The sequence below is a fragment of the Solanum dulcamara genome, chromosome 2 (assembly GCF_947179165.1).
Source record: "Solanum dulcamara chromosome 2, daSolDulc1.2, whole genome shotgun sequence".
NCBI classification, from domain to species: Eukaryota; Viridiplantae; Streptophyta; class Magnoliopsida; order Solanales; family Solanaceae; genus Solanum; species Solanum dulcamara.
Window position 1 is genome coordinate 13,479,971 of NC_077238.1, and position 72,089 is coordinate 13,552,059.

The 72,089-nt window shown below is 33.4% G+C and overlaps 2 protein-coding genes across 2 annotated transcripts; one reads left to right on the forward strand and one right to left on the reverse strand.

Annotated features, from left to right (window-relative positions):
* The first annotated feature begins 6,702 nt into the window (after nt 1-6,702).
* Nucleotides 6,703-12,293, forward strand: LOC129880353 (ATP-citrate synthase alpha chain protein 2). The gene is made up of 12 exons (XM_055954344.1): nt 6,703-7,034; nt 9,568-9,744; nt 9,887-10,048; nt 10,135-10,215; nt 10,337-10,388; nt 10,473-10,587; nt 10,716-10,797; nt 11,204-11,299; nt 11,388-11,489; nt 11,627-11,743; nt 11,824-11,940; nt 12,028-12,293. Exons 1-12 carry the CDS (start codon nt 6,936-6,938, stop codon nt 12,097-12,099), a joined length of 1,272 nt encoding a protein of 423 aa, XP_055810319.1. The 5' UTR covers nt 6,703-6,935; the 3' UTR covers nt 12,100-12,293.
* Nucleotides 12,294-21,871: 9,578 nt separating this feature from the next.
* On the reverse strand, nt 21,872-48,193 carry LOC129870209 (uncharacterized). The gene is made up of 4 exons (XM_055944879.1): nt 47,785-48,193; nt 47,615-47,688; nt 47,086-47,376; nt 21,872-22,339 (listed from the first exon to the last, which is right to left on the reverse strand). Exons 1-4 carry the CDS (start codon nt 48,191-48,193, stop codon nt 21,872-21,874), a joined length of 1,242 nt encoding a protein of 413 aa, XP_055800854.1.
* Between the last annotated feature and the right edge of the window lie 23,896 nt (nt 48,194-72,089).

Here is a 72,089-nt window from a genome sequence, read left to right on the forward strand (position 1 = left end):
AGTCTTTACATATCCTACCTCACATCAGATAGTCACTTTTCTCTCTCTTTTTTTTATTTTATAATTTTCCAACACAACTTTTCTTCTCTTAGTCTCAAGCAACTTCTCTTCATCTTCTCCGGTCCTCAACTTCAAAAGATTTTTCTTTTCTTCTTTGCATCTTCTTCAGTCCCAAACTTCTATCGAGATGCGTATGCTCTCGGACCTCAACAGACTTATTATTTAAAATTGAAAAAATTAAAAAACAATCCACCCAAACCGATAATAATCACACTGAAGGTTATTTTCTTTATTTGGTTTGGTTTGATTTGAATTTAGAAATTTAAAAAATTGATTAAATTGGTTTGATTTGAATTTTAACCAATAATCAATCTAAATCGAATCATGAACATCCTTAGCCACAAATACTATATAAAGAGAATAGTTTAATCAAGATTTATTTGAGACTCATGCGCTTGTCCTAAGGCGAGTACTTGCAAAACATCATTACACTACAACAAGCAAAGGATTTAGCGATAGTTGTTTATAACAACAACAATCATAACAACATATCTAGTGAAATCCCACTAAGTGGGGTCTGGAAGGGTAGAGTGTACATAGACCTTACCAATACTTCATGAAGGTAAAGAGCCCATTTCCGAAAGACCCTCGACTCAAGTGCATCAAACCCAAGGAAAAGAAGAAGAAAACTATGAAGAAAGTAGTCGTTAATAAGAATAGCACTGTAAAGTCTGCAAGAAAGAAACAATAGCAATAGTAAAATAGTGTAATAATCAAACCACAATAAATAATAAAATTGCAAGAACTACACTGGTATGACTAGTACTACGACGAAAGTAACAATCCTAAACCTTCGCAAGGCAAGACAACACTACTCCACCTTTGCTAACCTTCTACGTTGATAAACAACTTTCACTCGTTCCTATCTAGAGTCATGTCCTCGATAATATGAAGTTGCGCATGTCCCGTCGAATTACCTTTCCTCAATACTTTTTTGGTGTACCTCTACCCCTCCATATACCTCTTATAACCAATATCTCACACCTCCTCATTGAGATGTCTGAGTACCTCCTCTTCACATGTCCAATTCATCTTAGTCTCACTTCCCTCATCTTGTTTGTCATAGAGACCACTCCTACCTTCTCTCAGATAATCTCATTCTTAATCTTATCGCTCCTAGTATGCCCACATCCATCTCGACATATTCATCTCCACAACATGCATCTTTTGAATATGTGTGTTTTTGACTGGCCAACACTCCATCGCATGCAACAAGAATGGTCTAACCACTATTTTGTAGAACTTACCATTAAGTTTAGGTGGTAGCTTTTTATCATAAAAGACTCCAGAGACAAGCCTCCATCTCATGCATGCCTCCCCAATGCGATGCGTGACATTATACAACAACAACAACTTATTCAGTGGAATCCCACAAGTGGTGTATGAGGAGGGTAGATAGTACACCGACCTTACCATTACCTAATAGTTATGCGTGACATTATATTTGGTAGAAATAATATAATTGTCGATATACTATATTTAGCGGCAATAATAAATATGAGTAGTTACAACCAACACTCTATATTATTGATGCTAAATGCTTTAGCGACTTATAGATGCAATGACACTAACTCAATTGCCGCTAAATATCTTTTTGACACTACTTAAAAGGAAAATCTATTGCTACTAGATGTCTCTTTTGTTGTTGTGTGAGGCTTACATCTCAGTCGCCCAACTGTGAACCTTAAATATGCCTAATATTATTTGTCCTAAAACATATATATTTAATCATTATTTTCCTCACATTTAATTACTTTTCTCGTCTTTTCTAGTATTGTTTCTAGTGATTCAACTTATATTGATATATTTTGATGATGTATAGGTATATGTTGAGGATATTGGAGCATTTTATCATCAATAGTACAGCTCAAGTCTTAGTCAAATCACACTAATCAATAGTATAAGTCACGGGAATATCAAGGGTAAATACAGTCCACAAATGACAAAAGATGTATGATGCAATGTAATGCAATGCAATGTAACGTATAGTGATGCATGCATGTCCTAATGATACACATCCACTGGCTAGCAGACCAGAATTCATGGGGCCGCACAAGGACCATGTATCCGCCGGAATCATTTTCCTTCGGCATAAATATCAATCGCCTAAACCATTTTCCTTCGGCATTGCCAGAACCATTTTTCTTCGGCATAATCCTCAAATCAATTTAATCTCAATATATCAGAACCAATGCAAATAGGCAATGTTCGTGTAAATCACAATAATGGAATGATATCAACAAGAAGTCATAAATCATGTCACAACAATTTATTCATATATCCATAATTAGTCAAAAGGCTTAATCATATTGAACACATCATTATAACTCATCAAATTTGCCATTTATTACCCCCATTTCTTGGTTATCAAGTTCATCACATATCAAATAGTCCCAAATCGCTTCCCATTACTTCCAAACATACAAAACAAGAATACAAGATTTACAAGCTTAAACAAAGGTTTAAAAGTTCAGTTGCCTCGAATTCAACCCCAATTACTCCGAAATTTGAGCCTTGCCCTTACACAGACGCTCTGAATCAATAAAATCTATTCAAATATGAATTCCAAATAAGGATATGAGTCTAACGACACCCAAATCATAATTTTTTAAAATTCAAGCCGAAAAACTCAATTCCGAAAATGAGGGACCAATCTGGAAATTTTTTACATGAAAGCATTCCTTGAAGCATTTGAAATTTTTTAGTGAAAACCATTTTGAATTTGAACTAAAAATTTGTTCATAATCCTAATTTAATCAAAATTTTGAAGTTGGTGAAAACCCCCCAAATTCTTCAATTGAAATCCTCAAATTCAAGTTAAAATCAGTAAATAATTAATGAAAAATTATGAATTCATGGTAAAAGAGATTACCCAGTCAATATCACTCGAAAAACTCTTAAAAATCATCCCACCCGAGCTCCCCAATGTCCAACAATGGTAAAATAAGATCAAATTTCAAAAATGGAGATTAAACACTGTTCCGGTCACTTTTGACCTTCGCGAACGCAAGGTACATATCCCGCGAATGCAAAGAGTAACACTTTAACTCTCCGCGATCGCGGCAGGACACATGCTAACGCGGAGACTAACTCAGCCCACCCTCCGCGAACGCGACACCACCTCTGCGAACGCGGAGGCCAATGAACTGAGGGGTAAGGTGCCACAAACACGAAGAAGACTTCGCCTGCAACAGATATCAACAACATCTTAAGTAAGAAATCACGTATCGGACCCTCGAATCTCGAGCACACAAACTTCATATGCTACCATACTAAATTCGATGTTCCGGACTCAATGGAACCATCAGAATTTGAATTCGAGATCTCCTTGATTCAAAATACGAAAAGTCGCAACTAAACTAACCTTAAGCCTCAAAATATCAAAGCAAATTCAGGACCTCCAAAAATTCAACCAAGACCACTCTAGACCTAAAATCACCCCCCGAAACCAATAGAGTTTTCGAAATTCCATTCCGAACATCGAAAATTCGAATGTTGACCAAAGTCAAACCTTAGCCTATAATTCTTCAAACTTCCAACTTAGGACCTCAAATCTCCGATAAAACAATAATTTCAGAAACGACGACTCACCTGGACCAATTTCCACATTCCAGAGTTGATGAAATTGACGAAATTCTGTTCCAAGACTAGTAGCTCCAGTTGGTCTCAAATACCACTTTTGAACACTTCCTTTAAAACTCAAAAACTCCCAAAACTCAAAACTTTCCATCGAATTTCCAAGACTAACACCAAATACTGATTAGAAATGACTCAGCAACTATCGAAAGGAGTAAAATCATCATTTTACAAAAAATTTCAAAAATAACCGTTAGGATCATTACAGGTTGAAAATGTAAATCATGTCTAATGTAAAAAATATGATAAATAATACTTGGAAAAAAGTGCAATTTCATAAGAGAAAAATTATGTGGAGATATTTGGAAGCTTACGAGCTTCTGTGAGTATGTACATGCTATACATGTCCCTAAATCTTGGAATATGCTCGCGCACAATTTAGCTAACTTTTCTTTTTCTTTGTACATAATGTTTTCCCTAGTTGAATTGTAAATAATGTTATGGCATCATTTAAATCTTTGAGACTGTTTATGCATTATTTAAATGTCATGTTTTGTTTCTTTTTTATATATGCATTCTACAAATTAATTCATATTCCATTTTTTGACGCTGGTCTCTTTCTGTTCCAGAGTGTCCACTTATTAGTCACAATTTAAAAACAAATAGTAGTACTAACAAAATCAGACATGGCTGCCTAGAGATTTAAAATTTCAGATTTTGGACCGTTACACAAAATATCAACACAAAAAGACATAAGTTATCCCACAATTTTAATATATTTTAACATATTATAATATTAATCTGATCTATCTTAATTTTTATATCATTAATTTCATATTTTATTAGTAATATTTATGTATATTACTTTTTTGTGACCTGATTATATAAAATATTATTCACACATTAGTATACAAAGCTAAACTCAAAATGATATAGATTTAGTCAGTGTCAAAATCATAATTTTTATTAAAGGGTGTCAAAATTAAAAAGCATAATCAGTTGTCTAAAAATGAAAAAAAACACACGCTGCAGTAAAAGTTTAAGCCAGGATTGAACACCATACAATTGAGAGCTTTTGCAGCCCCTTGACTGCTTCACTAACTCTTTACCTTGTATCAAGAAAATGTCAACATTAATATATATGAAAAAGGGCTAAAAATATTCTTCAATTATTGAAAAAGGTTTAAAAATACCCTTCATTCATTTTTTGGTTTAAAAATATTCTTCTACTCATCTTTTGGTCTAAAAATACCCTTCCATTCACCTTTTTGGCTCACTATAACCGTTGAAAGTTGTACACTCTTTTTATTTTTTAAAATATTTATCATGTATCATTTTCTTATTGGATAAAATAAAAATTCCACCTCCACTAAATATTTTTCATAATTTATCTAAGCAAAACAATATACCTCATCAAGACCCTATTTTTTTTTAAAAAATCTAATAGTTTTTTTGTTGCTCTCGCTTTTTATTCTTATTTTTTTAAAAGTTTGTTTTGGGATAATGAAGAAGGATATAGTTTTGATTTTGATAAATTATGGGAAAAATATATTAAAAAGTTTTTTATTTTCTATAGTTTTTTTTAAAAAAAATTGTTTTTTATGGTCATCAAATATGTATAATTTTTTTGGTTTGGATAAACTATGAGAAAAAAATTGAATTTTTTTTTAAAAATCTTTTAGTTATATGTATTATTACAAGATAGTTTTACAGTAACTATCTAAAAACTATCTTGTAATAATTAAAAAAATTTATTTATTTATTTTTAACTATCTTGTAATAACTAATTTAGTTTAAAATAATTTTGAACTATCTTGTAATATCTAAAAAATAATTTAGTTATACGTAAAACTAAAGTCTTTTAGTTATTTTATTATACGTATTGTAAAATAAATCAATATTATTAAACGGGAAAGAAAAATTAAGTCAAGAACTAAAAAAAATTAGTCTTTTTTTTAGTTAACCGGATAAAAAAATTCTAATCTTGTTCATCAATGCAACTTTTTTTTTTAAAAAATAAATTAGAAGGAGGGTGCTGGGAAGGGGGGGGGGGGGGGTTTCTTGAAGAGGTATATTATTTTTGGTTTAGATAAATTATGAAACAAATTTAATGGAGGTGGAATTTTTATTTCACCCAATAAGAAAATAACACATGAAAAATATTTTTTAAAAAATAAAAAATAAAGAGAGTGTTGTTAGTTTCAAGGGTTATAGTGAGTCAAAAAGGTGAATGAAAGGGTATTTTTAGACCAAAAGATGAGTAGAATAGTATTTTTAAATCTTTTTCTATAGTTCAAAGGTATTTTTGGCCATTTTTCATAATATATATTGAAATAAAATCAAAATTTGATTTACCTATGTAATATAATTTTCTGACGAAGAAGTGTCGCTTGACACCCCTTAAGCAATGGTAGCTCTGCCCCTAGATTTAGTTATACACACCGATAAATATTTTTTTATACTATCAATGAATTTTAATCTATGCTAGCAGGTTAGTTATCATTTTTAATTACCAAATTATCAATTGATACTTATACAAAATTTACCTATTAGTTATCATTTTTAATTACCAGATTATCAATTGATAATTATACATTTCTTTTTCCCTATAATTACTCAATAAAAAAATAATTATATAAATATTTAAAGTTCTAAAAAATCATTATACTTATTTTATACTCTAGGGTTGGCTAAAGCCAATAATAAGGGTGTGTTTGGTATGTATCCAAACAGTTTTTCAGGGGAAACAAATTTCTTAAAATAAGATAAATAATTTTCTTAATTGAAATAGAAAAAATAAATTACATTCACATTTCAAGTTTATTATATCCTTCCTACCCATCCACTCAATCACCCTAACTCCATAATATTTTGTTAGATAATATAAATATTCTTGAAATAATATGGAAGATTTTCCAACGTACCAAACACACTCAAAGCGTAACTTATTTTACCGGTTGGTTGGTCCACATTGGCGTGCAGGCATTTTTTTTGTGCTTTTATGTGTCCGCTGTCCATTCGACTTACCAACAACTACTTCCCGCTAACAAATCATCCTATTTTCTACAATTCTTTCTTTTTTTTCCATTTTTTTTTATTAAGTTTTTCAATTTGCCTATTATTTAATAGCCATTGTTGAACTATAAATAGAGGTAGTAGAGTTACCCTAGATTGTCAGTGTGTGTGTCTCGTTTTTAACGTTAAAGATCTCAACTTTCTTGGTATCATATTGATCTGTGAAAGAAGATTTGATCTGGGTTTTCAGATCTGTTTCTGGGTTTTTGTTAAAGGAAAAAAAAATGGCCCGCAAGAAGATCAGAGAGTACGATTCAAAGAGATTGTTGAAAGAGCATTTTAAGAGACTAGGAGGTTATGATTTGGCCATCAAATCTGCACAGGTAATCTTTTTTTTTTTGTTAATTTTCAAATGTGGACCAAATCTTTCGTGTTTAGCTTAATTTGGGTGATTCTTGATTTTGAAATCTTTGAAATGTTTAAGATAAAATGGAAAAGGATGTTGTTTTTATTGATGTCAATGTTGGAATGTTTTAGGTAGCATTTACATTAAAAATTAGGCCACCTACTTGAATCCACAGGATGCATTTGATGATGATGGCTAATTTTTAAAGCAAATTCAATCTAGAAGCCACTTTTGAGAATGCTGAGTTTGAGTCTGGTTAAATCATCCTCGGTTGTTTACTGTGTTCCAATTAGCATGCACTATTTTGTTGTTCTTTGTACCTTTTTACAATGTTCTCTTTTTCTTTGTATTTTGGTTTGTTCATTTGAGACGAGAGTTTTTAGAAACAATCTCTCTATCTATCTCCATGAGGTAGTAATAAAGATCTTCGAACACTCTAATCTCCACAAACATCACTTATGAATTTTATTGGGTATGTTGTTGTTGTTAAATTTGAGTTGTAAAATCCTTATGTGCATTTATTTTTAAGTAATGGTTGCTACTTTTACTTTTGAGATCTATTTTTTGCCCAGTGGGGGCAAAGACGGGCTCAAGTTTATTATTGACCTAAAACAAAGATATTAATATATTTTTGGGTTGCTTTTTAAAGTTAATATCAGTTTTCACTTAAACACTTCAATTAGATTTTGTTCATTTTAGACACTTCATCTAATGTCATGTCACGGTGTCATTTTGACACATTTTTGCAAATCTGCTAAAATTATAAAATATGTATAATCCACTCGGGTGACGTGGCATGCTGACTAATAAAAGGAGGACATGTTAGTTTGGTTCAAAAGCTTATACACCTAAATTAAAAAAAATAACAAAAAAAACCAAAAAAAGGGGTCTTCTTCCCCGGTTCAATGTTTCCCCTTATTGCAACCATGTCTCTTTACACACACATCCCTTAGCCCTCACCTCCATCTCTCTCTTTCTCTCACCCTCTCCAATTCATCGTTTTTTTAATTATTATATAGATCTAAGTCTCAATTTTTTCGGCAAAAACTCTACTTTTATGATGAAAATAATATGAATTGATTATTTTCTATGGCAAAATTCGTTATTGTTTTTTATAATTATGATGAAGGATTATTAATGGGAAGAAAATGAAGGTAATGGGTGGAAGATTTTGATGCTATCAAAATGAAAGGGAACGAATTTTTTAGCTTGGGTACACAACAATGGTATACTATCTACGCCAATGAAAGGGGTAAGGTTCAGTGGAAAAGAATAAAGAGGTGGGGGAGAGTTTATTAGAAGTGCTGGTGCCACGCCGCCGGTGGAAGGGTAAACGGGATTGAAGAAGAAGAAGAACGGGGTTGGGTTGGGTTGGGTTAATTCAAAAATAAGTTTTATTTTTTAAAAATTCTTTTTGAATTATCTAAATGGAGTTTTTATTTTGTTCAAAATTAGAGTATTGCTATGCTTTTACAAGATTTTTTAAAATTAATGTGGTGATCATTTGATGAATGGTGGTGGAAGGTGGAAGGTGGAAGGAGAAAGATGGAAGTAGAAGAATGGAAAAAAAATATTTTTTCACAAAAAAAATGTTTTTCACGCGCTCAAAATGATTGCAATACACGCACTCTGCCAACTTAGCAAAAAGTGTCAAAATGACCCAATGATATGAGGTGTCTAAAATGAACAAAGCCTAGCTAAGGTATTTAAGTGACATTTGGTGTCAACTTTAGGAGGCACCGATAGGTTTATATTTTCTTATCAAGTTTATTCTTCTATGCAAAATTCTTGAACAGTTTTTTGATAATTGATTTTTTTTAATAATTCTTTTTCAACTGATAACATTATCAATCCATGAGACAGTACTTTAGATGCGTCAAACTTGTAATAATTCTCTCATTTTATTAGAAAAAATAACCTTTTCTATAAATAGTACTTAATTTTTTTTCCTCAAAAAAACTATAAACCTATTATTGCCCCTCAAAAATTTGCTTCAGAACCTCCCATATAGTGGGGCAGAACAGGTAGGCCAGGTACAATGCTAAAACTTAAAGAAAGTGCTTAATATTTTAGAAGGTACAAGTGTAAACACTTGGGACCACCTGGTGTGAGAGTTAGCTAATGGATAATCCTAACATTCTTTAGACTCAAATTAAGTAATTGTCTAAGAAAGTAATAAAGAAAAAAAAAAAAAATTTAGCCCAATTCTTGAATTCTTTGGAGCTGTTAATCACTACATGTCATCTACCAATAATGTAACTTCCTCAAATCTTTTAAAGCAATTAAAAATGATGTATTGTGAATATCTGATCCAGAGATTGGTTGGGGGACAGGAGGAAGGCCAAAAGCTTTTCCCTTTTTATTGGATGGGGACTGAAAAAATAATATTCGGTGCTTCCTGTGAAAATTATGAACATTATATAGATGTCTAGTTTTATGAGCTTTGTAAGACAAATATAAGTCATGATTGCAACTATAAGATGGTTTTTCTCCCTTCTTTTGTGGCTTAGGTGACTGAGTCTACTGACATCAATGAGCTAGCAGAGAAAGAGCCTTGGCTCAAATCAGCAAAGTTGGTTGTAAAGCCTGATATGTTGTTTGGGAAGCGTGGAAAGAGTGGGCTAGTCGCCTTGAATCTTGATCTTGCTCAAGTTGCTACTTTTGTGAAAGAGCGCCTTGGCAAAGAGGTAGTTCAGATATTCACTTACCTTGTCCCCTTTGATGATATTGTCAAAAACCAACCAAGTGCATTGTTTGTTTTACATGGACTATGAACATATAGTGTCCTTGTCTCGGATCATTTGCTCACATTTACTTTCACATTGACAGGTGGAGATGGGCGGATGCAAAGGTCCCATCACGACCTTCATTGTCGAGCCATTCATCCCCCACAATGAAGAGTTTTATCTTAATATTGTCTCGGAGAGGCTTGGTTTCAGCGTAAGCTTTTCTGAATGTGGAGGAATCGACATCGAAGAGAACTGGGACAAGGTATATAAAATAGTCAACAGTAGGCATGTTATGTCCAAAACCTTTGTATTTATATCTCAATCTAACATATGGTCCTTTTTATCCAGGTTAAGACTATCTTTGTGCCGACAGGAACTTCGTTTACATCAGACATATGTGCTCCACTTGTTGCCACTCTACCATTGGAGGTAAATATTGGAAAGAAAAGGAAGAAGAAATAGTACTGCAAGAGTAGTCTGTCCATTACTTTTAATCATTCATCCAATTCATATCGCAATTTTAATGTGGAATTTTACTTGTATGTTACAGATTAAGGGTGTCATTGAGGAGTTCCTCAAAGTGATTTACACTCTATTTCAAGGTATCTACCAGACTTTTTTTATCGCTAGATTTTTACGACCTTTTTGGATTTTTGTGTAGCCCTCTCAACATTTCTTTCTATCAGATCTGGACTTCACTTTCCTAGAGATGAATCCTTTCACATTGGTTGAAGGAAATCCTTATCCTTTGGATATGAGGGGAGAGCTTGATGACACTGCTGCTTTCAAGAACTTCAAAAAGTAAACTTGTGCCTCCACATCTGAATACACTCTTTCTACTAACTTCCTAAGCTTAATTGGCTAAAAGTGAATCAAATTTCGGCAATTGACACACATCATAGACTAAGAATATACTTTCCATCCTGCAGGTGGGGAAGTCTTGAATTTCCATTGCCATTTGGAAGGGTTATGAGTGCTACAGAGAGCTTTATTCACGGACTTGATGAAAAGGTATATCTTGATGGTATTCTATTACTTAACAGAGTTAATAGAAAAATGAAACTCCAAACTGTCAGCCTCCAACCCCATTCTTTGACTGGTGGTAATGGGGACGGAAAACAGAAAAGATAAATAAAGAGATGGATACCAAAGAGAGGAAAAAGTAGACAAACTTCTGGTGGTTATGCATTTTTAAAAAAGAAGAAAAAGAGATGGATACCAAAGAGAGGAAAAAGCAGACAAACTTCTGGTGGTTATGCATTTTAAAAAAGAAGGAAGTATTTCCTACATATTATTGAAATGGATATCTTTAGCACAATAAGTGTTGCGAGACAAACAAATTTCTTCAGCTTTAGATTGCAAAATATCTGTCAGTGACTACATTACATGCTAAAATATTCAAGTCGGTTTATCGCAGACAAGTGCATCTTTGAAGTTCACAGTCTTGAACCCCAAGGGGCGAATTTGGACTATGGTTGCTGGTGGAGGAGCTAGTGTCATCTATGCAGATACTGTACATATCTATCCTTGAAAATGTTATTCGATGATACCTTCTTTGATTATATATTCTATTGTCTAAACTTGCCATTTTACCTTAACAGGTAGGTGATCTTGGATATGCTTCTGAGCTTGGGAACTATGCAGAGTACAGTGGTGCTCCCAATGAAGAAGAGGTCTTGCAGTATGCTAGAGTTGTAATTGATGTAATGATAAACTAATTACATAAAACATTTTTTTGACACAAAAACAACCACTTATCACATTGTATTACGCCACATTCCCCGTTTATGCACCCTAAAAGGAATGGGAGAAAGATACTGACCCTAATCCCATATTGCAGTGTGCCACTGCAAATCCTGATGGCCGTAAGAGAGCCCTCGTTATTGGTGGTGGAATAGCCAACTTCACTGATGTTGCTGCTACATTTAGTGGTATTATTCGAGCTCTTAAAGAGAAGGTATGGTAACACAATTGGCTGCTCTGAAATGACTTGCCCTGATATTGAGATTTCCTTACTCAACATTTTTCTTATGGCAGGAGTCCAAGCTTAAAGCTGCAAGAATGCACATATATGTTAGAAGAGGAGGTCCAAACTACCAAAAAGGTCTTGCAAAAATGAGGTCTCTTGGCGAGGAAATTGGCATCCCAATTGAGGTATGCACCAAGTGTCAACTACTTATGGTAACCATGTTTTAATTTTACAATCGTTGTTAAATGTTCTTGTTCTAATTTTTGTTGAAGGTTTATGGACCTGAGGAAACCATGACTGGCATCTGCAAACAGGCTATTGAGTGCATCACTGCAGCTGCATAAATTAACCAACTTCATTCTCCAAGTTAAACCTTTTTTAGTTGTCTTTTTTGTTTTGTGTTATTGTCTTGTTATATGCCAAGTATGAGCAATTTGATTTGTATCTTTGACATTTCACATAATTGGGCCATGAATAATAAGCTCCAGTTATGAATTTACTTTTCCAATTTCAAACATGAAGTCCATTGGTTCAACAATCCTTGCACTACTACTTCTGTTTGGCAGTGTACTCAACCTCGATCCTTCTTGAAATTTGAAATGAACATGACAATGTTATGCTATTTCATCTACTAAATTAAAGACAATAACCATATAACAATTCCCAAACAGGGTCAATATGACTATGCTAGGATAAATTCTTAAAGTTAGTGAACTTTTGAGATGTTAACTCAAACAAAATCAAATAGTGATCTTTCAGTTTCGCTTAAGGAATAAAGTTTTAGACCAATACATATGAAAACTGATTTTCTTTTAGGAAAATATAAGTTGAAAATAGATAAATCGTTAAGTCCCCCAGCTTCCAGTAACCATCTCTCCCACCATGCTTTTCTAAATCCTTATGCAAAACAAAACAATTTGCAGATGGAGTAATTAGTAGAACAAATAATCTTATGTTTGCCTTGAGTCTTGACCAAAAAATATATATATCAGGAGAGAATTTCCAAGTCAATTGCTTATATAGATATTGAAAAGAGAAATGCATTTAACAGAGTTTAAAATTGTATTTATATTTTATCAGTATTATACCCGCTGAAATATTTCCATTTCGGGATGGATAGCTCGAAACCAGAGTTCTGATAATCTTCAACTTGTGTTTCCCGGATATTCCTTGCTGATTTTTCAACAGATTCATTGCAATAATGTACGTGAATCTGTAAGGAGTTCATGAGTTTATGGAAGATGTTTTATCTTTCTTTGGTAAAAATTATCATGGCTTGGAGATGTGGTCAACCGGCCAAAATATTTGTTGACACTTTGTTGAAATTGGCAACTGTCCAAATGATATTTTCACACGCCTTTGTTGAACCGGCCAAAAATATATATTCACATTAAAATGTTGAAATTTCTACATTTGCCTATGTCATCAGTGATAAAGGGAGGTTTTTTCTCTTCCTATAAATAGGCACTCTTGCTCATTTGTAAAACACACCAAGATAGAGAGAAAAAATATTAGATAGCAAAGTGAGGTATACTATAAGAAAATAGTTTGTGAAAAAAATAGAGTGTGACCGATATTTTAGTAAGGTGGAAAACCAAAAGAGTGTTATTTCTTTTGAGTGTGTTGTGGTCACTTTGAATATTGTACTTGTAATTACCCAATATAAAATTCCTTACTATAATGGTATCAGTTGCTCCTCTTGACCCGTGATTTTTTCCTTATTTATAAGGGTTTCCACGTAAATTCTTAGTGTCATTATTTTTCTATTTTATTTATATTATTTTGACCATATATATTTTCGTGTTAGTCCGTATTTTTTCAACAATATGGTATCAGGGCAAGGCTTTATCTGAGTATGCTATGTGGTTGCAACATAGTCTGAACTTCCACATCAGAAAATATTTACTTTGATTTGCAATAGCTATATATTTTTTTGGGAAAACGATAGAAGACAACACTAATAGAATGGTTACTTTGAATGGTGTTAATTATGTCATTTAGAAGGGGAAAATGGAAGATCTAACTATGTCAAGAATTTTTATCAACTAGTCTTTACCACTGTAAAGCCTGAAAATAAAACAAATGAAGATGAAGTCTGTTGCATAGACATGTTTGTAAATTTATTAGGCAATGGGTTGACGATAATGTGTTGAACCATATTTCTGGGGAGACACATGCTCGTACCCTATGAGAGTATCTTGAAAGCTTGTATGATCGGAAGACTGAAAATAATAAAATGTTCTTAATAAGGCAGTTGTTAAGTTTAAAATATCATGATAGTTTTCCGATGACAGATCACCTGAATAATTTTCAGGGAATCATGAACCAGTTATCTGCTATGGGCATTAAATTTGACAAAGAAATTCAAGGCTTGCTTCTACTTGATTCCCTACCAGACTCTTGGAAAACATTTAGAACTTCATTGTCAAATTTGCTCCGAATGGTGTGATCTCTATGAATTCCGCCAAGAGTAGTGTCTTGAACGAAAAGATGAGAAGAAAATCTCAAAGTTCTTCTTCTTCATTCAATGTCCTAGTAACTGGATCTAAGAGGAAAAATAAAAATCGTGGTTCTCAAAAGAGAAAACATAGCAGGAGCAAATTCAGAGGCAGACTTAAGGATATTGAGTGCTATTATGAAAGGCCACAGAAAGAAGTTCTGTCGGAAATTGAAAAAGGAGAACAAAGACAAAGAGGAAAATAATGGAGATGAAAATAAAAATTACCTAGCCACCATCTTCATCGAAGATCTTGTTACAGTTCTTGATGCAGACCTGATAAATATTGCTTGTGATAAGTCAAGCTGGGTTATGGACACTGGTGCCGCATCTCATGTGACATCAAGGAAGGAATTTTTCTCTTCCTATACTCCTAGTGACTTGGAACCTTGAGTATGGGTAATGAGACTACATCCAGGGTGGTTGGTGTTGGTACAATTTGTTTGGAAACTAGTATTGGAACTAAACTAGTTTTGAACAATGTAAAACATGTACATGATGTTCGCTTGCACTTAATTTCTGTTGGTGTTCTAGATGATGAAGGGTATGTTAGTACCAATGGTGGTGGAAAGTGAAAACTCACTAAGGGTTCCTTGGTTGTGGCTCGTGGTAACAAACATCATGGTTTATACTAGACTATGCCTTCTACTTGTGCCAATATAGTGAATGCAATTGAGAGCAATAACTCTTCAAAGTTATGGCACAAGAGGCTTAGACACATCAGTGAAAAATGACTTAATGTTTTGGCCAAGAAAAAATTATTGTCAGATTTCCAAATTGCTAAATTAGAAAAGTGCGAGCACTGCTTGACTGGAAAACAAAATAGCGTTTTCTTTAAGTCTACCCTTCCTTCAAGAAACATAGAGTTGCTTGAGTTAGTGCACTCTAATTTTTGCGGTTCAATGAAGACAAGGACTCTGGATGATGCACTCTACTTTGTCACTTTTATTGATGACTGCTCAAGAAAGCTTTTGGTCTATGTCTTGAAGACTAAAGACCAAGTGTTAGGTGTCTTTAAACAGTTTCAGGTTTTATTTGAAAGAGAATCTGGAAAGAAACTGAAATGTATTCGTACTGATAATGGTGGTGAATATTGTGGACCATTTGATGAATACTGCAAGCATTAAGGTATTAGACACTAGAAGACTCCTCAGCTTAATGGGTTGGCTGAGAGGATGAACATGACCTTGATGGAAAGAGTTAGATATTTTCTTTCTGAAGAAAAGTTGTCGAATTTCTTTTGGGGTGAAGCCTTATTGATCGCTGCACATGTTATTAACTTATCTCCTACTGTTGCTTTGCAAAGTGATGTTCCAAATAGAGTTTGGTATGAAAAGGATGTTTTCTATGACCAATTGAAAGTATTTGATTGCAAAGCCTTTGTACATGTGCCAAAAAATGAGAGGTCAAAGTTAGATGCCAAGACAAGGCAGTTCATCTTTGTTGGGTATGACCTTGATGAATTTGGTGATAGGCTATATGATCCAATTGAGAAGATGCTTGTGAGAAGCCGCAATATCGTTTTTATGAAAAATCAAACCATTGAAAATATTAACTAAATAGAGAAGCTAAACTCTTCAAGTTCTGATGGTGTTGTCCATCCTGATCAAGTCCCTCATACAAGTGTGCATGACGTTGGTAGGCTTGATGATCATAGTAAAGCTCGGAATCAAGTCCCAGATCAACATGTTGATATAGATGATAACAATAATGTTGTTATGGATGATGCTCCTACTCATGAAGCTGTGGACGAATCAAATATTCCTCTTAAGAGGTCCACAAGACAATGTATTTCTTCCTCTTGTTATTCACCTAATGAGTATGTGCTACTCACTGACGAGATGAACCTTAGTATTATGAGGAGGCCATGGAAGATGCGCATGAGGATCAATGGATTAAATCCATGAAAGATGAGATGAAATCTCTGCATGAGAACCACACTTATGAGTTGGTGAAATTCCTAAGAGAATGAGAGCTTTGAAGAAAAAGTGGGTGTTCAAAGTTAAAGTTGAAGAGCACAACTTAAAGCCTAGTTATAAAGCTAGATTGGTTGTTAAAGGATTCGGTCAAAGAAAGGGTATTCACTTTGACAAAATATTTTCTCCTATCATGAAAATGTCCTCCATTCGTACAATTCTTGATTTAACAGCTAGTCTTAATTTAGAGATTGAGTAGATGGATGTGAAGACGATATTTCTTTACTGTGACCTAGAAGAGGAGATTTATATGGAATAACCTGAGGGTTTCAAAGTAAATGATAAAGAAAATTTTGTGTGAAAACTCAATAAGAGTCTCTATGGGCTAAGGCAATCTCCTAGATAGTGGTATAAGAAGTTTGAATCTGTTATGGAGGAGTAAGGCTACAAAAAGACTTCCTCAGATCACTGTGTGTTTGTACAAAAAATTTTTGACAATGATTTTATCATTCTCTTACTATATGTGGATGGTATGTTGATTGTGGGAAAGAATACTTCCAAGATTGGCGAGTCAAAGAAGAAGTTGTGTAAGTCTTTTGCCATGAAAGACTTGGGTCATGGCAAATAAATTTTGGGCATGAGGATTATGCATCTCACAGATAAAAGGAAGATTTATCTACCACAAGAGAAGTATATTGAACGTGTACTGGAGCGCTTCAACATGAAGAATGCTAAGCCAGTTAGCACACCTCTTGCTACTCATATGAAGTTGAGCAAAAATATGTGTCCTACAGCTAGGGAGAAAAAAGAGAACATGGACAAAGTTTCATATTCCTCTATCGTCGAAAGTCTAATTTATGCAATGGTATGCAATATACCTGATATTGCTCCCTTGATGTTGTCAGTAGGTTTCTCGACAATCCAAGAAAACAACATTGGGAAGCTGTAAAGTAGATACTCAATTATCTCAGAGGAAGCTCAAATAAATATTTGTGTTTTGGAGGATCAAATCCAATCTTGAAGGGCTATACAGATGCTGATATGGCAGATGAAATTGATAACAGAAAATCCACTACTGAATATTTATTTACTTTTTCAAGGGGAGTTATATCATGGCAGTCGAAGTTGTAAAAGTATGTTGCATTATCTACAATTGAAGCTGAGTATATTGCGGCTACTCATGCTGGCAAAGAAATGGTATGAATCAAGCAATTTCTTCAAGAGCTTGACTTGCATCAAAAGGAGTATGTCGTCTATTGTGATAGTCAAAGTTGAATAAACTTTAGAAAGAATTCTATATACCATGTAAGGAAGAAACACATAGATGTGAGATATCACTGGATTCGAGAAAAGATAGAAGACAAATCTATGCATGTTGAAAAGATTACAAATGAGAATCCTGCAGATATGCTGATCAAAGTGGTAATAAGGGATAAGTTCGAGTTGTGCAAAGAACTTGTTGTCATGAGTTCTCTCTGGTAAGAAGATAGAGTTACCTCTTCCAGATGCATGGGACAGGAGGGGGAGGTTTGTAAGGTCCAGTGCATGAGTTTATAAAAGATGTTTTATCTTCCTTTAGTAAAAGTTATCATACCTTGGAGATGTGGCCAACCGGCCAAAATATTTATTCACACTTTGTTGAAATTGGCAACCGGCCAAAAAATATCTTCACACACATTTGTTGAAATTGGCAACCGTCCAAATAATATCTTTACACACCTTTGTTGAATTGACTAAAAAGTTCACATTAAAATGTTAAAATCTCTACATTTGCTTATGTCATCAGTGACATAGGGAGGTTTTTTCTCTTCCTATAAATAGGACACTCTTGCTCATTTGTAAAACACACTAAGATAGAGAGAAAAAACATTATGGAGCAAAGTGAGGTATACCCTAGACTATAAGAAAATAGTTTGTGAAGAAAAATAGAGTGTGATTGATATTTTAGTAAGGTGGGAAAACAAAAGAGTGTTGTTCCTTTTGAATGTGTTGTGGTCACTTTGAGTATTGCACTCGTGACTACCCAATATAAAATTTCTTATTATAGTGATATTAGTTGCTACTCTTGGCCCGTGGTTTTTCTCTTATTTAAAAGGTTTCCACGTAAATTCTTGGTGTCATTATTTTCTCATTTTATTTTTATTATTTTAACCATATATATTTTTGCGTTAGTCCGCATTTTCCCAATAGAATCGACTGTAAAGAACAGTTATCTATGAAACAAGAAGGGATCTCCTCGAGTAACTGACATTTAAACAGACACAAGCATTGAAGGTTAGGAAATGCATCATTAGCCAGAGTCTACTCTTCAAAGTAACAGTTCGATAGTGTCAAGACTTTGAGTTGAGAGAACTTGTCATTGGTCACTTCCCATCTTTTATCATCAAAATTAACGGATAGCAGTACCACAACCCGAAGGTTTTGAAGCTGAGCAATGTTCGATAAGTTCTCAATACCCAATCTAAACTGTTCTACTGTCAGTTTTTGAGATTTGATGCGAAAATGCATACAGGGTATCCATGCTGGACTTCTGTGAGGGTAGGAAAAATGTGGAGTCTCAAGCTGTGTTGGAAAATCATATGCAGGGAACCGACCTCTGCTTATACCTTTGAATCTGCATATCAGCTCAAGAAAATTAGGTGTTTTTCTCAACACAGTTTCCGCACCCTCCATACAATAAAAACATGGAGTGGAAAGAGTTTTCAAATCACGTAGTTCCAAGGAGTCCTCAAGTGATTCTTCTGCATTTTCCAAAGTGAAGCCTTCTTTTAAAATATGCACATGTCTCAAATTAACCATCTTCTAAACTGTAAAAAGGTACTGACAAGTTTCCTCCGCTACCTTTTAAAATTAGAGTTTCAAGGTTCCAAAGATTGGCTATGGATGATGGAATAGACTCCTCAACATATCTTGCATATAAGAAGCTCAAGTAAACTAGCTTAGTTGTGAAGCGATCAATCACAGTATCCTCAAATCGACTTTCAGAAACTTGAAATTGTGAAGAAAGCGTGAAGCTATCTTGCATAAAAGAACCTCAAGTAAACTAGCTCAGTTTGTAAACGATCAATAACAGTATCCCCAAATCGACTTTCAGAAACTTGAAATTGTGAAGAAAGTGTGAAGTAAAGAGATTACCTTCATTCCTGTAAAATAGTGAACCAACAAGTGAGCAAGGCGAGCTCTATTCTTCAAGATCATCCACTCTACAAAAGGCCAAGCCAGATTGTGCATACTGCTTGCGAGAGTAAGGATTGACATTCTGACACCTGTGAATAGTTATAAATTAGCACATTGATTTTCAAATATAACTTGTGTACTTGATCATTGTGAATTTATTAGTAAATTCAAAACATTATTTTTCAGATATAACTTATTGATTGATTCAACACTAATTGTTTTATTACCGTTCTATCCATTGTACAAAATTCTTAGTTGCACCCTTTTCCTGACTTGGAGAATCACTTCGACTTGCCAAGGAGCCAACACGATTACCAACTTATTTTTTATGTGCAATCACAGTCCAATTTCATAATCCATTCTCTTCACTACTTGAATTTTTGTTGAGAAAATGCGGACTAACAACAAAAAAAATATGGTCAAAATAGTAAAAATAAAATGGAAAAAAATAATTACACCAAGAATTTTATGTGGAAATCCAAATAAGGAAAAAAACCACGGGCCAAGAGGAGCATCTGATATCACTATAGTAAGGAAATTTACACCGTGTAGTCACGAGTACAATACTCAAAAATGACTACCACATACTCAAAAAGAATAACACTCTTTTGATCTCTCACCCTAATAAAAAATATGGCTCACACTTTATTTTTTTCACAGACTATTTTATTATATATAGTCTATAAAAACCTCACAGCTTTCTAAATATTTTCTCTTTGTGAATTGATGTCTTAAATGAGGAGTTGAAGAGTTCCTTTTATAGGAACTCTTCCCACCAACCATGCCCACCCTTGTTGACAAAAAACACGGAGAAGCAATCTTGCAATTTGCAATTGCAAATTGCTAAGCAACAATATTTGACTAAAGAAAAGGGTGTGCGAATTTCTAAACAATGGTAGCCATTTTTGACTTCCTTTTGTAACTTTGAATTGGGGACTGAACCCCATAAATTTCCCCCTCTAATTTCATTCACTAGAAAGAGGTTTTTTTTTCTTATCAGAGAAGGCTCATGCCAACAAGTTGTTCACACAATTTGACTTTGTCCCTTGTTACCACTTTGGTCAGCATATCTGCAGAATTCTCATTTGTAGAGTTCATTTCAATCTGAATAGATTCATTTTCTATCTTTTCTAGAATCCAGTGATATCTCACGTCTACGTATTTTGTCTTTGCATGGTACATATAGTTCTTTCTCAAGTCTATTGCATTTTGTCTGTCACAATAGACGCCATACTCCTTTTGATGCAAGCCAAGCTCTTGAAGAAATTACTTGAGTCATATCATCTCCTTGCCAGCTTCAGTAGCCGCAATATACTCAGCTTAAGTTGTAGACAGTGCAATACAGTTCTGCAACTTCGACTGCCATGCTATAGCTTCCCTAAAAAAGTAAACAAATATCTAGTAGAGGATTTTCTGTTATCAAGGTCACCTGCTATATCAGCATCTACATAACCCTTCAATATTGGATTTGATCCTCCAAAACACAAAAATTTATCTGAGCTTCCTCTCAGATAGTTGAGTATCCACTTTATAACTTTCCAATGATGTTTTCCTAGATTGTCGAGAAACCTGCTGACAATACCAACTGCGCAAGCAATATCAGATCTAGTGCATACCATCACATACATTAGATTTCCGACGACGGAGGACTATGGAACTTTGGCTATGCTCTCTTTTTCCTCCCGAGCTGTAGGATACATCTTCTTTCTCAACTTCATATGACCAGCAAGAGGTGTGCTAACAGGCTTAGCATTCTTCATGTTGAAGCGCTATAGTACATGTTGAATGTACTTTTCTTGTGACAGATAAATCTTCCTTTCATCCCTGAGACGAGTAATTCTCGTGCCCAAAATTTGCTTGGCATGACCCAAGTCTTTCATAGCAAAAGACTTACACAACTCTTTTTTAGCTCATCAATATTGGAAGTATTCTTGTCCACAATCAACATATTATCCACATATAACAAGAGGATGATAAAATCATTGTCAGAAAATTTTTGTACAAATACACAATGATCTAAGAAAGTCTTCTTGTAGCCTTGCTCCCCCATAATAGATTCAAATTTCTTGTACCATTGTCTAGGAGCTTGTTTTAGCCTGTAGAGACTCCTTTTGAGTTTTCACACAAAATATTCTCTACCATTTACTTTGAAGCTTTCTGGTTGTTCTATATAAATCTCCTCTTCTAGGTCACCATGAAGAAAAGACGTCTTCACATCCATCTGCTCAATCTCTAAATTAAGACTAGCAGCCAAATCAAGAATTTTACGAACGGAGGACATTTTTACGATAAGAGAAAATATTTAGTCAAAGTCAATGCCCTTCCTTTGACCAAATCCTTTAACAACCAATCTAGCTTTGTACCTGGGCTTCAAGTTGTGTTCTTCAACTTTAACTTTGAACACCCACTTGTTTTTCAAAGCTCTCATGCCCTTAGGCAATTTTACCAACTCATAAGTGTGATTCTCATGCAAAAATTTCATTTTATCTTGCATGAATTCAATCCATTTATCCTTATGATCATCTTTTAGGGCCTCATCATAGCACTCAGGTTCACCTCGTTAGTGTGTAACATATACTCATTAGGTGAATAACAAGATGAGGGAATACGTTGTCTTATAGACCTCGTAAGAGGAATATTTGATTCGTCCACAACTTCATGAGTAGGAGAATTATCAATAACAATATCATTATTATTATCAATATCAACATGTTGATCTGGGATTTGATTCTGAGCATCACCATGGTTATCAAGCCTACTAACGTCATGCACACTTGTATGAGGAACTTGATCAAGAAGGACTACGTCATCAGAACCTGAAGATTCTAGCTTTTCCACTTTGTTAATATTTTTAATGGTTTGATTTTCCATAAAGACGATATCGCGGCTTCTCACAAGCTTTTTCTCAATTGGATCATATATCCTATAACTAAATTCATCAATGCCATAACCAACAAAGATGCACTGCCTTGTCTTGGCATCTAACTTTGACCTCTTATTTTTCGGCACATGTACAAAGGATTTTCAACCTAATACTTTCAATTGGTCATAGAAAACATCCTTTCCAGACCAAATTCTATTTGGAACATCACTTTGCAAAGCAACAATAGGAGATAAATTAATAACATGTGCATTGGTCAATAAGGCTTCATCCCAAAGGAGTTCGACAATTTTGCTTCAGAAAGCAAACATCTAACTCTTTCCATCAAGGTCCTGTTCATCCTCTCATCTAACCTATTAAGCTGAGGAGTCTTAGGAGGAGTCTTCTGGTGTCTAATACCTTGATGCGTGCAGTATTCATCAAATGGTCCACAATATTCACCACCATTATTAGTATGAATACATTTAGTTTCCTTCAAGTTTTTCTTTCAACTGAAGCTTGAAACTGCTTACAGACACCTAACACTTAGTCTTTGATCTTCATGACATAGACCCAAAGCTTTCTTAAGCAGTCATCAATGAGAGTGACAAAGTAGAGCGCACCACCTAAAGTCTTTGCCTTCATTGGACCACATAAATACGAGTGCACCAACTCAATCAATTCTATTTTTCTTGAAGGAGGATTAGACTTAAAGGAAACTCTATTTTGTTTTCTAGCCAAGCAGTGCTCACACTTTTGTAATTTAGCACTTTGGAAATCTAACAATAATTTCTTCTTGGCTAGAACATTAAGTCTTTTCTTACCGATATGGCTAAGCCTCTTGCTCCATAAAGTTGAGGAGTTATCGCTCTCAATTATATTCACCTTAACGGCATAGTAAAAGCCGTAGTCAAGTATAAACCATGACGTTTGTCACCACGAGCCACAACCAAGGAACCCTTAATGAATTTTCAGTTTCCACCATCATTGGTGCTAATATATCCTTCATCATCTAGAACACCAACGGAAATTAGGTGTAGACGAACATGAGGTGAATGTTTTACATTGTTCAAAACTAGTTTAGTTCTAATACTAGTTTCCAAACAGATTGTACCAACACCAACCACTCTAGATACAGTCTCATTAACAATACTCAAGGTTCAAAAGTCACCAGGAGTATAGAAAGAGTAAAATTACTTTCTTGATGTCACATGAGATGAGGCACCAGTGTCCACAACCTAGCTTGACTCATCACAAGCAATATTTATCAGATCTGCATCAAGTACTGTAACAAAATCTTCGGCGGAGACAGTGGCTAGATAATTTTTATTTTCATCTTCTTTATTTTCTTCTTTGTCTTTATTCTCCCTCTTTAATTTTCGGCAGAACTTCTTTGTATGCCCTTTCATGCCACAATGATAGTACTCAAAAGTCTGCCTCTGAATTTGCTCCTGCTATGTTCTCTATTTTGAGAACCATAATTTTTATTTCTCCCATTGGAGCCAATTACTAGTATATCCAATGAAGAAGAAGAACCTTGAGATTTGTTTCTTATTTCTTCGTTCAAGACACTACTCTTGGCGGAATTCATAGAGATCACATTATCTAGAGTAGAATTTGACAACGAAGTTCTAAATTTTTCCCATGAGTCTGGTAGGGAACCAAGTAGAAGTAAGCCTTGAATTAATTCATCAAATTTAATGCCCATAGCAGATAATTGGTTCATGATTCCCTAAAAATTATTCAGGTGATCTGTCATCGGAGAACCATTATGATATTTTAAACTTAATAATTGTTTTGTTAAGAATATTTTGTTATTCCTAGTCTTCCGAGCATACAAGATTTCAAGATTCTCCTATAAGGTACGAGCATGTGTCTCACCAAAATTACGGTTCAATACATTATCGTCAACCTATTGCCTAATAAATCCACATACCTATCTATGCAATAGATCTATTTTATTATCAGGCTTTACATTGATAAAGACTGGTTGATAAAAATTCTTGATATAAAATAAGTCTTTCATTTTCTCCTTTCAAATGACATAATTAACACTATTCAAAGTAATGATTTTACTAGTGTTAAGACTATGCTACAACACTGTGCATACTCTAGAAAACACTTTGCTCTGATACCAGTTTATTGAGAAAATATGGACTAACACACAAATATATATGGTCAAAATAGTAGAAATAAAATAAATAAAATAATAAAACCAAGACTTTTATGTGGAAACGCAAATAAGAAAAAAATCACATGCCAAGAGTAACAACTGATATTAATATAGTATAAAATTTTATACCGTGTAGTCACGAATACAATACTCAAAAATGACTACCACACACTCAAAAGGAATAACACTTTTTTGATCTCCCACCTTACTAAAAAATATCACTCACACTCTTTTTTTGTCACAGACTATTTTATTATATATAATCTATGAAAACTCACAGCTCTCTAAATATTTTCTCTGTGTGAATTGGTGTTTTATTGGAACTCTTCCCACCAACCATGCTCACCTCTGTTGACAAAAAACACAGAAAAGTAATATTGAAATTTGCAATTGCAAATTGCTAAGCAGCAATATTTGACTAAAGAAAAGGGTGTGCGAATTTCTAAACAATGGCAGCCATTTTTGACTTCCTTTTGTGACTTTGAAATGGGGACTGACCCCATAATTTTCATCTTGTATGTCTACAGGATTTGAAGTTGCGACAATTTCCATGTTCTCATATTGTTGCTCAATAGTTTATTTACCCATAAAGCATTGCATTGTGCAATTCTTTTGTCACCGTCTGTTGCAAACTTCTCCTTGATACAACTGGACTGCTTCAGCAGTCTTCTTTTTAACACCATCAAGATTGTATTTTTTGTAGTTTGAAGTAAAATATTATGCTCAGTTGATCAGAGAGGTGAATGCCAAGTCCGCAACACGGACCTAGCGCGGGCTTGACCAGTTTTTCCAGAATTTAGTAAGGGCAACTTGGACCATTCCCTATTATATATATATATATATGATTTTGGACGCATTTTTAGGGCATTTTTTCAGTCTTTAGCCTCCTCAAAACCCCCTAAACTTCATCCTTTTCTCTCTCAAATCATCTCCAATAAAATTACTCTCAAACTCAAGGATTCAAACTCTCTATTTAGGACCTAATATAGAGATTTCTTCAAGATCTACTCTAAGGTATGTAAGGCTACTCATAACATGTATTGAATTCACCTATGTGCCCTACATCTTCTTTGAGTTGAATGTTCATAGGAATTGAGTTTTCTTGATAGATTTATGTCCTAATGAGTTTTTACATTTACTAACTTGATTTTGTTATGTTGATGTTGATAAGTTGATAAATTGATAAATGTTTCATGTCTTCATCCCCATAAACCTGAATTGATTTCTATATTACAATATTCTTATACTATGGTTGGATCTAAGAGTTGATTGGTATGAGTTGTTATACATAATTTTGTTATAAACTTAAATATTGTGAGTATCCTTAATTGTTGATTTGGAGTCATGGTGAGTCATGATTTAGCCCTAAAAGATTGGCTAAATGAATGAACAAATGATTGGATATGATTAAATATTGTCATAAATACATATCTAAATTACTCTTGAAAAATATGATTGTGATTTATTGGATAATATGATTGGTCGAGAGGTATGATTGTGTAATGACCCGTTAGGTAATTTTGAGAATGAGTCCTCCTTCTTTCATAGAAGACCCTTTTCGTAAATTTAAGTTGAAAATTTTGAACCTTTCGGTAACTTTGGTTAATTAGTTGAGGGATAATTTTAGAGAATTAATTTAATTAATGGGCTAAAGTGTTAATTTATTTAATACCCTATACCACTTTTCTTATATTTAATAAATTAGGTTAGTAGGGTTTGTCATTTTTAGTACATGATTAATATAGAAAAGAAAAAGAAGGGAATAAATAATAATAATAAAAAAATTATATATATATATAATCTGATGGCATTAAGCCATCAGATGTGTGGTGGCAAACAAGAAAAAAACCCGCAGAAACAAGAAAAAAAATACGGAGGAAGAAAGCAAAGAAAGGGGAAAAGAAAAATAAAGGAGAAGAGAAAAATAGGGATTTTTAATCCAAAGCGTCAAGGTAATTATTCTCATCCTTTTCATTAAATTTTTATGCGATTATGAACATATTTTTAGGGTATATTGGTGAAGAAATAATACTAAAATAAGAAAATATAATCCTAGGGTTCTTCACATAAAATCTTAATTTGGGGGTCGAATAACGATCCGTTTTAGTTGAAATTTGACATGTGAATTTATTTTATCATGACTGAATATAATCGGAAAGAAAATTTCAGATTTGACTTCAATGACATAGAATGAATTAGTTCCCGAGTTTTGATATATTGAGGTAGATAATTAAATATTAGATATATTATATTTTATGAATTTCATTAAATTTATGATATTGGGGAACTTAGAACCTAACCCTAGGCTTAAAATTTGGAAATATGAGAGTTGACATGTTATTTGACATCAACATTAGGAACTTGATTATAGATTTTGGTAGGTTTTGGGTCTAGGCTAGATATATAATAATATGGGTGTTGTTAGTTTCGAAATCTTATTGTGGTTATTTATTTGATTAGATTATAATTATTTGGAGGCCCAACGAAAAGGGAAGGCTCAAGTATCGAAGTAATTGCTTGATTAATTAAGGCAAGTGAATTTCTAAACCTCAGTTTAAGCTTATAGATGCTTGTATTTCCGTGTCATATATACTAGAGAGTAATGAGAATTGGATAGGGTTATTAACTGTATGATTGACCTTAAAAATGGAGATGAAGGGTATAAAATGGTTATCTAATGACATGTATTGGTAGAATTGATATGTTGTGATTTTGGATGTGTGAAATGACTATGTTGATGTGAGATAGGAAAAATTATTGTTATTGTCATGTTATTATCGTGAATTATATGAATATGAATTGATTGCATTGGTTCTGACATATCGTGTTGAGACTGAAAATGATATGAAACAAAAGGGGTCGGGCTACACGCTCCGTGGCAGGTATTATGAAACAAAAGGGGTCGGGTCACACGCTCCGTGACAGGTATTATGAAATAAAGGGGTCGGGCCACACGCTCTGTAGCAGGATATACATATTAAGGGGATGGGTCACATGCTCCGTGGAAGGTTACATGGACAGAAATATCCCCCATGGGTTCCGGACTGTGATTCAGCGGATGTGTACCGATAGGACAAACATGCATCATTTCATTGCATTGCATTGCACCTTTCTGATATTTGTGAATTTGTGTTTACCCCTTTTTTGCTCTATATATGCTGAACTTGACTTGATATGATCCATTGATGAGACTATTGATGAGTATTCGTGGACTATATTACTGTTATTATCGTACAAGTGTAGAGTTGGACTGGTTTTATGCAGGTTGTAGTTAAGGAGGTTCGGTTGGGAGGATAGAAGTACTTGTATCTATCGAGCTTTGCTTTGTTTTTAGTTGTCCACTTGCTGAGTACCGTGTTGTTTGGTACTCACCCCTTGCTTCTACACTTGTGTAGGTTGTGAGCCCGGATCTGCTTGATCTCCTGCTATTTTCTACTACATCTGAGGCTATCATTTCGAGTGTTGAGGTGGTTGTTACATCCATCTAGCGGACACCTCTTACTCTTTTATTATGTTTCAGTCCTATTCTAGAGATGAAAACATTGTGACTGTATTTTCTTTCGTACTTCGATAATGTATTAGTGGCTTGTATACGTGACAACCAGTCTTGAGAGATTTTGAGATTATTTATTTATTTTTGAATAAGTTAAACCTCTCTTTATCTTAATTACTTCTGCATTTACTTGGTTATTAGGCTGACTTATCTCGGTGGGTTGAGATGAGTGTCATCACACCCGGATTCGGGTCGTTACAGATTGTGATAGGATTGATGGATTGATACGAGTCCAAATGAGACTTATCGAAATGACTAAATTGAACTGATTGAATAGAATTTTATGAGCATTAAGTCTTGAGAGGCGTATCGAGCTGCGAATTGGGTAAGAGTAAGTAATAACTCAGATCCAATAACTATGTCACAAAACATAGGAGGAGATTGAACCATTAAAGTCGGTTGTTATCCAAATTACTATTTTAATATGATAGGACATTATTAGTTATGGATCCATGATCGTTGGTTCGTTTTTACCTTGTCAAGGTAGAAACGAACGTGGCAATGACATCGATTTATTGTACTATCACTGGCTCATAAGTGATAGTTATTGAATAAGAGAAACTGCCATATAAGTCTTGATAGTACTCTAAGTTGGATTGGATTGGGTAGTATATGAATGATCTTGTCTAAATCATATTCCTGTTTAAACTTAAGACATCTTTATTTAGTTGTTCCTTCTTCTGAGTTGAGATCTTGAGTTGATATGATCCTACCCTGATGCATGTTGCATTCTGCCATTTTACATACTCGCACACTCCATATACTGACGCTATTTGGCCTGCATAATTTCATGATACAGAGACAGGTACTAGAGATCATCAACAGGTGCACCGTTGAGGATCTATTCGCTTCCAGCTAGTTAGTGAGTCCTCCATGTTTCTGGAGGATACCATAAATATCTTTTTTGTTTTGAGTTAGTTTTCCTTTATTTCATTTGTGGTAGCCATAAACCTGTCATTGTCACCTCTTAGATTTTTGATAGAGGCTTCATAGACTAGAGTGTGGATGATGTTAATTATTTCGTTTTAACTAGTTTTATTCTTACTAGTTGTTGATTGGATATGTGGTTGGCCTTTGGACTTATTTATGAATAGTATTCTAGTGAGTTGAGTCTTCTGCTGATAGAATGTGACTGAATGAAAGTGTGATTGGACCAAGTGGTTTGCTTGAAGTCCAGCAATGGTTTTCGAGTGTCTTCCACGTCTAGGCTACCCTCCTAGGGCATGATAAAAATCATCTTCTGGGCCTTAAGACATGAAATGAATCAAACCTTAACCACTGAATCATTTCCCTTCCATTTAAGAATAGGCACTTTAGGAAACTAAAACTTAACCACTCGGGTTCTACAACATATAGACATATAAGAGGTATGTATCCAATCCATATCAAGAATAATGTCAAAGTTGGTCATGTTAAGCTTGTAAGGCGCGACCATACAGCCTTGGGTCCTGACTTTTCAGCAATAGAGGTAAAAACTTACTCTCCAAATTTATGACCAACCTTTCCTTCAGGAGACAGGTAAGATGACCGTCAATGGACAAAAGTCGTATGCCTTGCTTGTTGGATCTAAATCTGCTCTCCCTCACTGCACTGACCATAGTAAACCCATTTTCATTGATCACAGGGGATGATTTTATGCAAAACTGATATAGGACACTTCCTATAGACCATTTTAGCCATAACCGAGTCACCTACGAGTGTGTAAATGGAAAAAGGCTCCATCAATATTTCAGGGCTAAAATCAAACTTCATATCCACGTACGGAGTAACAAAAGACAAATTTGCACCCGGATCAAGCAAGGCATAAATATCATAGTAAAAGACCCGTAACATACCAATAACAACATCAGGAGTCTCTTCCACCTCCTACCTACCATGAAGGGCATAAAATCGGTTGTTGCGTTGACCACCCTTAGGTTAAGCTTGAGCGCCTTATGGAGCTTGGCCACCTTGAACAACTTGGCCTTTAGGACAACCTTCTTTACCCTTCTTGGTTGTATGAGGGCACTCGAATATCCTATGACCACCCATTTTACCGCATCGAAAGCAAGAATCTGTTCCCATCAAACATCTCCCCCTATGACTTTTCCCACATTTTGCACACTTGGGAAATGAAGAGCTATTAGCATTCACACCTCCTCCTTGAGCCTTAGGGTATGACACCCTATTTTTTACAAACTTCTTTTCCAAACTTTAGCCTTGTTGAAAATAGATATTACTACCACTGGCTTAGCATTTTAGAACTCGCCTTTATACCGAGCTCTCTTGGAATATCTCATTCTAATCTCCTTAAGTTTCTCTCCCTTAATTTGTTCAGCAAAAGTCATGAGATGAGATATGTCTATTTCCTTAATAAGTATGGTGGTTTGATATTCTGTAGTAACCAAGTCGGATACCCCCAATATGAATTGACTGATTCAAGCACGTGGATCGGCAACCAACGAAGGAGCATACTTTCAGAGCTTAGTGAATTTAAGGGAATAGTCCCTCATTCCCATGTTGCTTTGTCGAAGATTGATGAACTCTAATAGATTGGCTTCCGTTAGTTCAAGAGGGAAAAAGCGATCAAGGAAAGCTAGTTTGAAGGCTTCCCATTTAATAGGTCTTTCATCCACCCTCTCTTTCTTCCATTGGGTATACTACACTTATGCAACACTCTTAAGTTGATAATCCATTAACTCCGCTTTCTCTTCGGACGACACCCCCATAATACTCACTATCTTATAAAGATCGTCAATGAATTCTTGATGATCCTCATGAACTTTTGAACCATGAAACTTTGAAGGGTTCATTCTTGCAAAATCTCTTACCCTTTAAGCCTTAGTGGCAATATTAGAAGAAGACGCAACCCCTTAGTTGGCCCCAACTTGGGCTAGCATGGTAAAAGTCATCCAGAACTCTGCATGTGTCACTTGCTCGGGCAAAGGGTCATTGCCTTGAGGAGCTGGAAGGATTTGGGCATCATTAGCATTTTTTTCCCTTGGCAATAGTGGTCTTCTTGGAGGCATGATTTCTAAAAATAACAAAGAAAGATGTTAGGCAAAGGAAGTCTTAAGGGAAACTCTATAGCAAGACAGATCATGAAAGAAGTGGGAATTCCTAAAATGCCTTATAACCTCTAATTCATAGGTGTAGTGCGCTTCCAACCAAGCCTCTTATTCATATCGTAAGCATACATAAGGTATAGAAAATATGGAAACATCATAGAAAAGAGTCTAACATAAACATAAGGAAAATGTGATCCGACATCAGAAGACTATACATACTTGTCCAACAATGCCTTTAGTCATGAACATGGGCGGGGGATAAGACATGTCCTTAACTCACCCTCAAGTAAAGAAGCAAGTGTCTTTGGAATTATAAAAAACAATTCATACTTTTCGTTTCCTTGATAGATGAGGACTCACCAAGACTTCACCATAGGAACTCAACTAGCAACGCAGATGGATATGATCCTCAACCTTAACCCCTATATTTTGAGACAATGTAGGCAAAAGTCTGCGTTATACGTTTGAATGTACTAAGTATGAGGGCATGATATGCAACGTGAATAATGAGATACAATGATCAATTAAAATACATGATAAGAGAAGAAAGGTAAGGATATGAGAGAATCATAATGATCAAGCATTTGAAAAGCATAATTGCTATCATGAAAGTACATAAACATATATGGGATAGGAACCATCATCGACATTAAGACCATGCGAGTTATAACATGGAATCTCAATGTTGCCCTTACACAAGAAAAAGGGGAATCTACTTGCCAAGGTAGACTCTACCCCGCTAGACGGGTGATACGTATGCTACATGTGGATCCACTAGCTAATACATGAAGGCAACCTATGGTGGCACGCAGTTTAAGAGACATGAGGCTGCTACTTAGTCTTTTGGTAGGGCCCCCTCCTTAAATTCACTCGGTGTTAAGTCAAATCCCACGGAATATAGCATAGAAATCATAATAAACATAGTTATGATCATAGGCTTGAAATCATAGAGTAGCTCATTTTCATAACATAAGTGCAATGTGGGTAGTGTCCTTCCACATTACATAATGTACCTATATAGGTGTAGTTCATACATAATTCATAGCCTACCTTAAGGCAATACATTGGGCCCTAAGTAATCTTTTCCATAATTTGCATGAAAATCATGATTTGAAATATACTTATAATTCATGATCATAGTTGAAATACATAATCATAATTTTTCCTCGAAAATTAGGGTAAAAGATGAATGCATGATCAATTGACTTAAAGATTATGATAATACCTTATAATCATTGAATTGCTAATCGCACTTCATAATTTATCATAGAAAATAGGCTTCATGCATGGAAAATCATAATTGGACTTAGAAATCATGTAATTCATATGAAAACATCGTTATAAAGATCAAAAATAATAATTAAAAGCATAATTTAAATAGCCGCCCAATGAAATTCATAAGATTAGGGTTACAAACCTAATTAAAATTCATTAGATTTTGGAAGCAATTCTTGGGACTCTATGGGTGAAAGAGACCCATGGTTCAATACCTATATACCTTAATTGAATTTGACCTTAGAACTGGAAAAAAAGACTTGTTCCTGAAGAAACCCTAGCCCAAAAGCTTGATGAAGAAGATGATCTTTGGAGGAACCTTGAGAGAGAAGTCTTCTAGCTGATTGGGAGTTAATGAGGGAAAAGAGTATATTAAATTTAGGATATTTTTGTAGTGAATCTAGTCCCAAAAACATCTACATACATTAATCAAAGAATAGAAAATGTCTAAAATATCCCTCATTAAACTACAGTTGGGGCTCACCATGGAAGACCCATCACAGTCCGTGGTGGTATCCGTGATGATGGACTTAAACTCAAATTTTTTTGAGAGTTGCAGGGAAAGTTTTAGAACTTTCTTCACGGGACCTTTCACGGTCCATGAAGTTTCCCACGGTCCATGAAGAATGGACGTGGTGAAGGTCCTACAACTTGAACTACAGGGGTGACCACTGCGGAGCTCAACACTGTCCGTGAAATATTCCACGACCCGTGGTGTCTAGATGTGGTCCTAGCCTTGTGATCACGTTTGGAGGCTTCAGGGGAGGGGTCACCACAGAAGGCTTCACGACTCGTGGTACTCACCACGGTCTGTGGTGACCTGTCCGGGACCTCACCCTGCAAAGCTAAGCTTCAGGAACATCACCACGGTCCGTGGTGCTTACCATGGCCCATGATGGTCTCAGTGGTCATCACTTGGTGCCCAAAATTTGCAGCTTTCCAAATTTTTAGGTTTAGATACTTGTTTCCTAACTTTCTAGATATCAGGGTCTTACATCCACCAATGGAAAAAGATGTATGATGCAATGTAGTGCGATGTAAAGTCACATATAGTGATTCTTATCAGTCCTAATGATACACACATGTTGACTAGCAGGCCGGAACCTGTGGCGTCTACATATGGACTATGTATCTACCAGAACCATTTTTCTTCAGCATAAATATCAATCACCAAAACCATTTACCTTCGGCATCGCCGGAATAATTTTCCTTCGACATAATCCTAAAATCAATTCTATCTCAATATATAGAAACCAATGCAAATAAAAAATGTTCATGTAAATGATAATAATAGAATGATATCAAAAATAAGTCATAACTCATGTCACAACAATCTATTCACATATCCACAATTAGTCAAAGGCTTAATCATATCAAACACATCATCATAACTCATCAAATTGCCATTTATTACCCCATTGTTTCATTATAAAGTTCAATAACATAGTCAAATAGTCTCAAACTACTTTCCATTACTCCCCACATACAAAACAAGAATACAAGATCCTATAAGCTTACACGAAGGTTTAGAAGTTTACTTGCCTCGAATTCATATCCAACTACTATGAAATTTGAGCCTTGCCCTTACGTCGATGCTCCAAACCAATAAAATCTAGCAAAATACAAATTCCCCATAAGAATACGAGTCTCACAATATCTAAATCATAATTTTTGAAAATTGGGTAAAAATTGACCCAAAAAACCAATTCCAAAAACGAAGGGTAATAAGGAAGTTTTGGTGGAAAACATTCTTTACAACATAAGAAGTCTATTAGTAAAAATTATTTCGAAAAAGAAGCTTAAATTAGTTTGTAATCACCATTATATCAAAATCTCAAAGTTTCTTGAAAAAACCCAATTTCTTCACTTTAAAATCACTAACTTCATGTTAAAATCCATAAATAATCAATGGGTTATGAAGAATATAGGATAAAATAATTTACCCAATCAATTTGCCACAACAATCCTGGTCGAAATCATCACCCACGAGCTCCACAATGATGAAATTTTTGAGAAATGACCTATTCCTGACTTGGGAAATGTTTTACTATTTCAATTCAATTAACTTTCCGTGATCGCGGACCCTACCCTATGAATGCGAAGGTCAACACTGACTAACCTCATTGCAATTGTGGCCAAGATTATCGCAATCGCGGAGGACAATTGACTGGACACTCCTACGAACATGGTCTAAGTCTTGCGAATGCGGAGGTCACTATGGGGTTAACATCTCAAACGTGGTTGGGGTGCTCCGCGAATGCCAATAAGGACCAGAGGGCATCAGTTGACAGCAAACAAAGCTCAAATTGCAACACTTCGAAAGGACCCTCGGGATTCGTTCGAAACCCCGAGCAGAAAAACCAAATATGTCACCCTACTAAATTTGATGTTTTGGACTTAATGAAACCATCAGAATTCAAATTTAAGGTCTTCTTGACCTGGAACCCAAAAAGTTACAACTAAACTAACTTTGAGCCTCAAAATACCAAAATGAGTTCGGGACCTCCAAAAATTCTACCAAGACCATACCTAGACTTAAATCATCTCCTGAATCCAATAGAGTCATCAAAATTCTATTTCGAACATCTAAACTCCAAAAGTTGACCAAAGTCAATCATTGGCCTAAAATTCTTTGAATTTCCAACTTAGGACATCAAATATTCGATATAATTCCAATTACAGAAACGATGACTCTCCTAGTAGGAATTGCACATTCCAAAGATAATAGAATAAACAAAATTCTATTCTAAGACTCGTATCTCCAGTTGGTACCTAAATCCACTTTTAAACACTCTAAGTCTTTAAAACTCAAAGCCGCCAAAAACTCAAAACTTTTCAATGAATTTTCAAAACCAACACCAAATACTAATCAAAAATAACCCAGGATAACTATTGGGATGGGTAAAATGATTACTTTGTGAAACATACCAAAAATAAACTCATTACATCACTAAAACCCATGTCCGTCCTCAAATATAAAGTAAAAGAAAGAAGAATATTCGATGCTACCAAGAGTTCGAGACATAACCTCCAAATTTGGTATTTATCTCCCCTAAGTGAACTCATCCTTAGACCATATCATCAAAATCCACTATCAAACTGAACCTTCAAATCAAACTTTGGTGGATCTACCAATCAGAAGTAAGTTTCAAGTCACAAACTAACTCATGGAACAAATATGAATCGAAATCCTCTAAACCATAGCATAACCATTAGGAGAAATCTTTCATCACATAACCATGAGACAATTCTAAACCAATACTCACTAAATATTCGAGGTGAGCCTAAATCAGCCACCACCTGCTCATAACACATTAACCATCACAGACTCTATCGAAATCCTATTCTCATACTTAAATCTTCCTATAAGCTTACATTATACAAATCTGATTCATAAATATCGGGTACTCTCATGAGAAAAATCAAATTTATATCACCCAAAGAATGAAATGGTCAAGCAACCATCTAGTGAGAAATACCCCCAAGCACACAGAGCCTCAAACAACACAATCAAAGCTGCCAAATCAGTGATTGTGATTGTAAACAATCTCTCAGAGCAGTAGCACTAGGCCCAACAGCCCCGCATATTCAATTATACATAGCCAAAACATGAACTCAATAATGAGGTGTACAATAATACTTCCAGCCACTGCAAATATATAGTAGCTCTTCTATAAGTTCTCATAAGCAAAGCGATACTTGTAGAATTTCTGAAAACCTTTAACATCCCCAAGGCAACACCAAATCCTCCATATCTAAACTAACCAAACCCTACCCTACCAAGAGGGAATGGATCAGTACATCCGATCCATAACTAGCAATTCATCCATGAAAGTGAAAACACGTATAGGCATAGATAGGGAATCATACTCCAAAACTATGTCTGAAAAAAAGTACGTGGTAACACAAGAATGTACAGTATCAAAGTCGAATAACACAAGATATTCCTTTCATAGTGTCCATAACACATATTTCCATCCGTCTGACTTCACAATCGACCAGCCTGGTCTCATAACAATCATGGCATGCTCAATTATTAACTTTCTTATACTTTTTACAGTACTCTACTGAAGCCAACACTCTCAATACTACCTTAACGTCATAGTCACATCGACTAGTTACTTTACTCTATAACTGTCACTAGTATCAAGGTCATCTTAGCAACACATTGTTGTTTCCAAAATTTCAAATTACGGACCTCTCTTCTTCCATTTAAGCATCTCATGACAATTACGAATCCCACCCAATATTGATAATCCAAATTCTAAATATCATAGTACTTTCCCATCGAGAAAAAACTATTGAGTCACACCCACTATCAACTCCACATAATCTTTCACTTACTCAACTTTAATTACTATTCAAATCATCATATACTTCATGCCAAAACTTAGAAAAATTATTAGTCACCTCAACAGTTCACATACTATGAGCACACAATCTCTATTTACCATTGAGTGAATATGTATCGCATAGCAACAATCTATGTAGCCCCATCATCAGAGTAGTATTAAAACAACTTGAAATCTTTAATGACCATGAAGAACTATAAGACCTTCCTGCAGCTCACCCATAAGTCACATACCAAAATTTAAGTAATCCAACCCCACATAAAACACAAAATCTTCGATACCTCACTGTTTGTCATCCAAAGCAAAATCAAACCAAACCTTCAGAACAATCATTGATGACCCATCATACATCTGTCTAGAACCATCCCACCTTGCATTATCATATCTAAACTTAAAGGAAAAAATCCATACAGTTCTCAACATTGAACTAGGGATCCAATGTGATGTCTTATTTCTTAACATTTTCCTAATTTGTATATAATGCTCAATATTGCTAGGACATTTAAATTCTTAACTCATACTCATGACACAATCCTAAATTCTTGAACTCCTTGATGCACCAGAATCTTGTTCTTTTTCTTAACTCATTTATTATCAATATTTCTTAGTTAAAAATCCACAACATGTTACATTTTACTTTAAACCAAACTCCTCAAATGAAGATGTCATTGATCTCTTTCACACTCAAAAGTAATGAACTCTACAATCTAGACCATGCACCAATCCTTCCAAATGCTCAACAATCAACATAATCAATTATTTCTTACCTTGCCAATCCATACCTTGACAAAAGCAACTACCAAAAATGTAGACTTATGATGTAAAACTTGAATTTTTGATTCAAACCATGTAAACCATCCCCTAATCAATTAATATTAGCCCATACCTTGAAGATTTTATGCAATCACATACCTTATCCCATACATTGAATATTTTGTATACACTTCTCAATGTTGCTAGGGCATTCAAATTCTTAACTCATACTCATGACCCAATCCTAAATGCTTGAACTCCTTGATGCACTAGATTCTTATTATAATGACCTCCCAAGTCATTTTTGAATTTAAGTATTGATTCCATTATTTAGAATATTTTTATAGTGACCCCAAGTCATTTATGACTTGCTGGCACTAATAGTTTGGTCTCTCGATTATTCATTTGGGTTTTAGGTCTGTTTCCCTATTTTGGAGCTTTTATAACTTAAAAAGTTGATTTCATTCATAACTTTAGGAAAACGACCTCAGAATGGAATTTTGATGGTTGCATTAGCTCCAGAGTGGACAAATTAGTTTAAGATCATGGTTGTCACTAGTACCAGGGCAATTGATACGAGTTAGGACCATTTGGCGCTTTTGCTTTTGAAATTTGGCTCACAGTTGACTTTGGTCAATATTCTTGGAAAACGTGATTGGATGAAAACTCTAATAGCACGGTTAGTTTTAGAATATCGAGTTTGGTCTAGAATGACCCTTTGTTCAATTTCCAAGGCTTCCGGTCTAATCTCAATGCCCGTTGGCTCAAAATGTCCCTTGGGTATGGGACCCACTTTTAGTCGTAATGACCTTATATGGGAATTTTGACTACGTTATTGAGTCTAAAACATTGAATTTGTGGGGTATCATATTTTATTTACGCGCATGAAATTCTAAATGAATTTCGATCACTCCGTTGGAATATTGGAAGTTAAGAAATATCAGCTTTTTAGCTGATATCTGGTGTAGCAAGAATTGCTCTCCACAATCGCGGGCCCTTGGTCTCGTTCACAGAGGTCCATGAATTTTTTCTTCGTAGTCGCAGACCCATGGCTGCATTCGCGGAGGTGTAAATCTTTGGCCTCCGCAATCGTGGGCCTCTGGCCGGGTTTTTAAATGTCGAATTTTTTGATCTCCGCATTTGTGTAGCACTATAGCTGCGTTCGCGAAGGCCAATGTCCTAGTCTTTTAATAAAGACCAAGGACGATTTTCAGCTCACTTCTTCAACTTTAAAAGGTCTAAATTCAAAAAACAATTGTGGGGAATCTAGTGGTGAGCTCAGAAGCACAAGGGGAAGCTTCGTCTAAGGTAAGAATTTGTAACTAGCTACTGTTCTAGTTATTTTCAGAGTGATATATTTTTGAACTTTGGAGAAGTGTAATTTGTCCAATTTAACTTCATTTTTAGTGATATTTGAAGCTAGATTGTGGTTTTTTCGTAACAAACATCGTGGGATGTTTGATTTGGGTTGTAGGGGTGTCGTTTGTAAGAAATAATTGTGTAAAGAAGCTGTTATTTTCATCTTTTAGTTTTGAATTTTTAGAATTTTCGTTGCATGCTCATTTTACGTAGTTTCTCAACCCCGTACTATTTTTCAAAATAATGTTTGAGCTTGGGGTGATGTTTAGAACCTATTCTTAGGGGAAATTCTAGAATTTTAGACACGGGTCCACATTGTCATCTTTAGGCCCCAATATTGGACTATCTCTGAATTTGATAATTTTAGTGTCATAACGACCGTATTAATGTTGTGAATCTAATATTGATAGCATGGCAGCATTTGGAGGCCACTCATAAGGGAAAAACTCTGGTTTCATGAGTTAAAGAGTGTGTGGTCGGCTTACAGGTACGCTATAGTTTTTTCCTCATTAGACTGAGCATATTTAGGCAATTGTATATTGAATTATATCAGTTTGGAGGGGTTTGGGTGTTGAGCATGATAAATCCCTAGATATCATATCGTAGGTGATATTTTTAAAGAATTATTGGATCATTTAAGCATGACTCCTACGGTTGTTGGTTGTTCCTATCCTATGATGAATACTGTGCCTGTGGTTATATGTTTGGAAGCATGTTGGGCCTTATTCTAGGCTTAGACAGGTGACTGCCCTAGACTTGCGTTAGTTTGGTGTCGTTGGGCCTTAGAACTTCTCTGATGTCATTTCGAACAGTTAGCTCTTTATAGACCGATATAGAAGATTGTAGTCTGATAGTCTGAGCCTTATCTAGGCAGTAACTCAGCTTGTGACCTTACATCTATAATTCCTTATTTTCCTATTGGTCCTATATCACTTGGTTTTTTATTTTGGAATTTTTTTCGGCCATTCGGGTTATATTTAGTTTGGGTTGGAGTGGTGTATTTATGACACTCGATTTGGGGTACTCCCTGTGACGCACGGTTGGTCACTGATTCTAATTTGGTCTAATTCCTTAGCTACAAATACCCGGTCAAAGTCTGTGGTCCAGCTTGCCTGTGTTTGGATCCTAAGCCACAAATACTCGGTCAAAGTTTATGGTCCAGTTTACCTGTTTTCAGGCTTCCTAGCTACAGATACCCGATTAAAGTTTGCGTTTTAGCTTACCCATGCTCGACCTTTGGCTACAGATACCTGGTTAAAGTCTGTGGTCTAGCCTACTCATGTCAATTCATTATCTATAGTTACCTGGTTGCAGTCCGTGGTCCAGCTTGCACGTGGGTAAATTCCTGATGAATCTTCTGTTTAAGTCTTCATCTACTCTCATTTGTGGATTGAGGTGTTAGAGTTTGGAAATGGTTCAGTTCAAGTCTGGGAAATAGTGATAGTATTGAAACACTTTGGTTCTGTTCATTTTCTTTCAACTATTCTTGCATCTGTCGAGCTTATGGGAGTTCGCGCAGGTGGCTACTATTTTATTTGTGGACAAGTGTACCCTTTGGGCTTATGGGAGCCCGGTGGAGTTAGCTAGATTCTTTCTCTTTGTTTGCTAGTACGCCCATGTACATACCTATATTTACTTCTTGTATTGTCTTTTGTTGTGATCTTTTACTCGCTTTTCAGTTTACTTTTGCGTATACTACACTCTGCATCTATTTTCATGATGCAGGGCCGAGTACTAGCTATCGGCGTTTATTCGAGCCAGCTGCGGTCGTGATCAGAGGCGAGGGTGAGCATACTACGTTCTGTATTTACCCATCTCTTTCTGCACATATATTTTGCCTGTCTTTTGCTTTTTGAGACAACTCTATTTTTGTGGTTCACTTTTAGGACTTGTACTCTTTTTATTAGCATCTTTGTACATGTGACTTCCAGGTTCTGAAAGGGATCTTTTTGTTTGTATATATTCAGTTGCTTCTGCCCATTCATGTATACTCTTATTATCACTTTACTGTTTTAGATTGAATTACTACTCTTCTACCCTAACATCCTATTACTCGCAGTTCTGGTATATGGGTTGGCTTGCCTATTGGGGGGTCATAGTAGGTGTCATCATGACCTGATTTCTCAGGTCATGACACTTGTTTCCTTCTTTAACTCATTTATCATGAATATTTCTTAGTTAAGAATCCACAACATGTTACATTTCATTGATCTCTTTCACACTCAAAAGTAATGAACTCTACAATCCAGACCATGCACCAGTCCTTCCAAATGCTCAACAATTGACACAATCAATCATTTCTTACCTTGCCAATCCATACCTTGACAAAACCAACTACCACGAATGTAGAATTATGATGTAAAACTTAAACTTATGATTCAAATAATGTAAATCATCCCTTTATCAATCAACATTAGCTCATACCTTGAAGATTTTATGCAATCACATGTTTTAGCTTATCATCAAACACTTATACACCGAATGTACCATCTCCTCATTAGGAACCCAAATCGTGTCAGCTATCAAACTCGCAACCACTATAGAACTTACCAAAACACTAGATCTGAATATCCATACACTCCACTCTCGAAGCATACTCAACCTAACTTATGAACACCGGACACTATTATTATAATCTAGAGCAAGACTGATGAAGTCACGTGTTTCCAAACCAACTTTCCAATAGCCCTGAAGTTAAATCCTTGAGAATAAGTATTCTTGCTCTCTCTTCATCTCGAATTCCAAACTATATTCCACTAATCCTCTCATTATAAGTTGAACTCTTTTCAATTCTACTCGAGTGGTTTCCAACACATCATAAAAAATTCCACATAACTACACTACTCATCAAGTAGTAGCAACCGCAACTTCAGATACCCACAAGTTGTCATTATCATATTGGATTCCTTTAACCAAAAGCCATTACCACATAGTTCTATCCTTATCACAATCCGTCCCAAATAATTATTACCATGCTCAGCAGTCCTTGCCATTAATGAAGTTAACTTTATCATTGACGTGATACTTTAAACTTGTTTTACAATCTAATCTCGTGAATTAACCCATTTCCGTATATACTCTCTCATTGGTACACTTACTTGTCTTCACACAGGTATATTTGTTGGAATATTCTTTACCCATAAGCTTATCATTTCAGTGTCCATCCACTCTCTTTGTCTCATAAAGAATTTACCAATCCTCAATTAAGCCCTCAAATTAAACGTCACCATCTAAACATATTAATACCTCACTAGAAATCCACCACTATAATTTTCCTTCTAAGTCATGCCTAAGTTAAGAGTCCATAGTAACAACCAGTTGATTTTTCAAATGTGAATGCAACATTGGGCTTCATTGGTCGAGTAGGTGAAACAGCTAATAACTCCTTAAGTACTTATTATTTGCACTTGTCAACCGATGTCTCCACTCACATATATCACTAGTACCATACTGTGAGAGCCCGGCAGATCCACCACTAGAACACATCATACCCATCGAAAGATAGTACCCAGATGGTCTACACCTTTTTACCCATTACGTAACTACCATACACTACCGAAGCATTTTGGTCTCCAGCTAAAAATGACATGCACTTTTTCGAATGCCAGGTCGATTGTAGAAGAAACACAACCCATAACATCACCCAAGTAAACACAGGTACCGCAATAGTAGATGTATCATAACCCTTCCTAATATATACTCACTTTACAAAATCACCGTAGAAATTCTAGTCTTGATTGACGTAACATTATCATCATCCACTATGCAACTCATTCTTTTATGACGAACTTCACAAACTATAGTCTTCAAAGTCATAATGCTCTTAACATAGTCATTCCCTTAATTACACCATTCTTCATTGTTAAACTACTTCAGATATCGAATAAACAACATAAGTACTATTTTTCGTTGCTAAATTCTAACTAGACAAGATGAGATATTCACGAAGCCTCTCAACCATTGTTCACCTTCCAATACCATATCCTCAGAACATATTACAGAACCACAACCTTACTCATTCCTTTCGAATCACAGAGCTTTCCAAGTCGAATCACACATCATTTTCATAAGTATATTGCTTTTGCCTCATTATCAGATATAACACTAAAATCAAGCGATGATCTCTCAACTGTATGCACGCAGTAACAAACATGAGTCATCCCTATAAGCGAGAGACAACTCAATTGTATGCACGCAGGACCAAGCATGAGTCATTACTATTAGAGAGAGAATAGAGTGAAGCTATAGAAATTAGATCGGACCAAGGACGCAAGATAGAGAATTAAGAAGTGAAGATCTTTTCTAACAGTCTTCAAAGCCTTCCGAAGATAAGTACAGATGTTTTCATACCGATCCTCGAGACTCTACTTAGGCTTAACTTGTACACGTAAAACCTATGAATTTGGAATTCTTATACCATTTTATCAAGACCATAATTCGGGTGTGATGTCACTTATCCATTTCCACTGGACAAGTCACCCTAAGCCCAAAAATTTCAGAAAATAGTAATGAAATAGTTTAGAATAGATAGATAATATACAAAAATGGAAATCTTAGTCAACTACAAAACCTCCAAAGAACTGTTGTCATATGTACAAGCCTCTATAATAGCATAAATAAAAATAAGTACAAGTCTCAATGCCTTTGTCACTAGAAATTAGATAGTCTAACAGTTCTAACAATACAAGTATATATGTATCATCAACAATACATCTCAAGTCTCAAACAAATCACACCAATCAATAGTATAACTCATAGGAATATGAGGGGTAAACACAATCCATAAATGGCAAAAGATATATGATGTAATGTAGTATAACGCAATGTCACGTATACTGATACATATTTGTCTTAATGATACACATCCGCCGACTAACAAGTCGTAACCCATGAGGGTCATAAAGGGACCATGTATCCACTAGAACCGTTTCCCTTCGGCATCACTGGAACCCTTTCCCTTTGGGATAATCCTCAAATTAATTCCATCTTAATATATCAGAATCAATGAAAATAGGCAATGTTCATATAAATCAAAATAATGGAATGATATCAACAACAAGTCATATCTCATGTCACTACAATTTATTCATATATCCACAATTAGTCAAAGGCTTAATCATATCGAATATATCATCATAACTCATCAAATTGCTATTAATTACCTCATTTCTTTGTTATCAAGTTCAATCACATAGTAAGATAGTCCCCAAACCGCTTTCCATTACTCCCCAACAAACAAAATAAGAATACAAGATCCTATAATCTTTAACGAAGGTTTAGAAATTCACTTGCCTTGAATTTAACTACAACTTGTCACGGACTTAGACTTCAACTAAGACCTCCGTGCGGCACTTGACAACTTACTCACGAATCTTTCACGATCTTGTAAGCTCAAGTAAGCCTTTAAGACTAGATCGCTAAGGGAATGCTAGATTGCAAGAAAGACAGGAGAGCTTTTATGAAGAGGGCTTTTATATTGCTTTGGAAGAATGCTTGATTTCTTGATGGTTTTCTACAAATGAATGCCCCCTCTATTTATACTACTCCTAAGGGGCTCAAGTGTAAATAAAAATTGCTATACAAGTCCCTCCATATTTACAAAGAAGTCCCTCTCTAGAATTCTCTACACACTCTAGAGAATTCTAAGTCTTTCAAGACTTCTCTACAAGTTTCTATAAGGATCTAGAGTCTTCCACTAACCTCTCCAAGACTCTAGATTCTTCTACCTTCTTCAAGATCAAGTAGCGGGTCATAACAAACTACTCTGAAATTTGAGCCTTTCCCTTACTCCGATGCTCTTAATTAATAAAATATAGTTAATATGAATTCCCCATAAGAAGAAGAGTCTAACGTCAGCTAAATCATAATTTTTGAAAACAAGGCCAAAATTGACTCAAAAACCCGATTCTGAAAACAAAGGGTAAATCTAAAAGTTTTTGATGGAAATCATTCTTTACAACATAAGGAATCTATTAGCGAAAACCATTTTGAAAATGGAGCCCAAATAGTTAGTAATCACCATTAAATCAAAATCTCAAAATTTCTTGAAAAACCCCAATTTCTTCACTTTAAAATCACTAATATCATGTTAAAATCCATAATTAATCAATGGGTTATGAATAATATAGGATAAAATAGCTTACCCACTCGATTTCCCACCACAATCCTCATTGAAATCATCACCCACTAGCTCCCCAATCACAAAAATGGTGAGAAATGGCCTATTCTCGACTTGGGAAATGTTTTACTGTTTCAGGTCACCTAACTTTCCATGATCACAGACCCTACCCCGCGAATGCGAAGGTCAACACTAACCTCATAGAGATCATGGACAAGAACATCGCAATCGTGGAGGTCAATCGACTAGACCCTTTACGAATGCAGTTTAAGCCTCGTGAATACAGAGGTCACTAAGGGTTAACATCGCGAATATGGCTTGGGTGCTCTGCGAACACGAATAAAGACTAGAGGGCATCAATTGAAAGCAATCAAGCTCAAATTGTAACACTCTGACATGACCCTCAAAATTCTTTCAGAACCCCAAACAAGAAAACCAAATATCCCACCCTACTAAAGTCAACATTTCAGACTCAATTGAACTATCAAAATTCAAATTCAAGTTCTCCTAGACCCGAAACCCAAAAAGTTGACTCTAAACTAACTTTAAGAATCAAAAATACCAAAACGAGCTCGAGACCTACAAAAATTCAACCAAGACAGCGCCTAGACCTAGAATCATCCCACAAATCCAACAGAGTCATCGAAATTCCATTCCGGACATTGAAACTCCAAAAGATGACAAAAGTCAAACTTTGGCCTAAAATTCTGCTAACTTAGGATCTCAAATCTTCAATATAATTCCAATTTCAGAAACGACAACCCTCCTAGACCAAATTCCACATTCTTGAGTTGATGGAATTGGTGAAATTTCAATATGAAATTCGTAGCTCCAGTTGGTACCCAAAATCACTTTGAACACTTTAAGCTTTTAAAACTCAAAAACTACCAAAACTCAAAAAATTTCAATAAATTTCCAAAACCAACACCAAATACTAACCAAAAATGACTCGGATCAACTATTGAGAGGCATAAAATAGTCATTTTGTGAAAAATACCAAAAATGACCTCAGGGTCATTACAGAAAGAAGAGAGTCAGAGGCGAGCAGAGAAAATAAAAAAGGATTAGTGTTTAGAAAATAGTTATGAGGTTAAATACAATGAATGACGAAGTTTAAGAGGATTAAATGGGTTGGGTTCTAGGTTATTTTGATGGGTCACAAATTTAATCAATTTAGGGATGGAATTTTGGGTGTGAATTTTGGCTAAAATTGACATAATTTGGCAAATATTTTGAAAGATCTTGGTAATTTTATTTAGACTTATTATATAATATAATAATAAGTTTAATACATGATGAAAAATGTATATGCAATTTTATGAGAACTAAAAATGATAATATTTTTAGAAATAATAATGATAATGATAATAATGATAATACTAATGATAATGATAATAATAATAATAATGATGATAATGGTAATAATAATGATAATAATAATAATGATAATGATAATAATAATGATAATGATAATAATAATGATAATGATAATGATAATAATAATGATAATAATAATAATAATAATAAAAATAAAAAAAATAATGATAAGAATATTGATGATAATGATAATAATAATAATAATAATTTAATAATGATAATAATAATGATGATAATGATAATAATGATGATGATAATAATAATAATGATGATGATAATAATGATGATGATAATAATGATGATGATAATAATGATAATGATAATAATAATAATAATAATAATAATAATAATAATAATAATAATAATAATAATAATAATAATAATAATGATGATGATGATGATGATGATGATGATGATGATAATGATAATAATAATAATAATAATAATAATGACGATGATAATAATAATAATAATAATAATAATGATGATGATAATAATAATAATAATAATAATAATAATAATTACAAAATAAAAAATCTCAAAGCAGAAACTTACAAAATATCAATGGATAAACTAAAGAAGATGAAGTAGGACAAATATATTAACTGATAGTTTCATACACATCAAAATATGTAAAGTGGTTACTACAATTGCATTTGACGAAACTTCATCTCTTGAAATGTTTTCATGATACACTCATTAGAAACATCTTTAAATACTTTTTTCTATATAAGACATTATGCAACGATCTAAGAATTCATCATTCATTTGATTTCGCAAGTCATTCTTGATAATCTTCACAGCCGAAAAGGTTATTTCAACTGTAGCAGTGGCAATAGGTAGAAGCAAAGCAAACTTTACTAAAAGAAATACCGGAAAATAATTTAAATGCTTCTTTGTTTCAACCAACTTTCTTGAAAGTTCCCCAAGTCCACCCAAATTGGAGAACCTTTCATCAATATCACGAACATCAATAACGTAATTAACAAGTTGATTCTCAAGAGTTCTTATGTTGGATCCATCAAAGTCATCAAGATATAATTCAGTCATTCTCATTATCTTGTTTATGTCAAAATTAGAAAATGAATCAATTGGATTCAAGCAAGATACTCCATTAAGCAAATCACTTGTCACCTCATTGAAACGGTCATTAAGTTCTTGTAGCTGTCAATCAATGATTTTATAAAATACATCCACACGATAATGATGCAAAATAGTACAATTTACTACTTTACGTCTTGATCTCCCAGAATCAGCATATGGATCATTAAAATTGGGTAATGAAATGCCATGCTTGATACAAAAGGTTTCTACCTTTTCTTTAAGTGAATTCCATCCAATATTTTTTAAAGAGAGGATCTCACGCATTATCTCTTAAAGCTTGCAACCTTCTCTTTGCTACCTTTACAAGAATCATGGCATTTGCAATATCTTGATCCTTTTTCTGTAATGACTTATTAAGATTATTTGTGATTCCTAAAACATCAGTCATCAAATGCAACAAGAAAATAGTCCAAAACATTTGACAACTTCTAAGGAATTTTGATGCGCTTGCTCTTTTTTCTAAAGTACTTTCATTTATAACAAGAGTATCAAGTACATTAACAATAGAGTCAAAGCTACTAATAAAGTTTTCAAATGACTTGTAGTAAGATCCCCAATGAGTATCACTTGCTTTAATAAAATCAAGTTCTTGATTCAACCCTCTACCCATTTCTACTTTATCCATATCCAATGCCTCTCGGAGATACTTTTTTTGAGATCCTTGAAAATTATCCACACTTTTAAAAGAAGCTCCCAACATATTCAAAATATTTGAAATTAATAATACAAGTTCACCAACTTGAATACACTTGTTAGAAATTGCAACAAGAGTCAATTGAAGTTGATGAGCAAAACAATGAACAAAATGTGTTGATCTACTTTCTTGTCTAATCAACATTTTAAGACCGCCTAGCTCACCTACAATTGCTTGATCCATCGTAACATTGACCATGTACATAAGATAAAGTTCAAGAATGGTGAGCAAGTACATCTACAATTGCTTTCTTTCGAGATAAAGTACTAGTATCTTTAATATGAACAAGTCCACTGAACGCCTCCATCACAAACCCCCTTTTGTCAACATATCGTAGACAAATAGCCATTTTCTCTTTGTGATACACGTCTCTAGATTCATCAACCAATAAAGCAAAGTAGTCACTATTTATATCATCTATTATATTCTTAATTGTTTCAATCTTACATACTGTCACAATATCTTTCTGGATGTCATGAGAAGTCACTTTATTATTTTTAGGAGATTTTTCTAACACAAAAGGTTTAATTTCATCACATCTAATAGCATACCAAGAAAAACCTTTAAGAAAATTACCTTTATTCAATGACGATTCACTCTCTTCATGACCATGAAATGCAAAACCTTGATTCAAGAGAAGTCTTACCACATCGATTGAAGTGTTTAAGAGAACTCGATATTCATGTTTAATTTTATCATCCAACTTGTAAATTGTAGCCTGAATGGATTGTTGTTCTTGCATTAGATTGTAACGATCCTTAATGGTCGTTTTGAATACTAGGGCTTTTTATTTCATAAAAGACTCACCCCATAAATTTTTAATGGGTACTTTAGATTAATTGATAACTAAGGTTATTTAGTTGAGGGTAAATTTCAATAACTAATTTAATTAGGGGGCTAAGTTAATAATTTATTTAATACCCTATACCATTTTATTTATTAAAATAGGTTAGTAGGGTTACACTTTTGGGTCAAAATTTAGAAGGAAAACAAAAGAGAGTTCTCGCCAGTGACTTCGGCGCAACAGGACACAAACCTGAATTGCTTTAGGTAAGATTCATTATCCCTAAATTCAAATCTTAATTTCTGTAAGGGTGTAAATGGGTAGAGGACATTATATTATAATATTAAACTTGAATTGTAAAAAGAACTTGGAGGTTGGCATGCGTACTGTTGGAAATTTTCTACAAGATTTTGGTCAATTGAATAATGATTATAGGCTAATATTTAGGGTGATGATATATATTAAATCCTTAGTTTATGTAATGCATTTTGTAGTTAAATTCTTTGTGTAATTTGGGTTTGGTTTCGGATATTCTCATAATTATCATAATTTAATTCAAGTTTTAATATATTGAGGTAGGTAATTAAATAGTAGGTGTATTGTATTATATGAATACCATTAAATTTATGTTATTTGGAGGAACTAAGACTTAACCCTAGGCTTGAGATTTTAAGAAATTGATTATAGAATTGGGTGAGTTGTTGGATCTAGGTTAAACATATAAATAATAATGGTGTCTACGGACTAGTTACTTATAAATATTGTATAATTGATAGATTGGAAACGTGAGGCTTTGAAGAAAGGAAAGACATTCGTGAATTAGCTTGCTTGGATTCGGTTCTTCGATTGAGGTAGGTTATGGTTTTATTCTATATCATAGATAGACTCTTAATAGTAATTGATATTCATTGAGTAATGTGTGAAGTTTACTACGCATTTAATTGTTGTGGTTTGGATGGTTGATATGTTGTTGTGATTGGTCTGAAATCCCGAGGCCATGAAATCCATAAACTTGAACTTGCCCTATCAAAAATGGTGTCTTGAATAAAGAAGGCTTGATGAAATTTTGTTAATGAAGTGGAATGTAATCATGAAGAATGATAAATTAATTATATTTGGATCGGGTGTCACGTTCCGGCACGGTATATTTGGATCGGGTGTCACATTCTGACACGATAATATTAAAGGAGAACAACTTAAAATTACTTAATACTACCCAATCTCCAATAACTCATTTTCCAAAAGAGTGTGATGTGGAGGCTTGAGTCCTCATGTGTGATCTTGATATCGTTGACTGATTATGTAATTGTTCATTGGTTCCCACCTGTTAAGTGTTATTGTTGACTTCCCGCTATTACTTATTGCATATTGATTCCTATTTTGAGTCGGCCGGTGATACCTAGCACTGACCTCTTTTTTTATTAATTCAATACAATAGGGGAAAAGATCGTACAGTTCCCAACCGAGACAGACCCCTACGTGTATTTTTTCTTGTTTTATTTTGTGGAGTGCAGTGAGTGTTCCACCGACTTCGACTCGACCTCAGCTCTAGTCAGTCTCAAGATCATCGGATTTCAGAGTGAGCTATCCTTCTAGCTCGTGATAGATTTTCTCGATTACGGCATGGTGTCTTTAGTTTTTGGACACATTTTATTATTTGCTTATTTTGTGTTTGATACTTCCAAACTTAGTTTTAGAAATTAGATGTCCTTAATGTGATGACTTTCAGGTTTTGGGAAAACATATTTAATTGAGCTTCCGCGTTATTATCATATTTATTAGTTGGGGTTTGTATCGTTGGTTCTCCCACCTAGGAGGTTAAGTGTGGGTGCCACTCACAGCCCATTTTGGGTCGTGACAATTAGATCTTCACACTTTCTTTTAGATTGATTAAGAACGCTATTCATAGGACTAATATGTGTAGGAAAGATATCCTTTCTATACGAATTTGTAAATCTTTTTGTCGAAAATACATTACCACCACCTTGATTAATGTTTTTTCCTTGAATAAATAACAAGGTAAATAATAAGCAGCATCCGCACTAATAATATATTCCAACCAATCATGATATTCATCAAACCATGTATAAACGAAACAACGTGGTGTTCCAAAAAAATCAGTTTGAAGAAACTGTTGAGTTCAAGGTTGACATGGACTTTTTATGATGTATGCCCTCCTTATCTCATCATGAAGGTTTGGATGATAATTCAAAATTGGAGTTCCACTACTAAAAACTACAAAAAAACAACGTAAAAAAGTGATGGATTGCGTCGCCTTTTTGGTCAAACTCAACGGAAAAGCGATGTAGTCACTTCCATCGTTTTTTGCTCGATATTTTTAAAAAAGCGACGGACAGAGATGCAAAATGCGACGGATTGTGTCGCCCCTAATATTTTTTAATTAAAAAAATAACGTACTCCGTAGGTTTAATTTTTAAAAAAATTATTTAATATAAAGCAACGGACTGTGTTGTTTACTTTTTAAATTTTTAATTACTTTTTTCCAGAAAAGCGACGGATAAATGGTCTATGTCCGTCGCTTTTATTCTTGGTATTCTTAAAAATTTCCAAAACAGCGACGAACATAGAGTATCTGTCCGTCATTTTTCTGGAAAACATTTTTAAAACATTTCTAGAAAAGCGACGGACTTAAGGACCCTGTCCGTCGCTTTTCTGTAATATTTTTAACAATAGAAATATGCAGTTTTTATTGCCCACCTGCAATCAAAATTCAATTCACTGCATATCAATTCAACTCATTCCAACACAACTAACAACAAATAAAATACGTGAAATTCATAATAACAAACATAATTAAACACTTAAAACGAATAAATTCATAATTTACAATGATTTAAAGTCTTTCAAAATTAACAACAAAATTTAAAATTTTCATAAATTAACATAAGGAACCTAAGGACTATTTGATATGTATTCATCACTATCGTCGAAGTCATCCGAAGTGAACCTTCTTGAATAATATGGCGGAGGGTGACGAGCGAGGTTGAGTACTTGTTCATTGATTTGCTCAACTTGTTCATTCATAATTTTTTGCTCCTCAACCCTTTTTGCCTTAGATTTTTCTAATGCGAGTGTAAGTTCTGCAATTTGCTGAGACAAAGCAGTTATCTGAACCCCGTCAATGGCTTCGACTTGACGTAATGATCTAATACCTTCTAAACTTAATTGGAGTTGTCGCACGACATTTCTAGAGCCCATTTCATATTTCCGTCCCTTGTGGCTCCCTCCAACCACTTTTTTTATTCAAATTTGAGTGAATTGTTCAGGCATTAGCTAGACCGAATCTCTCATCTCACTTATGTTCCGCTCATAATCTTGCTGAATATTAGAAAATAAAAGTTATGATCAATATATATATATACACATTAAAAATAAAAGTTAGAATCAAAATATATTATACATTATGTTAAATAACTTACATAGGCTCGTTCGGCTCTTTCCTCCATCCACTCATCCGGATCCAACGAATTAGTCTTTTTGTTCACATGAGTCTTTTTAAATACTCCATGAGGATAGGGAGTGCGTCCCAATTCTCTTTCCTATAAATAAAAATACAATTAATGAAATAATATTTTGTCAAATAATTTATTTAAGAAAATGAATTTAAATTTAAAATTTAGAAATCTTACCATCTCCCTCTGAATCGTACCAACACTCTTTGCACCTTCGGTGTGCAACGATCCACCCTTTAGGCTGACTCTTGATTTTTTTTCTTAATCGGACAAAGCCTTGAATTCTTCGGTATCTCAAAACTGGCATAATTCTTCAAATATATGCTCGAAGGTGCCCGATCATCCCTAGCTTTCTTTAGCCAGCTAAATAGTCTGACGCTCGCTTTTCTTTCAAAAGTGGTCGCAATGACCATATTGTACCTTGGCTCCAAGGTACATGAAGTCTGAAAAAATGAATAGCATTAGGTAATTAGTAAAGTAAAGTATAGTAAAAATATTAAACTTAACTTAAAAAATAGATTTAAACATATGTATAACTTGAATTCATTAAATATTGTCTGGCGGATACTGTTTGGAATCTCCCGTCAAGAGTGATAGAGCTTAGTATATAGCCTCCTAACACTCTCCTAAAGAACCCTAGCAACCTTCTTCGAAGGATGCCACCTACAAGACACATAATAAACATGTAATTAGTTCATGAATAATTTATTAATGTAGCAAAAATAAATAAATAAAATATTAAACTTATGAGGATCCATCAAGCTCAATCATGACTCTCCAAAGTCTGTCCCTATGCCCAGGAGCTAACTTAGGCACATCATGTACTGCCTCTACTCTAATAGTAGAAAAAGGTGAAGCTGATGTTGTAGGAGTGTCAGTCTCAACACTAGAATCACCAATGTTGCATTGCTATAGAAAACACAAGTCTGTCGCATTGCTGTTGGCTTAATGAAAGGACCGAAAGCTTGATGAAAATCCAAGCCAGGGCGCTACGTGAACCCCTTTGCAATGAGGTAAGCTTTATATCAATCTATAAAGCCATCTACTTTTCTTTTAATGTGATATAACTATTTATAGTCCTCAACATTCTTTGTTGAGTCTCATGGTACCAATTCTCAAGTTTGATTCTTCATCAAAGCATCATACTCTACTTTCAAACTTGTCTCTACTCTTTATGGAAGATAGCTTGTTTGAAGGTTGTTGGAGTAGGAGTGAAATGAGTTAGAAAACTGAATTATCTTTTGGGAATTGATAATATTATTTTGGGACCTAGTGGTTGTTCTAGGTTAATTGGATTCTAAGAAGAGTGGTATATGTGATTGTAGGGGTGTTCACGGTTTGGTAAAAATCAAACCAAACCAATTTACAAAAAACTACATTTGGTTTGGTTTGGTTTGATTTAAATGTTTATTGAAAAAAATAAAAAAATAATGAAACTGAACTGATAAATTATATAGATAAATTTTATTATTATTTGAAAGTTTTTCATAAAGAATCATAAATATTTTTTCCCTTTGATTTAGTCATCAATTTGATTTGAGTCTACTTCTTTCACATACTACAACGCGTTCAAATTATATTACTTAAAATATGCCCAAACGGGCATTCAGCCACTTGACATGTAACGACCTATTCTGCTATTACTGAAAAATATTTACGGTAAAGGTATACAAATCTCATTCGTCATAGGATTCGGATCAATTTTTTGGTATCCAAGTACATTAGTTATGAATCGAAGTCGTCCAATGCCCCTATCACACAGTTAAGTTGAAAGTGCCCTTACCAATTTAGTTTCGGGCTTAAGTTCAAACTAAAGTCAACTTCAAATAACCATATCTCTCAGTCTATAATGAATTAGGTGGCCCATAACCTATAAAATAAAAGGTCTATAAGTCTTCTTTCCAACGCCACCACATTTGCATCATTTGAAGTCTGAGGTAGAAAGCTATTATTTTACTGAATTTTATCTATGCTGAAAAGATGAGGTCGCTATAGTGGGAATTAGACTGCTATAGCGGGGCTGCTACAGCTAGCTACGTGTAGTTAAATGCAATTTTCAAACCTAAAAATTACTCCCAAACTCATTCAAGGTCAAGCTAGTGCAAGAGAGGGGCGATTTCTTTAGTTTTCATTGATTTTCTCTTTCAAGGTAAGTCATTCTATAAATCTAACACTCGTTTGATTCTTTATTCATTAGATTGATCATGGTGGAGGTAGAAAGTTAAACTAGGTAGAATTTTCTGGTGTAAAAGGAATTAATACGCTGAAAATCTCTTGAATTTGAGTTAGTGTTGATAGATTATGTCCTTGGGATTAGAAATTTATCTAATTATTTCAAAATAAAGAGTTTTTGAGTAGATTGGGGGTAGAACTTGTGAGTTTGAATTCCAAATTACTTTTTGGAAGAGTAATTTATTAATCACTCTTATAATTATTATTATTAGATGATTTAGCCTTCGAAAATATGAAGAAGAAGAAAGACCATCAGCGACACAACTTACTTGTTGCAGCAGCTTAGAGTTCATGTAGGCTAGATTTTCTCAATTGAATAGTTAGACCTGTATTATATTTCATAATACTCTTGTACATGGATGAGAGACTTCATGTATAGGCCTTCGAGCATAGAGTGAGGATGGTTAAAGGTTGTTGTTTATGGTTGTTAAGATAGGAAAGATGATAACTAAGGGGTGATTCTCTAGTTCTTGATTGTTAACCTTGAGTTTTCTTGTTGGGGTTGTTTTGGTGGTAATTCTAAGGTTAAGTGTTATGAAATTTCTAGGTTATAGCACTTCTGGGACTTGTGGTAATTAAGGGGAACTTATGTGTACTCATAATGAGGCCTAGTATTTGAGTTAGTGATATATTGGTATGGTTCGTGTTGTCCAATATATGTATGTTTACTGTTATTTGTCTCACTTGTGGTGATCAAGGGGAACTCATGTGTACTCATAATGGGGCCTAGTATTTGGGTCATTGATATGTCGGTCTGGTTTGTGTTGTCCAATATATATATATATATATATATATATATATATTCATGCATGTTTACTGTTATTTGTCTTAGGAAAAATTACTTAATTGAATGTGTTTTAAAAAATATTTACCATTTTTAAATATACTTTTATTTTATTACCATTTTTAATGATCATTAACAATACTTTAATTAAATAAGACATTATATACACTTTTTTATTTGGGAAAAGGAAAAGGGTGCTCATTATCTCTCTTTCTCTAAGGTTTTTCTTCAGTTTTCTGTGTTTCTCTTTCTCTTATTCCTTCATCTTTTCTTCATTCTTCCCTTATTCCTTCATCTTTTTGTTTGTTTCAGATGGAACTCATAGGTTTTAGGTGTACAATTATAATGGAAGGTCAGAAATCTCCTTGAAGAAGCTCACGAATTCAAATTGTTGATTCAACCGATAGTGGTGAAGTGAATGTCGGTCCTACTTTTAGTTTGGAAATTTCTGCAAATCAATCTCTAGAAGAATTTGGTGGTGAGATTAATCAAAATTTTCAAGCATTGCATGTGAAGAAAAATGGCAGTAGAAGTAAGAAAAAAACTAGTGAGTTGAGTTCTAAATCTAAATAGAAAAAAAAATGAGGTGATGTTGCATCGGCATCTAAGAAATTTGTTGACAGTGATGACGATTTTGAGGATTTACCTCCTCCATTTCAGTCAAAGAAAGTGAGACCTACAGTTGCTCAGGAGAAGAATCCAAAAAGTCAAAATCGATTGTGCAAAAATAGGGTTCTGCCAGAGAGTCTATATTCGGTATGTCATTCTACCAACACATTATTTAACCGATAGCATTTTCAATCTGTTATTTTGAACTTGTGTGCTAGATGTTGAAGAAAATATTTGTGTATTTGATACTTTTATTATAGTCTAAATTTGTGTATTTGATACTTTTAATACTTTTATTATAGTCTAAATTTGTGTATTCTGCCAGAGAGTCTATATTCGGTATGTCATTCTACCAACACATTATTTAACCGATAGCATTTTCAATCTGTTATTTTGAACTTGTGTGCTAGATGTTGAAGAAAATATTTGTGTATTTGATACTTTTATTATAGTCTAAATTTATTTGCTCAAGTTTATTATATCAGTGATTGTTAGGAGTTTTGCCAAAAATTATTAGATCTTTTGTGATGCAATTTGTTTATTTTTTTAAATAAATATAAATGAATTAAACTTTGAACTAAAATGTATTACACATACATTAAAGTTGAATTAGAAGAGAAAATGAAATTTGTAGTTAATTAAAAAAAGTTTTCTCAATGATCTGTATACACAAAAATGAATTAAATTTTGAACTAAAATATGTATTATACATACATTAAAGCTGAATTAGAAGAGAATTAGAGACGAATGAAACCTATAGCTAATGAAAAAAGTCTTCAATGATCTGTACACGACAAAAATAAATTAAAGTTTGAACTAAAATGTGTATTACACACATATTAAAGTTGAATTAGAAGAGAATTAGAGACATTGATATGTAAAGAACAAAAGTGAAAAATTTGTGTATTTTATACTTTCATTATAGTCTATTTTATTTTAATTTGTGTATTATACTTATGTAGTCTTGACTGTGTAGGCATTTGTTCTGCATTAAACAAATTCTAACTATCTTACTGTTTTAAAATCGGGTTGCTATATCTTCCTACATTTTCATGTGTACCCATTGCTATCTTTTCTATGTTATGATACAATCACTAAATTCTAACAAATATTAAGATGATTTCTGGATAAGCTCTTTCTTATCCTTGATTGATGAATGCTACTATTATCATTTGGTTGTTTGCTTGGTGAGATTTGTAAGAAACTGGATAGTAATTACCTATTTTTCTGGCCGAATGTGCTTAGTTTCTTGGTTAAAGGCAAATTTGTTCCTTATTATCATTTTTTTCATAAAATGATTGGGTTGGATATTTTCGATTTGATAGATATATTGGTAGGTTAGATTAGAACCAAATTAGAGGCATGTCCTGGACAGAACTTTATAACATGTCTATACTTTTATTGAACTAATCAAGAAACAATATTCTAAACTTCAGTTAAGAGTGTAAGAAAGAAACCAAGGAGGAGTAAGAAAGATTTAGGGCCGATAGGCCGATCTAGAATAGATTCCTAGCGATCTTCAAGTCAACAACAGAGGCGAAAACTTGCTCTTCTTCATAGTCATAGTTTGTAGACTAGGATGTTTTACCAAAGGTCTATCTTGTTTTGCTTCCAAAGATAGTGTTGGAATCTAGTCTTTTGATATTTCTAAATAACATGCTCATATGATATTAAGATTCTACGAGTATAGTGATTATATTATCACGAGTATAGAGGAATGTATTCAATTTTTTCTCTGAGGCATAGTAGACGAATTGATTGAAATGTGGCTTTACTCAATCTATATTCAGTTAAAATTATGCATGTTTACGAGTTGCAAGCCTGTACTCCACAAAGTAGCCACATATATCTATTAGTCCTGCTAAACATTGTCATTAGTTTTGTTTTTGTTCTTTTTGGTGCAAATCACAGGCAACATATTTAGTATTTGATTGCTGCTATGAGGGAATGAATTCATTCTTCTCAAATATATCATTTTTACTTTATTTAAGCCGAGAGTCTATCAGTTACAATCTCTTGATCTTCAAAAGGTAGGAGTAAGATTGTGTACATACTACCCTTGTCGGATTACATTTGGTATACATATTTGATAAATAAATTCTATTGTATACACAATTATAGTTTTTGCTTATCAAAAGAAATAAAGAGGAACAAAATGGCCCTTACTTTTGTTTGTGTGTTCTTTCTTGGCATGCATATTATTTTCTAAAGTTATAAACTTATTTTTACTATTTTATTAATGAATTAAACTTTGAACTATATGTATTATACATACATTAACGTTGAAATAGAAGATAATTAGAGAAAAGATTTTGGCAAATGGGTATTCTTGCCTACACAGATTGTTGGTATAACGAAAACTGCTGGCATGATTTCATCGATTTTACTATATTACTTGAGTGTGGTCAAGTTCTATGATAAGCGTCCTGAATTGAAGAAATCACCTAAATGCAATGGAAAAAATGAGTTTGAGCTCATTGAATCTAAGTTCATAACTGAAGGGATTCCTAAACAACAAGAAGATTCATTGTAAGTTTAATTATTTATCAAATAAATACTATCTTTTGTATTGGTCTTATTAAACTCAATAGTATTTTTATAATAATTTTATATTTTTAATTTTGTAGGGACTGTGGAGTTTTTTTGGCTGCATTTGTGGAGTTAGTGAGCAATGGCCAAGATATTGCAAATCAACAACTAAGGGCAGACAGTCTCCGAAAGAGGTTTGGGGCTTTACTATGAGAATATGCAATGAAGAAGCAAAAGAGTAACCTTCAAAAAGAAGACGAAAGACCACATAAATAAATAAATATAGATATATTAGTTAAAATGTCTATAAAAACTATGTTGTCTAAAAACAGTTTATAGCTAATGTATTAGTTAGGTTTTGAAGATTGTTTTGTGCTATCTTTTTTAAGATGATTTTTGTTCATGTAAAATACATTTTTAATATAATTTTTTTTCATGTAAAATATATCTTCTTCTTTTTTATAATGCAATACATAGCTACATTAATGTTAAAGTATTTCAGTAGTGTTATCAAAGTGAAACCTACATTATGAATTAATGTTGTATTGAAAATGCCTTCAATGTTCTATAGACCACAAAAATGAAACTTGAAGTAAAAATGAATTAAACTTTTTAAAAAATGAATTAAACTTGAATGAAAAATGAATTACATACATATTAAAGTTGAATTAGAAGAGAATTCGACATGAATGAAAAGTGTAGCTAATGAAAAAGCCTTCATTGATCTATAGAAACACAAAATTGAATTAAACTTGAACTAAAAATGAATTACATACACACTAAAATTGAATTAGAAGAGAATTATAAATGAACAAAAATTGTAGCTAATGAAAAAACCTGCAGTGATCTATAGACCACAATAATGAATTAGTTTTGAACTAAAATTATTATATACATATTAAACTTGAATTAGAATAGAATTAGACACAGATGGAAAATGTAGCTATTGAAAAAGCCTTCAGTAATCCATAGAACATAAAAATGAATTACATACACACTAAAGTTGAATTAGAAAAGAATTAGACACAAATGAAAAATGTAGCTATTGAAAAAGCCTCCAGTAATCCATAGAATAAAAAAATGAATTAGACTTGAACTAAAAATGAATTACATATACACTAAAGTTGAATTAGAAGAGAATTAGACACGAATGAAAATTGTAGCTAATGAAAAGCCTTTAGTGATCTATACGCCACAAAAAATGAATTAAACTTGAACTAAAAAATGAATTCTTGTAGCAAACTAATGACCTAAAACAAACAGAGTTTATTCTTTATTTCAAATGTCATTCTTTATTCTTAATCCAAAGGCCTAACATTCTTGCAAGTCTTCCTGTTGTGACCTTGTTGTCCACAATTGCTGCATGTTATTTTTAATTTTTTGAATTCATCTTCTCTCAATTGCGTGTGTCTTTTATATTTTGGCCTTCTAGGAGATCTGTTTCCAAGTGGTGGAAGTACAACCTCTTCAAGAACGTGTGTTGATATATTTCAGGTGCTTTCATCTGGGAGGGGATTCAAGTGAAACTGGTATGTCAATAATAAATTCCCTCTTGTGTAGTAATCAGAACAATATTTTTCATAACCAGTGTGTTTTGTTGTTAAAATAGCCAAAGCATGTGGACATGGCAGCTCATCCAATTAAAATCTTTTACATATGCATGTACGTTGTTAAAGACATACCGTGAATCGTGTACTATATACGCATATTCATTTGTCTCCCTAACCTATGAAAAATAAGAAGAAATATAAGCAAGAGAGATGTTACATGTGAATCAGAAGAAAAAATATTAGCAAAAAGAAATTTACAGATACCATACTCTTAATTTCTCCGATGAAATTGTGTTACGTTGTAGAATTTATTCATACTTTTTCCAAAGGTAAAATTTTAAAAATATTGTCTTTGACCTGTTCTTGTTATTCCATTTTTGAACAAGTTGTCTCGTGAATTCTAGGAGGTGCAAGACTGTAAGAACTTTGGCATGTCTTGTTCTTGAATTGACTGATTCTACAATGTTTGAGGTCGTCATCCAAGTCCTATTTACCTGAGCATGAACACGTGACCATTTGTTGTATCCAATGTTCAGCAAGTAATCCTCATGTCTTCTGAAGTGTCTGAACATAATAGTAGAATTAAGGTGGAATCACTCTTCAAGTTGACCGATTCAGTTGTTGTGACACATAAAGGGTATTTTGACATATCTCTATGTTCCTTTTTGGTTTCAATATACACTTTTACTCCCATATCGTTATGAATTTGAATTGGAGGAGACCTATCATCAATCTTATATCTGATTTCAACTTTACTTATTGATGTGTCTATTGACAATTGAGTAGCAATCACAGAAACGAGGCTAGCAAATATTGAATCGGTATTTATCAACACACCATCTGCCAAGTAATTAATATACTTGTTGCTAGAATCTCATCGGCCATTGAAGTAAAGCAGCACAGCCAGATTAGCCATGTTTTTCTCCTGCATATTTTTTTGTTGAATTAGAAGAGAATTAGAGAATTAGACATGAATAAAATATGTACCTAATAAAACCAGCCTTCAGTGATCAGTAGGCCATAAAAATAATTAAACTTGAACAATAAATGTATTACACATACATTAAACTTGAATTAGAAGAGAATTAGACACAAATGAAACATGTATCTAATGAAACCAGCCTTCAATGATCTGTAGGCCACAAAAATGAATTAAAGTTGAACAACAAAGGAATTACACACACATCAAACTTGAATTAGAAGAGAATTAGAGACGAATGAAACTTGTAGCTAATGAAACCAGTCTTCTCTGTAGGCCACAAAAATGAATTAAACTTGAACAACAAAGCTATTACACATACATTAAACTTTAATTAGAAGAGTATTAGACACGAATGAAATATGTAGCTAACAAAACCAACATTCAGTGATCTGTAGACCACAAAAATGAATTAAACTTGAACAACAAAGGTATTACATACATATTAAACTTGAATTAGAAGAGAATTAGACATGAATGAAATTTGCATCTAATGAAACCAACCTTAAGTGATCTGTAGGCCACAAAAAATAAATTAAACTTGAACAAAAATTGTATTACACACACAGTAAGCAAGTAATTGTGATAAACATAGAAACAAAAATAAACTTTCATATTGAATCATAATTGAATACAAATCGTGTATCGCTAATGAATTAGGTATGCAGTCTAATTCAAACCTTCAAACAATTAAACATTCAACCATTCAAATCTTTAAGTAATCACAGATCTCTACTCAGAAATTACAATATTCTTCAACTGAATCAAATCTGCATTCACCTAAATTTTGCCATTCTTCTGCAATAACCACTGAATACACATCACTTAATTTCAAAATTGGAGTATTAATATTGTAGAAAGTCGTGGTTGAGAAGCTATGAAGGTAAGTATTGCCCTAATTTTGGAGAAAATTATGGGTGAGAAGATTGAAGAGAATATTGGTGTAGCAAATTTGGAGAGAAACAGGGGAAGAAAAAATAGTGGGTGAGAGTTTTAGAAGAATAAGGACCGTACTTAATTTAATTCAAATAATTTGCTATATATGGTTAAAATAATTATGTTGCTCTATGTGGTAAATATTTCTTGAATATTGTATATTTAGGTGATTTACCCTTTGTCTTACTTGTGGTAATCAAGGGGAACTCATGTGTGCACATAATTGGGCCTAGTATTTAGGCCATTAATATCTTGGTATGGTTTGTGTTATCTAATATATGTATGTATGCATGTTTACTATTATTTGTTTCACTTGTGGTAATCAAGGGGAACTCATGTGTACTCATAAGTCATAATGGAGCCTAGTATTTGGATCATTGATATATTGGTATGGTTTGTGTTGTCTAATATATGTATGTATGCATGTTTACTATTATTTATCTCACTTGTGTAATACATGTTAGGGAAGACATAGGAAAGCATATGAAATAGCATTATGTTTATAATCTCAAGCAATTTGACCTATTTATATGACTTATGGCTTCAAATGGTATCGTTCATTGTATTTGTGATTGAGCATAATTGTTTGTGATTGATGATTAACTCGAATACCACGTCGCTACTAAAATAATAATGGTTGACTCGAGTACTACGCCGATATAAAAAATACTAATAATAGTTGGCTTGCATACCACCGTCGTACAGAAAGTACTAACTCTGATTGACTCGGATACCATATCGGTACACTAACGGGTTTGGGTTCCATGAGAGGACCAGGTATGTATATTTGTGGTTCCATGAGAGGAACAAGTATGTGTATTTGTTGTTCCATAAGAGGACCAGTGTGGCCGGCACTCAAAAACTATTGTTGGTTCCTAAGTGAACCCTTGACCTGGTTGACTCACTAAGAGGAAGACTTACTCAGAATAATACAACTCAAATGGACACAACAAGTATAAATAAACTCAGCTTCTCAAAATAGTGTCTCAATACTTTAATCATATAAATAATAAAATACAACTCAATGTTTAATCATAACTCAATGAACAAAATTGAATAACTCAAAGTCTGTCTAATCAGTCTATGAAGCCTCTAACTCTGACTCTAAAATAGATACCGAAAAAGGCTCGTGGCTACCTCAAAATATAATGTTAAAACTAAAATAAAAGACGAAAATAAGGACTCCAGAGTACATCTAAATGCAAAGAGGTCTCACCATGAGTTGGACATAGAATGATCTTAATGGTACACTTGTTGATAATTTCTAACACCTGTGTGTGCATCATAAAAAGATGCAGCGTCAAATGATGTCAGTACATAAAATGTACTATATGTAATATGGCAGGAAGAAAAATGAGTAAATTGAATTGAAGACTGAAGTAACTCGTATGTAAAACACTGTGATTATATAGTGAGAAAACAACTTAACTTACTCAAGTAAAACATGCAATAAAGGCAGTCTTAAATAATAATAATACTTTACTTTCTTGGGGAGTTTCTCTAACCTACAACCATCACTATGAGTTTCATGATGATACAATGTCTTGCCCATGTTGCCAGAGCCATCCCATACCTTTCTAGGGTATGGGACAAACTTTAACTTATGGATCCATCTTATGAGCCTTCTTAGAGGGAATGAGGAGTCACCCGACTTTCAGTATGATCATATCCTACATTGGCTACGTAATTTATGAAACTTTAGTGATTTGACTTTCATCCAACTTGGTGCTCAATACTACTCCCAAAAATATAAAATGACATGCTCATACTAAACTGTGTGTAAGAACTCAAAATACTTCTTTAAACTTTTTTATAACTTTAACTTATACTTGCCAACTTCTTTCTCTACTCATGTTCAAAATAATAGTTATGCTCAATACTTTAACTCATTTAGACTTGTTTGAAATCATGCTTAAAACCAATGAAATAAGAACATTCTCAACTCAAGTACTAAATCATACTCAAAAATTCTTTCTCGATCAGGATATAAATTATACCATTCTTTAACTCAAATCAATGTATAACATATAAGCAAGAAAAATATACTCAACTAGGGTTCATGTGAATGTAACATGAACGACAATTCAAGAAAACTCAATTATGAAAATCATCACAATTTACTTATATATATAACTTAATAAGAATTCTCATAGACAACTCAAAAATTCAATTTAATAGAATTGAAACTCGAACTCAAACTTAATCTTGACTGAATAAAGATATAGGGCACGAGTACGAACTTAGTCCAATATTATGATAGCCTTACATACCTGAAACGGAGATCATCTACGGAAAAATTAAAGACTTGGCTTGAAACTCTTGAACCCTAGCTCTTCAATTCTTGCTTTTAAAAGTTTCTAAGAAATAATGAGAGGAAATACACATTGGATATTGATAAGGGACTAAATTTAGTCTCAAAACGGCTTGGGTTAGGTTTGAGAAAAGTGGAAAAAATACAAGTTTGCCCCTAATTAGAATGGGAGACGGCCAAATTCTAACTATCAGGTCTGCGACATGGAACTGTTTCCTAGCTTCAGTTTCAGGGATTTTATTCTTCTCTGCGACGCGGATGCATCGCGCACTTCACTACCTCTAAATTTCACCCGAAGCCAAAAGTAACTGCCAGGTCTACGAAGCGGATACAAGGCAGACTCTCCTTCTCACTCCATTTTTCTCAAGTCTTCTCTTGATTCTCAAAATTAATCTAAGTTAGAATAAAACTAGTGTTACAACCAGATATGGGCATTTGTGATCATATGGGACATGTGTCATGCATAGATTGATTTCATGATATTGTGATTGGGAGGCTATGTATTCATAATTATTGTTATATGTGTCGCCATGTGTTCATGATATTGTGGTTGTGCATATAAATCCAAGGTGAGGACTAAAAGTCCGGCTATGTGATACTTGGGGTTATGGTTATAACTTATATGTCATTTATTCTCTAAATTGTGGTTACTAGGTTAGGCTGATGACCAAGGTCTGGTGTATGGTTAAATATGGGGACTGGTTATGATTTTTCGGTGGTTAGAACACATCTAAAAAGGAGAATTTTAGTTAAGATGACCGAGTTGGTCTAAGGAGCTAGTTTCAGGTGGCATCAAAGGTAGGCTTGAGAAGCGTTAGGGTGGCATAACAAGTAGGCTTAGCATGCCTTATGGTGCATCAAAGGTAGGCTTGAAAAGCCTTAGGGTGGCATAAAGGGTAGGCTTGAAAGCTTAGAGTGGCAAGAGGATCGAATATTTAATAGTAGAGTTGACAACAGAATAAGGTAGGAGGTTGGGATCAAAGTGTACTAGTTTATGGGTATTACACCTAAGATGGTGAAAGCATGTGGATAGAGACTTAGGGTGGTATAATTTTCCTTCTGAATATTTACTTTATATTAAGTGGTAGGTTTGGATCGACTGATCATGCCTACATGGTACATGTTATTTGTACTAACACTACTTTTGCAATGCAACTTGGCATAGTCTGATTGCAGAAATTTGGTAATATTTCATAGGTGAAGACGATGATGTTCTTCGACAATTTCTACTCTTCTTTTTTTATGGTGGGAGTTGTGTCTTATTTCTTTTATGAAATATACTCTTAGAAGCCTTGTACCCATTTAGACTAGTTCCTTGGAGGTGTTAGTAGGTTTTCTTGTAAAATAACTTTGGAGGTTTAATTCAATTTAAGGTGGTTCCATAACCAATTAGGGTGTTAGCTTACGATTTGTTTATTTTTTTTTGCATGTTATAACTGGTTTGGGAATTGAGGGTTCTCCTATCTAGGTAGTAGAGTAGGTGTCCACACGGTCCGATAGGTTGGATCATGACATGATGGTAAGGAAAAGGGTTTAGCGAGAAAATTAGCATTCATACCTGCTGCGGTGTACTATCATTTTTTTAATATTTTTTTTGCCAAGTCATTTATCTACTCTTCAATAGCTTGCGCGCGTTTGAGGAATTGACCATTCTATTTAAAGGTGAAATTATTTTTGTATATTGTCTTTACGGTTATGCAACTTAAACATGCTAAATTTTGGGAATAATGTTGAAAAATAATGGAAGATTCGAATACATTCATTTTGTGATAGTAGAGAGAAACTTGATGACTCAAAATGTTCATTCAAATTAGTGTCTCGTGTCTTGGTTATTTTACTATTATCAGAAAAAATAAACCAAACTGATAATAAACAAATCGATGATTTTTATTTGATTTGATTTTAGAAATTTAAAAAATCAACTAAATTTAAAATTTGATCCAAATCAAATTATAAACACCCCTAAATGGTGGTGTATCAGAAGAGAAAATTTGAGTTGCAACTGACTTCGAAGTTTCCTCCCTAGAGTCAATCTTTTCTTAGGTCAGTTGAGAGATTTTTCTTGTTACATGTAGGCACATCATTTTAAAAGAAAAATCTTCAAAAAAGAGAACATCGTGACCTATGAATATTTTTGATTGGATATGATCAAAGTAGATATGCGAATGATGACTTGGAGATACATTAAAAAAAAGGATGGACTTAGGCTCCAACTTATTTTTTTGGTATAGGAACAAGACATGAATAATAAAGACAATCAAAAGAAATTGGTATAGTTAGGTAGCTTACAAAATAATTTTTGATAGGGCGAATTGTTATATAAAATGGGTATGGATAACCGGTTAATGAGATAAATAATAAGATGGTAGACAAAAGACTGGGTAGGAATACCTTATGGAGAAAGGGTTTGGTTGTTTCAACATTATGACAATGACGACATTCACTCATTGCAACACGCTGTGGTGTGTAGGGAGGTGAAACAAAATGTTCAATATCGTTTTGTTGAAGATAAGATTAAAAACTTGTGTTTTCACCCCCTCTATCGTATTTAATTTTGTTTTGAAAAAGTTTTATACTAAAGGATGAAATTTTTGAAATAAAGATGCTGACTTCTCTTTAATTTTTAATTATATACAATCAAATATAATTGGTCATTAATCAATAAAAATATAGTAATATAATTTTTTGTCGAAAAAATAGATCTTGGTTACCATAAACTGCTAAACATAACCTGAAGATCGAGGAATATCACTTGATCAATTAAGTCGTTGGAATGACAAATGATATGCTTTGAAGAAAAGTTCAGATACATGAAAATGATGAGATCTACATAAGTTATGTTGCATTGAAATCAATATCAAATAATCTTCGGCAATATCTTTGATAAGTATATTGTATTTTACTTGAAAAAAAATATTATTTTAGACCTATAGTTCAAAGACAACACAGAACAATGTCAATGGGATGGAAATGAGTTCTTATGCAAAAAATAAAATGAAAAGTAAAATTATAAGATGTGTTCTTCAATGGTGGATGCAAGAGGTTTCTTTTAGTGTGGCAATACAAAAAAAAAAATTGAATGCGTGTAATAGATTTGTTGTTATAGCTAGAGAGTGAAATTTATATAAAAATACTTGAAGGTTTTATAGAGATTTCATTGAGTTCTCTAATGACTGTGATATTGAATAACATAAAGAAAGATAAATTTAATCTTAAGAAAATGATTTAAAAAGTGTCACGTCTCAATGAAATTGATGCACTTATTCATCCTGTTATTAAAATCCATGAGATAATATTTTTTATTAATATATATACAAGATATAATTTCACTTTTATGTCTATTTATTAAAGTAATATCAAATATTGATATGAGTTTGTTATTTTTAATCAATATTGTTGGAGGAGTGTTGGTTATCCATAAACGCAAAAAATTTATTTAGTCTACATAATGTTCGATTGCAAGTAAATTATTTGTTTGTATAAAGGTATTGTCATATTTATGTTGTTCTATCAAACAATCAATTATTTTTTATTTATTAAAATATATATTCTATTTATTTATGCAAGTCATACAAAGATGACAGTGATTGTGAAGCAAGAAAATAATATAGTGAGATGATCTTTAAGCATATTGCAACATCTTCATAAACATGATTTGATCACAAAGATATTATCAATATCAATATTTGAAAAAATAGTTCATAAGATTATATTGAAAGGTATCATCTACAAGAATTAAGAGAGAGTTTTAATTAGGGGAGTCAAAATTTTGTCCCACTAAATTTTTTTAGCATGATTTTTAATGAAGCAATTATCAATATGTATTATAAGATATGTGTAACCTTTTTTTCTTCACTTTTCCACCAGCTCGTTCTTTACTAGCAGAGTGGTTGTCGTCCAGGCATTTCCCCCTCTTTCATCACCATTGAAAGCGCTTTGAATTTTTTTTCCTCTGAAAATGTTCTAGTAAAATGTTAACGAGACACATTATTTATCAAGGCAAAGACATCTATGGAGGAGTATTATGAAACTAATCAGAGCCCATTTGGATTGACTTATAAGTTATTTATAAGTTGTTTTCAGTTTTTTTTTTATATTTGAATGACCAACTTAAAGTCATTTTGTGCTTAAAATAAGTCCCAATAAATAATTGGATTTGTTTGGATGAACTTATTTTAAGCAGCTTATAAGTTGAAAACAGCTTATAAGTCAAAAATAATAATTATCCCCTACTTTTTATTTTTTGAATTAAAAATTATTTAAGTTTAACTTTTTTATTTTTGACTTAAAAGCTTTTTTTTAAGACAATCCAAACGGTTTAAATGTCCATTTTGCTACAAATAAACCTCTACTACTTTCAGCTTTCATCTTTATTAGGTAGAAAAACTCTCACACATCATCAATGATCTCAAATGGTTAAATATCATGTTCATGAAAACCTATTGTGTCTTCATAAATAATAACATTGGAGATCACACTGTACAAACTTAAAATATTTGAAAAATACTTGAACGAAATAAAAAAAAAGTTATCATCTCTTATTTCTCTTTATCTCTTTATTATTTTTATTTTCATCTTTTGATATATATTGTGGTACCAACTCTGTTTAAGTTGATTTTACAACAATTAAGACTTTACTTTCAAGTTTGTCGTTTAAATATGGCCACCGTGTCCGTTTGCTAATTGAAGCCAAGTTAAAGAACATATTTTTGTATTATGCATTTTCTTACTTATATCTTTTGCACACCAATAACCATTTTATTGTGTGTGTATTCTACACGTAAAGAAGGCTAAATATAAATAAATAAATAGTAAAAAAAAGAAAATCATCTTCTATACCGGTTCATTTCCTCTTTAGACCTACCAAGAAAATTCCTTTACATTTAGCTGCCTTCCTTGCCATATTAATCTCGAGTTAATTTTTCTAAAGGTCATCATTCAACTTTTCTAATGATTTTAGTAGACAAATTTATCGAGTTGAATGATCATTTGAAAATTTTATTTCATACTTTTGGAGTGATTTTTCACAACAAAAGTCAAATCCATCCAAAATTAGTCTTAATTTGATATTCTTTTATGGTTTTTAATCCTTGTGATGATTGATTTTCTTGTCGCATATCTCTAGCACTACTGTTAAAATCTTGGTGGGGCTAGAGCTAAACCTCAATGACAAAATTCGAAATTTTTTTAATGATATTTAAGATTTAATATATATGTATGAAAAATAAATTTTGATTATATATATATATATAAAAAAAAAAATGGCAGTCCGGTGCAATTAAGCTTCCGCTATGCGCAGGATCCGGGGAAGGGCCCGACCACAAGGGGTCTATTGTACGCAGCCTTACCTATATATATATATATATATATATATATATATTATATATAATATAATTTTTTGACGAAAAGTGTTCGACTGATGACCTATTAACTGTATGTGACTACGCCACTAATGAACCCTACTAGAGGTTGCTGTTAGAGTACTCCTGCATCGATGAATATTTGATCTTTTTATATATGATCTTGAATAATTTTTATTTTTTAAAATTAATTTTAATAATTGAACTAAATTCAAAATTCATTTTTTTTTCAACGATTGTCGTTCATGAGGAGGTCATTTCCAGTGAAAATATTTTGGCCATGTAATTTCTTTTTAAAAAAAGTTAAATTAATGTCATGCGTCGTTATATCATTGGAATTTGACATATATTTGTAGAGAAAATGTGGCTAAATACTAAATAGTGTGTTTGGAAAAGTGTTTGGTGTTGTATCAAACACTTTAAGTTGGTGAGATGTGACATTTGTCCCCCCAAAAAAACAATATATTACTCCTTTACTAGCCTAAAGCAAGAAACACAGAGCACTACCAAAAACGTGATTAAAAAATTGACAATAAGTATATTTGGGTGAATTTATTTTAAATAATTTATATATTGAAAATTGTTTATAAATTAAAAAAATAAGTAGGTACAGTTTAATTTATTTTTTTTTAATTTATAAATTGTTTTTAACTTATAAGTTTCTTAAAATAAGTCCATCCAAACAAACTCAATTATTTATTGGGGCTTATTTTAAGCACAAAATGACTTTAAGTTGACCAGTCAAACACTCAAAAAAAACTTAAAACAACTTATAAATAACTTATAAGTCAATCTAAATGTGCTCTATTAGCCTGTTTGGATTGACTTATTTTTAAGCAGCTTATAAGTTGAAAACTGCTTATAAGTTTTTTTAAAAAAAGTAGGTGCAGGCCAACTTTTTTTTTTGACTTATAAGTTATTTTCAATAAACTGCTTAAAATAAGTTCATCTAAATAAATCCAACTATTTATTGGGGCTTATTTTAAGCACAAAATGACTTTAAATTGGTCATCCAAATATTTAAAAAAAGCTAAAAATAGCTTATAAGTCAATCCAAACGGCCTCTATATATATATATATATATAAATAATATAGTATACAAAAATGTAGGGATAATATGAAAATTACATCACTTAATTACAAGGAGGCCAGCATCCTAGTCTATTGCCTCAATTGTATTATAGCAGACTGAAAATCATATTAGAATCCTTGACCCCTTCTAATATAAAATGTGACTTAAGTTAATCAATGACCCAAACCCTCCATATAAACTAAACGATTAATAACAAATAGTATGATGACATTCCAATGATTTATTTATTCTTCACGATAAGTACTGATAATATCTATGAAAAATCTTGTATACTCCACTGTATTTCTGAAAGATCATTTTTTAAAAATAATAAATAAATTGTTTAGATGATAGTCTTGTAAATTATGATGAGTACAAAAGGTTGAAACCTAAAGAGTGAAAATAACGAAATTTTTGACCATAATCATTCATATTGTTTCAACAAAACTTTAACTTCATCCTTATACTATATCACTTTAACTGAAAACGTCGTTATAATGTGTTTTAGAATTTTATATTGATGGTCTAATGAATTGCATCATCTCAGTCAAGAGTATGTATGCTTTAGAATTTTGTATTGATGGTCTTAATTAATAATTTAGAAAATGCAGAAATATGCGGTAATTAAGTGCAGAAATGTAAGATTCCTATTACACTAAAAATTAGTAGAAAAGGACAAAGAATTATTTAATTGTTATGTTAAAATAATAAAAGCAAAAGGAAGATAGTGAGATTTATTTAAGAGCTTCGTCTCAAGTAAAATAAATTAAATTAAAGATGCCTAATAATGTTATATTTGAAAATGACTTAGACAAGTGGCAACTTCTTGGTGGTGTTCATTAAATTAACCTTCTGCACTATTATGATGATAGCCTTTCTTTCTTTTTAAGTGTGGTAGCTATTACAATAAACTTTAAACTTATGATGAGTAGGGTTGGGCATAAAATATCGAAAACCGAATTATCGAATTGAATCGGTTATTTCGGTATTTTGGTATTCGGTAATTTGGTATTTTGGTTTGGTATTCGGTACCAAAATTGATATTTCGATTTCGGTATTCGGTATTTCGGTTTCGGTATTCGGGATTTCCCGAATACCGAACTTTTTAATATTTTTTTATTATTTTTTTTTTACAAAAAAAACTGGAAAAAAAATTACCAAAAAAATAAGAGTATAGTAAGAGGAAACTATCTCATTTTTTCATTTCCCTTACCATTTTCATTTCACACGTTTACCGTATATTATATGCACACTTACACGTACATTATGGATAACTGCTAAAATTTAATTCATGTACATGTAAAAATTATAAATTCTAATTTCAAATTTATGCAATTGATTAAGAATTCTAATTTCACTTTGCATGATTCTCACGTTAGTTATCTACATAAATTGTTTGGTAGTTACATTGAAAATGAAAGATTCCAACTCTTTCATATTTTTGCAGGAACTAATTAATA

What these genes read in the sequence shown, in the direction of transcription:
- LOC129880353 (XM_055954344.1), top strand. Translation starts at nt 6,936, where the DNA reads ATGGCCCGCAAGAAGATCAGAGAGTACGATTCAAAGAGATTGTTGAAA. An exon ending in AAGAGCGCCTTGGCAAAGAG is followed by an intron (nt 9,745 to 9,886) that starts GTAGTTCAGATA and finishes TCACATTGACAG; the next exon opens with GTGGAGATGGGCGGATGCAA. An exon ending in TTCACGGACTTGATGAAAAG is followed by an intron (nt 10,798 to 11,203) that starts GTATATCTTGAT and finishes GGTTTATCGCAG; the next exon opens with ACAAGTGCATCTTTGAAGTT.
- LOC129870209 (XM_055944879.1), bottom strand. Translation starts at nt 48,193, where the DNA reads ATGGATCAAGCAATTGTAGGTGAGCTAGGCGGTCTTAAAATGTTGATT. An exon ending in TACTCTTGTTATAAATGAAA is followed by an intron (nt 47,689 to 47,784) that starts GTACTTTAGAAA and finishes CTGATGTTTTAG; the next exon opens with GAATCACAAATAATCTTAAT. An exon ending in ATGCCATGATTCTTGTAAAG is followed by an intron (nt 47,377 to 47,614) that starts GTAGCAAAGAGA and finishes ATTGATTGACAG; the next exon opens with CTACAAGAACTTAATGACCG.